Below are 72089 nucleotides of genomic sequence, written 5' to 3'. Positions count from 1 at the left end.
CTCTGTTTTCCTGTGACCTTCATGGCCAGCAAAATTTTATTTCTGCATTTATCTTCATGAAACAGCTTTTTATCTCTCCTGCTTTAGTTTATTCAAAAAAAGAAAATCATATCAGAAATGCTCTCCTTTTCTCATGCCATAATTTGGCATAGACCCTGACATTAAGCAGACCTTTTTTTTTAGATCCTGATAGCACATTTCTGTTCCCAAACAGAGCCAGATAACCAAGGCCACTGCTGATGAGAGGCTTATCTGTGGTGTTTCTGTCAGAGAAAGTGCAGTGTAACACAGGTCAAGTAAGCCAGGGTTTGTGAGAGAAAAAGGAGAAATTAATTGCAAAGCCCAGCTTACAACATCTCCAATAATGAACTCGTTCAGCTCACTGCTCTCTCTGATGCTGAAATTCAGGAGGCTGGGGCTGAACCTGCTGTGTTCTGGCTGTGAGCACAGCATTCCTCCCCGCAGGAATCAATGGGATTGTTATTCCTTGCCCTGCTCCCTGTGGGTCGGATCAGGGGATGTCAGTGGGGATGGTGTGTCAGATCCAGCAGCAGCCTCAGCAGGCCCAGATTTCCTGCTGCAGTTTGGACGTGCCATTCCTGTGTCCCGGTGTCCCCTGTCCCACACCCTGGCACAGAGGGAGGGCTCTGAGGGAGAGGAGCAGGAATGCTGCAGCTGCTTCCCAGGGGCACAGGGAGGGAGCAGGAACCACTCCAGAAATGAGGTGTGAGGAGAAGTGAGCTCCACTTGAAAGGACTTGGAGAAAACTCACAGCTGCTCGAGTTACTGGGTGGGTGGTGAGCTCCTCTGCTCCATGCCAAGGCAAATCCCTGGAAAACGGGGTGGGAATTACCCAGGTACACACATTACCAGCACTGGAAAATATTTCTTCTCCTCTTCTCTGGTGTTTCCTATTGCTTAGGAAAGGGAAAGTGTGGAATGAGAGCTGGAGCTGTAGAAACTCCAAGACTTTAAAGCCCTTTTCCTGATCTGCTCTGGGAAACACCTTTCCAGCACCTCTGCCATGTCCAAACCTGACACCGCCGTCATGCTCCTCCCTGCAAGTAACCCAGATTATTTTAACCAACTTCTGGGCAAAATCTAAACTCTGCCCTGGGTTTTCCACACCCAGAGAGCAGTGTCAGAGCCAATGCCATGGATCACATTGAGGTGCCCCCACTAAACTCAGCCTAATGCACAGCACAGGCCAGCAGGACAGCTCTGAACTTACTCAACAGAGTTCTCCTTTCTGCATTTGTTGCACACAAACTTCCTACAAATAACATCATTTTCTTTTTCTTTTATTTTCTCTTTTTTTTGCCTTTGCTTGTTATTCCCAGCGGTTTTTTTTTTAGTGCTATTTTGCCATTTCTCACAAGTTTCTCTGTGCTGTAATTATGCCAGTCTGCTTTCCAAATATACTTTTTTCCTGGTACTGAAATAGAAAGGTTGGGGCTGCACGAGGGAAGGGGGAATAATTTTCACAGAATTATTTCGGCGACTTCGGGGACTGCACGCGACGTTTTTACAGCTTGCCATAGATTTTCCTTCTCCCTCCACTTGCACATGTTTGGAAATCACTCAGGCAACACGACATCCTGAATATCCCAGCCCAGGAACAGCGACTGCTGTGCCTGCAGGAGTGGATATTTTACATGAGACAAGTGGTTATTGTCAAAGAGACTGGGAATAACTTGCCTGCACATTTCCAAGCTGGCTCCAGCTCTGTGTATGCAACACGAGCAGTGATGGAGTTGTTGCAATATTTCTCCAGCAGCACAGCTCCCTGCAGACGTCAGCAGGTTTTATCAGGCTCACAGGGAATGTTCCCACTGGTTATTGAACTGGGGAAGTTCTGCCTCCAACAGCTCAGGCCAGATTAGGCTTTTCAAAAGCCCTGGTTCTTGAATTTTATATTTTAATACTTCTTGACTGGCAGGTCTGAAGGGAGTTTTTTGGCAGATTTTTATCAGAAGCAAACAAAGAGGCAAAATATTTCCCAGAGACCACTCTACCATCCATAATTTTATATCATTTTGGGGCTGAAATGTGCAAACAACATGATTGGGCAACATAAGAAATGCCATATGAGATAAAACCCCCAAGAACTAGGTTCCTAATATTCTAAGCAGACTTTAGGGCTGGTGATATTTAAAGTTATGAACTCCAGCTCTCTTAAGATAACCAAGAGAAATCCACTGCAGCTGTCTGCACCAAGGTGGAGATGCAGGGATATCTCCTTTAAAATCTCTGTTCATCAGTATGGGAGGCCAGCTCTCCTGCCTCAGCTCAGAACTCTCCCTCCAGCAAGGTTAGAGAGTGCCATTATCATTTCATAATAAGGCACAGGATGAGCACAGCATTCCTGATGTGTGCAGGACTGTTTGGAACGGGGAGGTGCCTCCAACTAAACGATGGCAAATTGCACAGCCCGGTGAAAACACTGACTCAAACTTTGTGCAGCAAAGGGCTTCAGCTCAAGCCCAGCCTTTCCCAGCAAAGCACTTGTTTCTGGGGGTGGCTCCCAGTTGATTTTAAGAGGGCTTTGCTGCTTAGATGTTTGTGGAAACTAAAACCAGGTGAAGAGTTTAGCAAAGGCCACCCAGTTCTCCTGGCAGAGGCATCAGCTCTGAGATGAGATTCTGCTCCCTGCCAGCAAAGCACCTCTGCCTCCCTCTGAGCCCTCTGCTCACTTGCTGGCCAAGGGACAGGTCTGTCACGGTGCCAGCCTGGGCAGGAGGGGTTTGTGCCAGAGCAGTTCTGTGGTACGTGACCCGGGCATGGCATTTCTGCCATTCCCTTCCATTTCCCGCTCAGCCCCGTCCCAGGATAACTCTGTCATCACTCCTTGGAGCACAGCGGGGACAGAAACCAGATCTCTGACTCCATTTCCTTCCAGGCACCTGCTTGAGGCAGGATTAGAAGGATAACAAGCTCAACCTTCCCCTGCCAGGTCTGCAAGAGGAACTTTAGGCCAATATTCTGTGTCACACAGATCCAGGATTGATCCTGCCAGTGGTAATTTACTCACACATGTAAGACAAAAAAAATGAATAAACGAATAAACAAAAATCCATATTTTGAAGTCATATCCCAGCAGGTGCTCTCCACAGGCTGCCCAGCTGGCACACCGGGCTGGGCAGTGTCACACATCCCTGTCTGTGAGGTGGGGAGCAGTTTGGATTGTCCCACGTGGGGTTTGACACCATCCGTCACTCCTGACACGAATCCTCAGGAGAGGATGGAACTGCTGAGATCTCTCTGGTCTGTGAGACCCTTCTGCAGCATCTTATAATATATTATTGATGTCATAGAATGATTTGGGTAGGGAGGGGCTTTAAAGTTCATCTCATTCCACCCCTGCCATGGGCACCTTCCACTATCCCAGGCTGCTCCAAGCCCCTTCCAGCCTGGCCTTGGACACGTCCAGGGATGGGGCATGAAGAATTTGGTGTGTCCCCTAAAAGCAGAGCACTTACCCTTCCCAATAACAAACTGCTCCAAAATAAATGAAACCAATTAGTGATAAAAGGCAGCTCTCAAGAGTGGTAAATCCAGATTATCCACCCCAGATGAGGACTGGAGGCAGCTGATGGCTAAAGATTTTGGTCTCTGAGTTCTCAGTTGGAATGGCCTGGCTGAGCTGGTGGCTGGATTGTAACACTGTTTACAGACACTGTGTGGAATCACAGGCATAATAAATCCAGGGAAAGAGCTCCTGAAATCGAGAGGGAAATTCGCACTTCATTGAATCCCGTGTCAGCTTCCATTAAACTCAAAGGGACAGGCAAGTCTTCACGGGGTTACTGAGCATCTGTAAACACTTCCAAGCATGCCCCAACTTACAGGTTTATTTTTCAGTTCAAAAAAATTGGCCAGGCGAAGAAATGTTTATTTCTTATTACAGAAATAGGAGAGCAGAGAAGAACGAGCCAAGAGCCTTCATAAGTGAGCGAAGACATCCAAAACTTTGATCTAAATATTACCTTTTTTGGGGTGCTCCACAATTTAGGAACCTCATTGGATGGGAGGAACATCATCTACTATGACTTTTTTATTATTTTTACTGCTCCTGGCAGTGTATTTTCATTCCAGGCAGAATGTGAGGATGTCAGAGGCACTTGGCATCCTCACATTTAATGTCTGATGTGCTTCACGTTGAGGCTCTGGATTAATGGATGCATTCACAGACTCTCAGGATGGTTCAGCTTGGAAGGAACCTCCACAGACCACTTGGTCCAACCCTTCTGCTCAAGCAGGACCACCCAGAGCCAGTTGCCAAGGTCAGCTTGGATGGGACTTTAGGAAGTTGGGTCTAGTGAGTTGCAGTATTCCGAGACAGCCCTGCAGTGGGGTTGGAACATAATGATCTTTAAGGTGCCTTCCAACCCAAAATATTCCATAATTCTATGACTGTGTCCTGACACCTTTGGAATAATTTGAAGAATGGAGACTCCAGAACCTCCCTGGGCAGCTGGTTTGGCCATCCTCACAGTGAATGTGTGTTTGGTCACCCCCACAGTGAATTTGTGTTTCCTGATGTTCCTGGCTTTCAGGATTTGCCCAGACTCCTGTCCTGGAGCTCTGCTTCCGTGTGGAGGCTGCTTCCCCCTCATCAAAAAGCAAACTGTCAGCTCCTCTCCAGGCAGGGGCAGCAGGATCACTGGGCTTTGTGTTAATTAATCACAACTTTGAAATGAGGAGGAAAAAACCCTGCCTGTGATGAGGTTAAAGAGCTCTTGTTCAAATAAAGCTGCTTGCTTAAATATCCCAGGGAGAAAAGAGGGGAGGAAAGAAAGGTAAACATTTCAGTGCTAAACCAGGTTTAAAGGCTGAAACAGGAGAGGCCCCTGGTGCAAAAGTGAGGCTGGCACCTCACTCCTTTCTAAATCTTCCTGGGGAATGTTATGGTCAACAAAGCATTGCAATTCCTGAGCATGTGTGACTTACTCATACATTCAGCTTCAGCTATAAATAAATGCTTAATTGTTCTGCACTCTGCGTGTGCCTGAGCCCAAGCACAACCCATGGATCCTCTGCTGGAAGGGCTGGGGTAAATCAGGGCTCACTTTAAAGCCCACAAAGCCCAACTGCAAGGCTGGCAGGCTTCAGTCACCTTTAGATGAGGTTTTTAGTGCAAAATATCGAAACAGTTGGCAGCAAAAAAATCTTAGAGAATGAAATCAGACAATGACTGAAAATAAAACCGTCAAGCTTTCTTAAATCTTGGAGTTTCATTGCTATTGAGAGCTCAAAGGACAAACACAAGAGCTGGGGAAAGGGAAAACTCTTCTGGGCTGTAGCTTTAGGAGTTCTAAACTACTTGGAGTGGTAGGAAAGGCAGAATGAAGAAAAAATGAAGAAATTATTGCAGCTGAATTCTGTGTATGGGAACACCCTGGTTAGAAACCTCTATGGAAAATCACCTTGTATTTTTTTCATCATAAAGCAAAAGGATAGAGAAGAATTGATTTTTCAAAGTTCCATAACGCTGAGGAACAGTCCAGGCAACACAGAGAGGAAAAGCAAGAGACAGAAAGGAAAGGGTAAAAAAATACATGAGTAACTGAGGCCTACATGATGCAATTTGCCACAGGGATTCAAATGAAAAATAAGGAGATTACTTAGTGGTTAGTGAGAGATGGCAAAAGAAAATTACCTAAGTGTTTTTCTTGTGTGAATTTGGATTGAAACTGGAGATTAGAAAGTGCCACAATCAGCTGAGCTCTGGATTGTGATGTCGAAAAAATTGTATGTGTTCATATTTTGTAGCTTGCTGGATTTTAATAATCTAAATATTGACCAGGATAACGATTGCACACGAAAGGCTGTTTGATTCAAGGGCATGACTCTTCCCTCTGAAGATTTTCCTGATAAATAACTTTTTCCTTTTCCTTTTGCACATTTCAGGTTGGTCACAGTGCAGGTCTGGAGCTGAGGAGGCCTTTGCTGGGGTTGTTGGGATGGTGCATCCCAGGCTGGAATCTCTGACAGGACCAGCGGAGGAAGCAGCCAAAAAGTTTTCCTGCATGAAGGAGGTGGAAGGGAAGGAAAAGCACGGTGTCAGCAGCTCTGTGAGGTGCCTGGCAGGTCTGAGCTGGGCCATCCATCAGGGCTGAGCTCCTCCCGTGGCTCTGAATCACTGCAGGAGCACCCAGACACCTGGCTGGGGGACCATAAAGGGAAGCCAAGCCGACCAGCCCTGATCCCCAAACAGCTCCTGAGAAGCTCCATAACTCAGACAGAAACACCCTCAGAGCTGCTCTCGTATTTATTGCCAACCACAACTCATTTCTTTGTGCTTTATTTTACAAATTCTCCATTACTTGCTTCAGCTGCGCTGGAATGGCCTCCTGTATTTCAAAGTATTCCAGGCTGATCCTGTACTTGGCTTTTCTGTGTCTGAAATCTTCAGACAATTGAACAATCAGATTACTGAGAAGCTGTTAAGTGCCTCGTGATGCGAGGAAGTGTGAGCTATTTAAGAACTAATGTGAAAAATGGCAAATTATATGCTACCAGCTAGGTCTGAAAGGGAAAAAAAGGAGGAATAAGTCAATGTGATTAGACAGGACTGTATTCAATAAGCACAATTTTGGTTTGAAATTGTGCAAGAAGAATTTTATTCCTTAGCAGATTTTCCTCTGGATTATTGAAGATACCTCTGCTCTGCAAGACACATTTTGCTTTTCCAATCATCATATTTATAAAAATAATCTGATTGAAAAGAACTGGATGCACAGAAATGAGAATTTCTTGGTTTTTAGGATGTAGATATTAAAATGGATTCTCTATATTAAAAACTCCAAAGATTATTTGTACAAGAAGTGCCCAATCAATCATTTTCCAGGCAGAAAAGATGTCAAAAAGAAAAATCTTGCATTAATGATCATTCTTTGGCAGCTCTGCACAGGTTCTCTGGGATGAGAAGTGGCTGAGTTCATTTGAGTGGACACAGCACAAAGCCATTACTTTGAGCAGCTGGTAACTTTGGCCAAAGGACTAAGTGAGCATTTGCACAGAAGAAGAGAATAAAATTCACTGCCATGCCTGTGTTCTGATGCATTTTATTGATGAGGATTTACCAAGTGCTCAGTTCTGAACTGAATCTGGGGTTAAAAATGTAAATATTAACAGAAGACTTCATCACCAACAGAGGCACTGGAGGTGTAAATGAGAGTGTCCTTCTTTTGCACAGACACAGGAGAAACCCAACAGTGTCAGAGACTTCCTGGTAGAATATGAGACTGTGTGGAAGCCTTACAGGATATCCTGGTCACAATAAATTCATTAAATCCAGCTGTCAAGCACCGAGGTTCTGTTCCAGCTGCCAAACTTTTCTCCCCAGTCCCCAAAATGTCCCCCTGCCACAGCACCATCATTTCTGGATTGTACAAGTAAAAAGTTTGAGTTTGTCTTCCTCAAATTCTTCCACTCTAGAACTTATTTAGGTCTGAATCTGGCTTAGAAGGCAGTGGGAGATTGGTAATGCAGAATATTCAGTAATTTGTGGGTCATGGGCTCATAAAACGAGAAAAGCTTTAAGCCAGAAAATACTTTTTATAATTGTAATAATAGAATTATAATTATATGATTATAATTTTATAATTATAATTTTATTTTACACAAAATATAGCAGAATCTCTGTTTTTAATAGAATCTCCAGCATGGAAAAACAATCAATGTTTAATGTTAGGAAAAAATTCCAAGTGTTTATGGTACTAAAGATGGAGTCAAAAGCAATTACCAGACTGCTCATTTCTGTTGAAATTTAAGTCAATGACAAACTATTAAGATGTTTTCATGAAGCCCAAAGGATTGCAAGGAAAATGCAGAAATACTTTTAATTACAGCATTTTGTACCATTATCTGTGTATTTACAGAAGCAGCCATACCCCAGAGAAAGATGGCAAGTGTTTGTAGGAAGGAAGGTGAAGAAGGTCACAAAAACTGCACATTCTGTGGGAAGTGGGGAATGTGGGCTCTGTAATTAATGGATCAAATTGCCAGGGAATTGTCGAGAGGATCAGAGGGTAAAAAGATAATTAGCAGATCAAAGGGTAAGAAGGCAAGTGTTGAAATGAAGTGGTGGTAATAGAAAGAGCTCAAGAGGAATTATTGACCAATAATTGTATTGCTTTGGGCAATGTTTGCTTTGATAGAGCTGTTATTAAGGAGGTTTTTAATGCACTGATCTGTTTTTATAAAAGTGGAGTTCTGAGTGTCAAATGCCATGAATTCACTGCAGAGCTCTGACTCCAGCCTGGGTTTTAGGAGCTTGGAACCCATGCCAGTGGGAAAGAAAAGGAATTCTGGCTGCACGTGTCAAGAAACCTTCCTTAAAATGGAGAAATAACAGAGGGGGCTTTTCGGGGATTTTGGCATTTTGCTTGAATCAATTTCAGGAATTTCAGAGTTTATTCTGCAGTGGGGGAAATGTTGGGGTAAAGCCTCCACTGCTCTGAGCTTGATTCCCTTCCCTGCAGGTTGAGTTTTGCCTGGGATCCCTCTTTGCTCTCTGGACTAACAAGTCCCAGGCCCGGGAGCTCCTGCAGAGATTTCCTGTCAAGACCCCTCTCTAGAAAAGAATTTTTGGGTGTGCTGGTCTTAATATTTGGAATAATGCCTACTCTGATGTGGGTAAGGATGGGAATGGATTCAATTTATGGGACAATGACAAAAATCTGCGGAGAGCCTTGGTGAAGAGAGGATCCTCAGGTGGGCTGCAGACACTGCCAGTTGTCCCAAGGATTGGCAGAGGAGAATTTTGGGGTTCTGCTTCCATTTTTCAGAGCCCATTTACTCCCAAATGAAAGCAGCACAGAATATGCAAAGGAAATGGCATTTGTAGTTAGCACCTAGTGGATTTCCCCCTGCAAAGAGGAGAAGATAAACACAATTTGTTCACATCTTTGCTCTCCCATTTTGCTCACCATTGAGAGAAATCCGTGGGAAAAAAATTCATTCTGAGGTGTGGAACTTTTTTTTTTTTTGTTAAATAGTAAATACCTCCCAGATTATTAAGTGATAGGGGAGATTGCAAATGTCACTCAGAGGAGCTCTTGTGCTTCTGCTGAAGGCAATGACAAAAGTTTAATTAACTGAAAGTCACCCAATGACCAAGAGGTGGGAGTGCTGTGTCATTCCCAGAGACAGATGGATCTAGAAGTTTGATGGAATGGAGGCAGTGGTGAGTGTTTGTGGATGAAATGGTGATTTTGGTTTGCAATAAGCATTTTTGCAACCAGAATTCTGCAGTGAGAGCTCCAGGATTAAGATCTTTTTAAGAGCAGAGATGGGGAAAATTCTAACTGTGCTCATCAGTGTAGCACTGAAAATGAGAGATGAAATGGGATGAAGGTCTAGGTAAAAATATGCTGAAAAATAAAACAGGAGCTGTTTCTTTTTTTCTGCAGTTATAAGTCTTAATTAAAAAATAAAATAATTTAAATATATTTGCTTTGGGTCATGAGAAATGAGGCATGGTTAGGGTTATTTTATGACTGATGTAACTTCTGCTAACAGTACCTATAAAATTTATATCCCTGTAATTAGTGAGTGAGAAAAGTTTAATATTTCAGAAGCATCCCTTTGGATGTGTAATTTCAGCTGGTTCTCACAGTCCTGAATAAAGTCCTTTGAATTACTTTCTAAACAATTCTGGACAAATGATCTGTCACATCTTTTGCTGCTTTTTCTGGGTTAAAACATTAATTTTCTCCCTGTGAGATGATCAGTCAGATCAGTATTAAAAGGCAGTTGAAATGTAACTGTTTGGTAAGAAAAGGTGCAGCACAGGCTGTGCTGGGGAGAGGCTGATGGGGTGATCCAACATCCTGCAAGGAGGAATTTCATTGGGAAAGCTGAGAGCTGTGGTGAGAACTCCTCTCTGCCTACACACTTTTACCACTTCTCACTCTCACTGAGGACTTGTAAATAGTTTATAAATTAAAATAATTAACCCCAGCACTGCCAGACTCACACCTTTCACACGTGGTTCTACTAATAGTAGATAGAACATTAACTCCTGCAACCGGGGCTCAAATTAAAATGGAACAGAGTTGGAAATAGCAGCAGCTGTTCTTTTCCAGACAAATATATGGGTTTGGAAGGAATAGACAGATAATTTGCAATACAACTATGATTTAGTACAATACCAATTTCCTGGCTAGCTCCAGATCCGTGAAAGGAATGCCAGGGTTTTTAAAGAGTGATACATGTAATGCCCAAATTCAGTAAATCCCCAAAACCAGCACCCACAGGCTCTGGAAGTGTCCTCAAGCTGTCAGGGAGGGAACTTTTATCACTGTTCCCATTGTGTGGAAGACCCTGTGCAGGAATTAAAGTTAATTTTTTCTGCTGCTTCTCCCCAAACCATCACGTGGCCAAAGCCTCCCCAGCCCTGCCCTTCCCAGAGCATTCCTGGGAGCCTGAGTTAATCTCACCTGCAATCCAATTAAAAGCCTCTCCAACCCTTGCACCTGCACTAATTGTAGATTCACATCACTGCTCTGCAGTCATTAAGCCCAGGAGTTAAAGTCTGGATGAGTGCAGCTGATCTGGTTTATCAACAGAGTGCTGCAAGGTTCCTGAGCTAGACCAGGATAATCAGCAGGGGTCAGGCAGGAATTATGTTGTCTGGCCAAGCATTTCAAAATGGCTAATTATGTTTGTTCATAAAAGTTGGACCTAAAACAACTGAAATCCGAGGGAAAAGCTTTGGAACTTTTACCTGTGAGTAACTCATTTGGCTGAGGCGTTGATTTATATCAGAAAGTTCTGGGAGCATTTTATTTTTCAGCAAAAAAGCAAGATACTGGGGCTGTGTTTTCAAAGTGCAGCAGGTAAAACTGCATCTCCATGCTGCTGAGCCTGTATTTGCATGGATATCTGTGTGCATGGATGCATATTCCCTAAGAAACACCCAATGTGCTCCTCCCACCTCCCAGAGCCAGGCTGTTCAATATTAACCCCGTTGCCAAATTCCTGTTGTCGATCCCAAAGTTTCCAAACAGTCTAAAATTCTATATTTTACCAGGGATTTTTTTTTAAAGAAGTTTCTTTGTGCTCATCCAGCAGCAATGGAAAACCCACCTAGAGGTGTAGATGAGGATAAATAAAAACAGAGCATGGAGAAGGAGAGAAATAAGTAATTCAGCCAGGAACTCTTTTTTTTGTTGTTTTTCCCCCTAAAGGATTCTTGCTCCCAATTCAGCCAGGGTAAATCAGCACACCTGTGGCACGTGGAACAGATGGAGCAGGCATGGCAACACCTCCAGCTGCACAGATCTGTTACACAGGTGCTGTGTTCAGGATCTGCCTGGCCAAGGGCACTGGGCTTTGGCAAATGCCCAGAATTCCAGGGGCTGGAAGAGAAAAGGCAGGGAGAAAGGAGTCAGCTGGCAGCAGCACCTTCCAGAGCAGCCCCCAAGTGAGCCAGACCTGCCTGGCTCATTCCTCACCCCGTGCTCAGAATCACTGTCAAATTCCTAAACTTATTTGGCAGTTCATGGGGAGGAATTTTTGGCTGGAGTTGCTGGAACACAGGCACTGGGATACTCAGTGCTTCCCTGGAGGGTGTCAAACCCTCCCATGGCTGAGCACTCTGGGACAGATGCTCTTGTGTGAGATCTTCTTTTAATTCTTTCCCCTTTATTTGTTTGGGCTCTTTTCACACCTTATTTTTTATCACTCCCATTTTTTGCCAGACTTGTTCCCCCTCCCTGGTCATAGGTTTTTTACATTTCCCTTCTTTGATGTCCTTCCTCTTTCCCTTTCCCTTTCCCTTTCCTTTCTTTGTTTTTCTTTTTTTAAATTCCCTTCCTTGGTGTTTTTTTTCTGTTTGGTAGGGTAGATATTTTCATTCATTTTGTTGGGATCTTTAGGGGAGCTTTTTGTTTGGTTGGTTTGGTGAGGCTTTTGTTCAGTTTTCTCATTTTTATTTTTATTTTCTTCCTTTTTTATTTTTTTCCCCTCCATATTTATTTTCCTCTGTTTTTTTTTTTGGGGGGGGGGATGTTAATTTTCTCACTTGTGCAATTCTCCCCTCCAGCTGAGGAGGACAGTGCCAGTGCCAGGGGGCAGTGACAGCCCAGGCTGCTCTCCCCTCTGGACATGCAGGTGTAACTCAGGTGACGTTTGTTGTGCCCCTCTAAATAGCTCTGCTGATGGTGCAGAACTGGTGCTGAGCCAGCAGAAATTATAAAACAAAATCAAGCCCCTCAAGACGACGTTGTGATGTTGATAGAGACAAATTTATATCCCTCCTCTGTCCAGGTTGTGTTCAGATGAATCCATTTGGTATCTGTGTGCTCTAGAAGCCAAACCACTCGGTGATCTGCTGGGACAGGAACATGGGAAGGGCCTATTCTTTTACAAACTAATCTTCTCTACAAAACTCTAATTCAAATACTATTTTTTCTGTTTAAAAAAAGCCCCACAGTACTTCAGTTCCCTCTGTTGAAATGGCACCTTCCCAGCTCTGAGCTGGTGGGGATGAGCTGTCTCCTCAGGACAATTTAACTGGGTACACAAACCCGTGTGTTTATAGAGCAGAAATCTCTGCTGTATAAACAGACTGAGCCTCTACTGACCAAAGAAGGCCAAACCCCAGGCTCCCAGTGCAACAGAAATTTGCCTTTTTCAGTGGGAAAACATCAGAGTGATGGCCAAGGCTTGGGATGGCAAGGCCTGAACTTCCATTCCAAAAATCCAGGCTATGAGGGGTAAAAAGCTGGGGGGGGTTATGAGGGTGATATCTGCAGCTGAGAGGAAGCCTGGAAATTTGGGGAGGGTCTAATTTGTGTTAGGGACAATTTTGGACCCTGTTGAAAGCCAGAAATCTTCAGCATTGGTTGGTCCAGCTTTGCAGACCAGGCCTGGTGAACATCCCAACTCTCCTGAGTTTGCTACTCAAACTGGATTTCACACAAATAATGCTTAACTTCACTGAAAGCTTATCCAACAAAAAGTTCTTCAGACAAAACATTTAAAATGTGAAAAAAGAAATGGTGGGTTTGATTGCTGGGAAATGTCTGACTTCAGTCCTCCAGTGCCAACATCTAAAATAAGTGAGAAATATCTGTCATTAACCCTGGGAGATTATAAACCCAATGACAACTGGTTTAAAGCCAACGTTTTTGTTGGCACTGCAGTTCATCTTGTTCTGATCTTTCATCAACTCTGTGACTAAATTCACAATTCTTGCTCGGGGTATCAAGGATGGTAAGAAAGAATCAACACATTTTCTCAGGTTTCACGGAGAAACCTGTGCTTCTTGGCTCTCAGGAGTGAAAAGAAAACATCAATTAACAACATTCCATCTTCAGGAAGGTCTGGGTGAGATATCCCTCTAATATATAATCATCATTTTCAGCAATCACAGTCTTTTTTCACTCTTCATCACCTTAACCACTTACATCCAAGTACTTCAGGCTTTCCTTGTTTTGTGTTTTTGGGGTTTTTTTTGCAGCTATGAGCCATGAATGACTACATGATTTCTTTTGAATGATAAATGGAGTTATTATTTCCCAGCAGGTGAATAAACACAAAGCCAGCAAGTCACGCCAAGAAAACCAGTAAAACCTTCAAAAAGTGGTTTAACCTTTGTTTTACTCAAACAAAACCCACCTTTGCAACCAAATATTTTATAAACTCCTTCAGCACCTTTCCAAAGGTTATTTTACATTTTAATTGGCTCAGATATTTTCCTCCCATTGATTAGGCTGATCAGACAGGTGGATAAGGAAATATTGCAGTGAAGAGGATGGCTGAAGAAATAAATGCTGCTGTGATGGTGCTGTCAAGGCTCACTGTGGCCCAGCACCACCCAACATCCCCGTGAAGAAGAGCACAGAAATAAAATGGGGAGTGCTCAGGGCTGGACAAAAAATTCACCCTCCTGTGTTTATTTTCAGTATCCCATTGTTGGCCTAAAGAATATTTGATAAATACTGTGCTAATCTGTGTAAGGGGGTAATTACCTGTGGTACAAACATGCAGTGCTACACAAAGAGGGCTTTTGGATCCCAGATCATCTCAAGTTTTGATCAGCATGTGCTAAAATGATCAGATTTTTTATTTTTTTCTCTGTGCAGGTTTGACTGCAGCCTTTGAAAATCCTGTGCTAAAAAGTGGTTTTCCATAAAGCAGTCAGGGAAATAATTGTGTTCTCTTAGAAATAACTGGAAAGATGATAGGCCATCCTCTCTTGCAGAATTTGGCCTTCCTGTGTAAATAAATGCTTTCACTGGAGGGAGCCTGTGTGGTCAAACTGATTGCCAGGAAGAGAACACTCTCAGTTCATTATCTGGAGTTCTTCAGCTCAATCCAAGGAGGCATTTTGCAATCACTAGCACAGAGAATAGATGCACTGAGATGCTATTGCATTTACAGAAATCTTCGGGATAATTTATTTACGAGATGGCTTGTTGCTCTTACATGCTACTTACATTCATCAAATTCTTGGCATTTATTCTTCCCAGTTGGGCCAGTGAAAAGCAACCAATTACAGTGGTGTTCAGGCAGAAAAATTCCAGCCCCATCCAGAGGGCAGGGAAGGAGGAAGAATTATCCATGGGTTTCTTTAGGGGTTTTTAATGGGCTCAGCTCAAGCAGGTGGAAAGGAGTGTGGGAGATGCCAGCTCACAGGGCAGGGAGCTCACCTGACTGTGGCAAGGAGTCCTTTGGGTCCTTCTCACCAAGGTCACAACGTCCCTCTGCAAGGATCCTCTCCCCAGCCTGCCATCCAGGAGATTCCTGGCCAGGCCCCACTCTCCTGGCAGTTTTTGGGGCTGGGAATCTGCTGACACAGGGACTGAGGCTCTTGTGCAGGTGTAAAGTCCTGCCCCTCGTGTTCCAGTAAATGTGGGGCGTCCCTCAACCAGGAGGCAACTGAGTGGACACAAAAAAATCATAATTGGAGCTTGCCTCCATAGGAGGGACATTTCCCAGGGTGCCTGAGGTGGAAAGGTGTGAATTCATTATTTGTGAGTCTGTAATTCTTTACTCCTTGAAAAATGGGAATTGTGGGAAGAAGTGGCTTTTCCAGCTTATTTCACTTAGCACTTGATTTAGGCTTTCAATACACAGCTCAAATCCCCTCCTGCAGTGGCTTTGTCCACATATTTGGCCAGAAAGAAGCTCTGGTTCCCACTTTTATGGCAGTCTTAAAACTTTTTGGTCTAACAAGTAAATATTGCCTGGTGGGTGCAGCAAAGTTATTGCATCTTTGTGTTTATGTTGATGAGATTATGTCTGAAACAAGGCTTGAGTGAGATGGCTTTGCAGTTAAAGATGAAATCTGATTGTGCCCTGTAAAACTGCTATTTCTACTTTAAATAAAATCCATTTTCCCTAACAGATGACATTGTTTCTTTGAAGGGTGAGTTAAAGCAGGGAGTATTTATAAGAATATGTACATCATTAATCTCCAGCCTTTAATCTCTACAGTCCTACTGAACCCAGGGAGGCTTCAAAGGGTGTGGGTGCCTTACACCTTTTTTATTGAGAGAGGAGGTAAAATAGAAATGAAAGATCTGAAATTAGAGTCGTATCTGTCATATTTCCTTTTAATCTGCATAATAAATTTAATGCTCGACAGGCTGGGAAGCTACCTGGATATTTGCCTGATGAACAGTTCTAGGGACAAACTGGAAAGAGTAAACATATTAATTAGAGACTGCACAGCTCCTTCTTGCTGGTGTAATCATTAAATTGATTTTTCCAGTCTGACATGTAATTGTTCCAGCGATGGAATCCTGCTTTCCACTCTCGTTCTGCTTCATCAATATTTCCTGTAAAACATGAAATGGGTTACATTAATCTAAATTTGAATCTCTTTGTATGCTAATTGAAAAATAATTTTGATTATCAATGTCATCTGCTCCAAATACATTATGGGATGGTCTTTTGCTTCTTTTCTTAAACCTGGAATGACTGAAAATTCAGTGATTAGTATTTTGTCTTTGCATCAAAAAGGAAGGAGTGCAAAGGATATCATTCTGGCAGGGCAATAAATACACTTTGGATTTTTAAAAAGAAATATACTTTTAATATACATTTTGGATAATTCTTCTGTTCATCAAAATCATCATTTTAAAGTCACTCTTTTTTCTTTTTTTTTTTAATCCTCAAGGTATTCCTTTGGGTAAACAGACCCTGCATTGAAACCCATACATCCTGAAGACTAAATAATGCAAAATGAGAGAGATGCTTGTAAAGATAAGGGGAAATCACAGCTTTGTTAAAGGCAACATCAGGATTTCCATTGTTTTAATGGATTTCAGTGAATGCCCAGGATCTTGACCTCCCATGGAACAAATCCCCAAATTCAAAGCATAAAGGGCACAGGTTTGGAGAAGAACACTGTCAAATGAACATGAAACCATCCTCTCTTTTCTTTTTCATCCCCACCTTTAAAGCACTTTCCAAGTAATCCTGAGTCCCAAGGAAATATTTCTTGCTGAATTTGTTATAAGCATGGGAGCAGAGGGTGAGGATGAGAAGAGTCATAAAAATAGAGGGTGAACAGAGTATTTTATGGCTCCTGCAGCCCCAAAAGGTGATTAACACCATGGGAAAGGCTGTGGTCTTGCAGGAACATCCCAGACACCCCCAAAATGTGGATAAAACCTGCGGGCTGTGTCAGTCACTGCTGCTCATCATTTTGTGTCAGCTGTAAACTTCAGGATAAAGTTCACAGATCATTGATGATCTGTGAATGCTTTGTTCATTCTGGACCCAGCTCTGGTGGTGTCCCTCACTGGCATGGCTCACTTCCAGAAAAACTTGGGGATGGTGTTCCTGAGGTAACAGCTCCGCAGGTTCTTTATGCTCCTCTGGTTTTTATGTTCTTCTGCTGCTCCTCTTCCCTCCATAAATACACCCCTTCCCCCTTTTTTACGACCTGCCAGCGCTGCAAGTGTAACTGGTGATGTGAAAATGAAATACTTCAGTGTTTTACACACCACTAGAGAGAATATTCGGGAGAGAGAGTTCACTGATCCCGAGATTCAGCTTGGAGAAGCATCCAGTAATTTGGTCGCTTATCTGCAGTTTAGCTCAACGTTTCCAAACCTTTTTGGTCTGGAAATCCAGATGGCAACTTAATGAGACTTTGAAATGAGATTTACTTCTTGGTTCCAGTGAGACCAGAAATAAAACCAGGATTTTTTTTTTCCTCTGGGAAGTCCTGTACTTTTAAATGCAGTCCAAAAGAAAATTGTGAAGAACAAATATGGGAAAAAAAAGTCTATAAATTAACCACATCCTTCTCCTCAGCTCAAAGTTGTAAATAAGCTTGGCTATAACAGAGATCAAAGGAAAGTTCAGATACTTTCAAATTTTCTTTCTGCAGGCCACAGCTGCCATTAACACAGAGATGATTTGGAAGTGCTGGTAACAATAAAATCTCATTTTCATTGCTAACTATGCAGATAGAACTCAGAAACATGGGGACAAAACATGCACAACATTCTGCTTTCCTGACTCTAAGAACTCTCCTTTACACATATTTAATTTAAACATGTAGTTAGGGTCTCAGGCAAAGCCAAATTTTTCACATTAAGCCAAATGGATTGGTAATTTAGTGTATGAAGCAGTAGCAGTATTATTTGGAGAAAACTGCTTGAACTGTGTTTCTCATTTTCTTCTTGATTCTGGGTGTCCAGTTTTATTTATGCAGGCAAAACCTCCACTTAGGAATTAAGAAGGAAACTCAAAAACCTCTCTTCTTTAATTATTCAGGTGCAGAGGTGTTTCAAGTCTGCTCAAAGACACCGAAATATCTCTGCCACAGACACATCTTGAATTAAAAGTCACTGTTCTGGAGTACAAATGATGGGGCTTCTCAGTCCTTTTTAAAGATTATGGTGAACAAGGGAGCCAGCTAGAGAAAGAAGACATCAAAAAACTCAGAGGAGCCACCATTATGGATCTAAAAGACAAAAGGGGGATGGAAATCACTGAAATAAGAACTTGGATTCCCATTTGTTTGCTTTCCTTCCCCCCAGTGATAAGATCCAAATTGAAGTCACAAGTCAATGCATCCCATTATCACCAACACCATCAATCTCTGGGAGGCAACCACCCATGACTTAGATGAGCTGACAGCTGGGAGGCAAAAAAGAAAAAGATTAGAGAGTCCAAGCTGACCAATAATTACAGCTCAGAGCACTGGGTGCCTGCAGAGCCAGCTAGCACTGGAAACAGGGAATTTTCTAGAAGCCACTGGGCAATCCCAAACCTTACCTTAATTCCTGTGCAAAGCCCAGTGAGGCTGACCAGGAGAAAAGGGGAGATTCTGTAGGCAATGGATCAGTGCTCTGAAAGGCTCCAGTTTAGCAGATCCAAATTTTAAAAGGGTTTTTTTTGATTCTTCAGCTGGAATTTCCTCTCATTCCATCTCTCCCTTGCTTTAATGGCATTCCAGCAAAGTTAAATTTATCACCATCCCATCCTTTGAACTGCTGGATGTGCCAATAAAGTGCTAATCTTAGTGTTAACACACAAAACCCCATTTAGGATTGGGATAAAGGCTATTAAGGCTGTTAATTAATAAGGGATGACAAGTTAGAATTAATTTTTCTGTCCTCAACACCTCACAATTGCAAGTTTGATGATTGCAGGATTTAGCAAACCCCCAAGTTTCTGGGTTCAGAAGTGTGATAAATGCCACAGGTTTGTGCTGTAGATTCTCATGGTGAGAGTTCCTCCACAAACACCACCAATAATATCTATATTGAGTATTCTTTAATCACACTCTGGGTATCAGAGCTTTGTTAGACACAGCAGTATATTCATTTTCACACGTGCTTTTAGGGACTATAAAATCCTCTCTTTTTTTTTTTTTAAATTCTTCCAGAATTCAGCAGAGCTCTCTGGGAGATGAGTTATTCTAAGGGCTGTTATCTTCCTTGTCATGGAATGAAATGTTGGGAAGAAATCAGATGGTTTAGGTACAGAAATTTTTTGCTCATAGGTGCAATATCTAAAGTCTTTGTTGGGAGGTGTGGTAGTATTGGTGAGGTTACCTGTGATTTATTCACATTTCTTCATGTATCCAACTCTGTGGAAATTTAATTTAATTCTGATGGCGAATTTTCCATTTAGTCATTTTTTAAATATTCTTACCACCCTGAATATTTATCTCTGTAGAATCCAGACACTGGTTGGAGGATCACAGCAAATACAATAATTTTTGTTGCTCATTGGTCAAGAGGTTGAACATTTCTCTGCCTCCACATAAAAAAGATCTTTTTAAGGTGCTTTTAAAAAGTAATGTATTCATATGACCAAGCTTGATTTCTTCATAGATGACACATGATCCAGTAATATCAAATAAAATAGAAAAATATGTATTAGGCTCACTAAAATAGCAATGGAAGAGTAAATGGAAAGTTTGGCTGCCTGCAGGGTTCTACAATCAAGAGGAAACGGGCTCATATAAATAGGAAGGGCTTTGGATGCATTAAAGGTTGTGTAGAGGAGGTAAAGTCTAACACAGATCCTTTTATAATTTACATATGATTGCTCTAAAAGCCACTTAAGAGTCACTTACTGTTTACTGTCCCTCCAGTGTGATCCAGCAGCAGCAGCCAGCAGAAACCCTTCAGGTTTCAGGATGGAATGGGAAATGCTGAGTGCTCCCAGCTTGTCCTGGCTGGACAGGGGGTGCTCAGGGCCTTGGAAATTGGGTTAAAATCCTGCAGGAATTGTGTCTGCTTGGAACTGAGAGCCCGGGTCTACTGGTCCTGGACACAGAACTCCAGGTTCTGATCGTGTCTGTAGTGATGGATTTATGAATTGAAACCCAAGCAGAAGACCTTGAGAAACCTTCCAAAATGACACAAATTAGTCTAGAGGTATCAGAGCCATATTTTATCTATGGCTGTTACTCTGGTATTACTTTGAGAGCCTTATTTTTTCCTTATTATTTTCCTACCCCACAACCATAATAATTTTTTTTTTTAAATCTGATATGATTGCTTGAGGAAAATGTGAATTTTCTAACAGTAAAGACATATATTTCTCATATATTTACCTGCCTCAGGGAACTTGTCTTACCCAGCCTGTGATGGGAACAGGCTGGTTCAGATCCAGGACACATTTGGAGCTGGCCTTTAAAAGCTTTAAAAACCCCCAGAGGGTGGCAAGGCTTGGGCTGGGAGTGGGTCAGGAATTAGGCAAGGGGTTACCAAGCAAATCCATGGCAAATCCCGATCACTTGGCACTGAAAAATCATGATTTCTGCAAAATAAGTTGTTTTGATTATCCTCTTTGGGTTCTACCTGAGAGAATTCTACTCTGCCTATTTGAACCCTACTTGAACTTGTAACAATGAGAACATAAAAATTCCTTGCTTGTTCCCTGTCATCTTCTATCACCTCATGTTACAGCAGCCTTCTTTTCCTAAGAATATTTCAATGAAAGGAGTAATAGAAAGGACAGACCCTCAGAACAAGAGGAAATCTCTGCATTAATGCTGTGCACTGTCCTTTGGGCATAAAAGGAGAGAGAAAATGCAAAATAATATTTCAGTGAAGAGAATTATTGCAATATAAGCTATTCTATCACATTTGTACACAGGATTTCAAAGGGTTTTCTGTCAGAATTGGATAATATTGTACAGGGAACATCATGGAAATACTCTGTTTTTATTACTGCAATGTTTCAAGGACTGACAGATGATACAAGACAAGGCAGTGCCACTTGTTGACAACATTCTTGCCTCAGTTCTATATTTGGATGCAGACACGACGATTTTTCTCTTTTTGCTCAGAATAGGCTCCTGAAATCCTTTTAATTAAATTATGTAAATTGATGTTGCGAATTACCGAATGTGGCACAGCCATGAATTTATGTCTGCTGGCAGGTCCTGAGTGCTGCTGTATCATCCCTCACCCCACAGGACCAGGCAGAGCTCTCCTCTCCCCCAGGATGTGTTGAACTCTGGTGATCTGCTCCCTCCTGCTCCACGCTGGCTTGGTTAAGCTCAGCCCATTTGTAGGATCCACATTTTCCCCTAGGGTTTCCCAGCCAGGTTAAAGGAATATGTCAAAGAGCTCAGTTCTCCTGGCTCAGCACAAAGTTGTCAGAATCTTTGAAACCTCCCTGAAATCCACCCATAATTGGGAAAGCTGTGATTTTGAAATCACACAGTAGGCTTCATAAATTATTCATTTTACCTACTGATTTCGTGTCTCTTGATTTAATTGAAAAACATCTGTTGAATTGAGAGGGGATAAAAGTTGAGCCATAATACAGTCACAGACTCAAATGAGGAGGGAATAAATTATTTCAGAAGGAATCATCTGTGCACCATGACAGTTTACATATTTTTAAGGCTTACGTGTTTTTTAAGACGAGCATTCAAACTGAGTCTCAGAGAAAGATTTTAAATTACTAATTAACATCTTAAAAGTGTATCTCATTTTTGAAACGAGACTTTCCCTCAGTCAAGCTGCAGAATGTGATTCTAGAGCTGCAAAATCACTTAATAAAATCAATTCCTTTTGAAATCCAGAGCACAGAGGCTTTTTCTATTGCTGGGCTTTGGTAAAACAGGGCTACAGGTCTTGGAAAAACTTGGGTCTTCTCTGTTCAACTGATCCTAAAGTTTCAAACAATTAAACTTTTCCTGGCAGTGAAATCTCATAAATCCATTGCAGACATGGCCAGGCACAAATCAGTTCTGTTTTCTACAGGCACATCCTGCAGGCTCAGGGTTCTCAGCAATGACACTCCAGAAATAAAACACAGGGCTCTCACGTGAGCTGGAAACCAGAATCCCCTCTTGGCAGTGGCAGTGCACTTCCTATCCTCAGGGGATCAGTGCATAAAATAGAATCCCATAAATAATAGATAATATAACCCAAATATAACATCCTGTAACGTCCCACAGTTTACACAGAACATCTAAAGCCTCCAGAGCTCCCAGTGCAACCTCTCCTTCAGCACTGATTTTCCTGCTCACTCCAGCACCCAGGAACCCTGGTGGCACCAAAACTCTTCCAGGGGGCATCCAAGAACAGAGGTTTCAGCACTCAGTGTCTCACATTGTGGCTGGACGTATGAATTTTGGGATGGAAAAACTCCATATCACAAAGTCCTGGCTCTTGGTGTGTCCCCAGGTTTGGTCCTGGTACAAAATAGGGTGGGGACCCCAAATCCAGAAGCACAGGGCACGTTCTGGGTCGACCCCCAGCAATCCAGCACCAATTCAGCTTTACCCAAATGAACATCTCAGTTACAAACAGGAACAGAAAGATCTGAACTCAATGGTCACATCAACATCCAGCAAATGATCCTTGCATGGAAGTTTTGTATAAAAGCATCTAGAAAAGAATTGTTACCTGTCATTTCCATCACTTTGGGGAAAAAGTGTTTCCAGAATCGACAGTGCTGAGCTCGTAGTTTTGTCAGTACCTCAGAAGTGTTGGTGTTCAGGGTCAAATATTTTTGGTCAGCACTAGTGAAGACTGGCCATTTTATTCCATTAGTCAGGGTCCCATTTGGAGCTCTAAATGAGAAAAGAAACACTCCATTTAGAGTGAGAAACCCCCTCAGCACACAATAAAGCATGATTTGGGTTTATTTAATAGTTGTTCAGATTAAGTATGTTACTTTGGGATGACTGATGTGTCCTTTTGGAAGAAACAGGGGGAAAAAGCCAGATAAATTTCATTTACCCTCATTTAAAGAAAAAAAAAAATCCCATTTGTGAGGTGTTCTGGGTTCATCAAAGGGAATAACTTAATAAATGATCACATTCAAGCAACTTTTTGAATCTGGAGTTTCTCACAGAAGTTGTGAATTATTAGGGATGACTCTAGAACTAACCAGCCTGCCAGTCTGAGAGGCTGAGTGATTTCTGGTTTAGTCTGAATGCCTTTGATCCCTTCAGGTGGACAAACAGACTGGAGTAAATGACTGGGATAAAGATGCAAGTAAAGGTAGAAATAATGTCTAAACTGGGATGGGGTCTGTATGGGGAGACAGAACAATTATTCCTCGTTAAGAAGGAACTCTCATCCTGGAGATGTGTTGAATCCTGTTTGAGGAGGGCCAAATGGGAGCAATCTGAAATCTTGTGGAAACTGGGAAGAGGAACAGAGGGCTTGACCCTTTATAAAACCAGCTCTGCATGTGAAAGGAGCACAGCTGTTGGTATTAAAAGAGTTGTGATAAATATTTATAATGCAGCAGAATTCAAAAGGCTCTAAGGACAGGCATCCAGATTTCACCTCCAGAAATGACAGAATCTGTACGAGGGGAAAAAAATGATTTAAATGTGTAGGAGAACAACAAAATGGGCAGCGTTACATCAGGGAACAAACAGAACAGAACATGAATTTTAGAATAAGTAGATTTGTATTTCAAACAGTCACAGATCTCCATTAGCTCAGAAGAGGTTGAGAATAGAAATTAAACATTTAATTTCAGTGGGAGCACAAGGAGCCATTTTCTTTCCTAGAAGCTGATATCAAGGAATCTGGGATTTAGGGCAGAGCAACAGTAATTGGTGATTCATGGTGGGATAAATTAACTCTGAGTTCACTTGGTTCTCTCTGCTTTATTTTTCACCAGGACTCCCCCTGGAAGGCAAAGAGGAGTCCAGGGAGTGGAGCCCATTTGGGCTCTGCTTCCCAAGAGAGGGAACAAGGCAAGAGGAGTGGGGGGAGCACTCAGAGCACAAGATGCTGAAGCAATATCGATATTTCTCAGTTAATTCTGAATTAATCAAGTTTCCACCCCATGTTTTTGTGTTCTGGGGTCTTTGGCCTTGGCTGCTTCAAGAACCAGTGTTGGAATAAAAGCTTCAGGCTGTCATTTCCTGACCTGCTCCCTTCTTCACTGATTTTTCCTGGCTAATTCAGCTCTGATTAACCCACGGCACCTTTTTTGGGTGCACATTTATTTGTGGCTCCTGAGAATGATGACTTAAGCAGAGCTGACTTGCACTTCAGTTCAAGATCAGGATGCTAATGGTGCTGTCAGTATTCATTTAACAGCTTTTATGCTATGAAATAAATCATGACATCCCACATTATAATTTACAGGTGTGTGGGGGGATTACACAATGCCTCGATGGCTACAGATGTATTTTACTAAAAAATGATTGAAAGAACTGTCAGGTGAACACAGCACTTTGAAGCCCGTGAACCTGCTGGTTGTGACAATCTCTGCATTTCTAGGAAGTTTACTGTTCAAAGAAATGCCCAATAATTTCCTTCTTGGCTTTAATATTGAAAATTTCCCAAGTTAAAAGCAGCTCCCAGTCAGAGCAAAAGGGAGATCACAGGAGTATAATTTGGAACAAGTTATGATTATAACCTTGTTGTTCCCTCACAATTACTGTTCATTCCTTCTTACTAATAACTCCATGACGAGAATTGCAGTGCCCAGAATAGGCTGTAAAATTCCCTGTTCTTTGCACCAGATTCAAGGTCTAATAATATTCCTAGAGAACAGTGGAAGTGTGGTGGGAATATCTTCAGTGAGCAGACAGGAATCCAATACCCTGCACAAACCTGTCGCTGCCCATTTAGGTTTGGATGGACAATCTTTGGTGATCGATTACAGAAACTTGTTTGCACTGAAAAAAGAGAGTTTCATTTGCATGGAAGCCTCCATGCTATCATCTTTTATCAATTCCTCAGTCCTCTGCTCTTTCATCTTCTGGTATTGCTTAATCACCTCTGCTTCAGTAAGTCCAGTTTTGCCACTTCAGTGCTGGCACTGGGGCCTGTTGTTGTGTCCTGAGCAGGACAGGCCTCTATTTCATGGCTTTATCTTGTCAGATCACCTTTCTTGGACAGGATTTATCCAGAGAAGGCCCTAATTTTGTTTGGAGAAAATCATCAGATAGCATGGCTTGGAAGGGAAGTTGGAAGATCCAACCTCCTGAAATGAGCAGGGACATCTTCAGCTAGACCAGGAATATGGGCTTCACTGAAGATCTCAGAAAGAATCTTGGTCCTTTTCTACCTTTTTTACCTTTGCAGGAGCAAGTCCTAAGGCAGTGAAGAAATACAATTCTTTGAACTGCTCCCAGAAAAGAAATGCGAGACAGAAAAACAAAACAAAACAAACCAAACCAAACCAAACCAAACCAAAACAAAACAAAACACAAACACCAACACAAACCACCTGTGTTTAAACTCTCGTGTAAACAGAATTTGTCTCATTTCTGAGCTATGTTTTCTCTTTGCATATGCCCTGAAATTATAGGCTGGATTCTCTCTACTCTGGTAGCGGCACAGCAGCTCATTTAAAATAAATTATTTTGTTAAGATGTGTTTTTAAGTGGAAGTTTCTTCATTGTACTTGCTGTTACTTAGGTCAGGTTCTTCCCCCTTTGGGTTTTTGCATCCACAATTGCCAATAACTTTTAGTTTTCAAGATTAATTTATAGCAAGTGTACTAAATTTGATATAGGCATGAAGAGGGGTTTGGAAGAGCTCATTCACCAATCATTTCTCTGTATTTAACATTCATCTTCAGCAACTTTAGAAACAGAAAGTTAATTTCATTCCAATGGAAAATGCAACATGAACAGAGCTCTGTTAATCATAATAAACATACATACATTACCATTCTCATTAATATGATCAATATAGCCTGAGAAACAATACCAGCTCACTGCATTTTTATTAATATTCACACAGCATCACCTTTACAAATGGTTTATCATGCAGACACACAAAAATATGTAATTCATCATCTGACTGCTTTTGGTAAACATTCAGGATATAAAGTACCTGGAAAACATTCCCTTTATTTTTGGGAGCAAGTTCTGAACAGCAGAGTGAAAACTCCTGGAGTGAATTCTGTCATTACCATGGAGGTTATTCTTTTGTAGTGTTAAGTTGTATTTTGAAGAGTCCAGGATGGCAAATATTCTCTGCTAACCCTCCTGAAAACACGTTTAGGGTGCTTTGGAAGTAAAAGAAGTGTAGCTTAGGCTGTCCCAAGCTTTCACCATGTTCCTCTTTGGGGCTTACATTGTGGGTTTCTCCAGAGGAGAAGAAAAACAATCCCCCATCTCAGTGCCCACTAAGATGAATGAAAACTAATGATAATTCTGCTTGCCTTGTGCAGGAGGAATTGACATCCATGGGAGACCTGTTCCTCCCAGTGGGAGTGGATTGGCTTCACCCTGGTTGGAACTGCTGCTGCCTGTTTCCAGCTTGGCCCCCTTTCTTTTAAGAGCTGGTTTAAAGGCAGCAGAGAGGGCATGTGGATCCCTTCCACTGGCTTTTGTGACTCCTGGTGGCTGTTGGGCAGCACTGGCAATCAGCTGGTTTCCATGGGATGGCATTTTATGAAGTGTTACCACGGGCACAAGAAAACCAGGAGGGGGAATGGCCTTGGAGGGAATGCAACAGCAAAAACAACCCCAAGTCTTGCAGGTTTCCTGCAGCTGCAGTCCAAAACCTCTGAGAATTATGGAAACAGTCAGTTCAGCATCAGACAAGAAGGACAACCTAAAGGTTTCACCCCAAGGGTAGCTCTGGGAGTAAGGGCTGCTTCTGCACATCTGATGTTGGATGATCTTCAAAGTCTAAACCAAACAGATGAACCTTTTCTTTTTTTCTTTTTTTCTTTTTTTCTTTTTTTCTTTTTTTCTTTTTTTCTTTTTTTCTTTTTTCTTTTTTTCTTTTTTTCTTTTTTTCTTCTTTTCTCTTTCCCCTCACATTTTGGAAGGAAACATTTGCTGTTCTTTTTCCCCACTTGGGCAGGAGGACACTCCTAATTAGCAGGAACGTTGATGAGGAGCTCCAGGCCCTCCTGTGCTGCCCCAGCCCCGCTCCAGAGGGAAGGGAAATGTTTGTGGCATTAGCCAGGCCAGCCCAGCCAGATGTCTCACAGGATTCCTGAAGGCAGGATGGGTGATATTTATACCTGTGCTCATTTTCCCATTGCAGCACACTGCCTGCCAGGTTAATCTCAATTTGGGGGGCTGGTGTGGTCCCTGGGGGGATGATGGGGTAGTGACAGCAGATTTTGTAATGCTGCCACCATGGATGTGAGAAAATAGTGATGGTTTTCTGAAAATATGTCATTAAACATTTCTCATATAATTGATTGAAATTATCATAGAATTGAAATTGAAAATTTTCTCATATAGTTGTTCCTTAATAAGGTGCAAAAATCCTGATTTTGTGGCATTTGAGCCTCACTGAGATTCCCACAGCAGGAAAGAAAGGGCTCCTCTGATGAGCACTATGAGTCTGAGGGATGTGCAGACTCGAATCCTTCCAACTCCCTTTTTAATCAGCTGGTTCTGGGAAGTTCATTATGCCCTGCTGTGCTCAGCTCTCACTCCCAGATCACACACACGAGTCCATAATCCAGTGACTGCAGAGTGTCCCTGAGCCAGAGGGAAACTGCTTTGCAAGTCCTAGCCTGGGTAAATATTATTCCTTCTGCTGATCCCTGAAGAAAGCAGCAGGATCCACCTGGCAGAGTCCTTAACTGAGAGAAACTGGAGAAGAACCTTTGCAGCCAGGCTTTCTTACACCTTCACAGGCTAAATAAAGCTCAGGATATTCCTCCCAGATTCCAGCCTGGACACAGCAGCTGCCTGTTTAAATGCCTTTAACCATAAATTATCGTGGGATGTGCTATTATAGATCAGTTTCAGGAAATGAAGCAACAAGCTGTTATTCCTTTTTTTTTTTTTTTTTTTGAGTTTTTTTTAATTTTTGCTATTTGCTATTATGTTTTTTTCCCATTGTGCTATTGGCTATTCTGTTTGTGCTGTTTGCTATTTTGTGTACAATATTTGCTATATTATGTGGTGTTCTGTTCCAAAGAGCCTCCTGGAGCACCCACTGGGTTGAACCAATTCCTGCTTGTGCATGTCATAAATTCCTGCTGTACACAAGGCAGGCCTCAAGGTATTTGTCATAAATACTGGAGGATTTCAGACTTTTAGATGCAGGATGTTCTGCCTCAGCTCTTTGCTGAGCATTTAGGAGCTGGGTGCTTCCAGCCCCTGGCTCCTGGACAGGAACCAGCCCTGGTGGCAGGAGAAATCAGGAGTTTGAGCCAGAGCTAACGAGCCCTTCAGCCTCTGCCTGCACTTCTGACCCTCTGGGCCGTGCTGCACGTGGGTCTCCTTCCCCCTGAAATGTTCCAGCCAAGCCTGGGGCTGCTCCAGGGATCCCAAACTCCGCACAGAGCATGGGTGAGATGGGATTTTATCATATGAGGTCCGGAGCTGTCCCACTGTTCTGTGTAAGAGTCACAGTGAGCACCTCACACCTTCTTCAGGACTCTGGTTCTGGTGTCAATATTCACATTTCATGTTTACATGGCTTTTGGATAGACAGGAGAGAGGCAACACTGCAGCTCAGTCCTTCTTTAAGCTGAAGGAACAGTTTTACCTCCTTTTCTCCCAATGTTCCTGCTTGGTGGGATCCTTCTGCCCAATTTCAGCTTTCAAGGGCCACTTCCCAAAGCTGGTATTTCCTACCAGTCTTGGCTGCAGGAAGACATCAAATGGAACCACAGCTTTTAGTCTTAACTTGTTGAAGAGGGATATTTGGGAATGGGAGAAGGTCCTGAACCCCACTGAGACCTTGCAGGAGGAAGTACCTTCCCTAGCAGGTAGGTAAAAGGAAGAGTAGGCAGGAAGGCACATGGCACTTGGCCTTTTAGTCATCCTCTGAGGCTGTTTTATCTCCTCTGCACCCCCTCTCCCTCCTCATGACCTGGAAAACCACAAACCTACACAATATCTTCACCCGAGTCACTCCCTGGAACAAACCAGGGCTTCATCAGAAACAAAAAAAAGAGGGTGTGAAGGGAGAGAATAATGTTTTTATAGCAATAAAACTATTAATACAGTGTTTTAAATTCCCACTGTCTTTGGTAAAATTTGTCAGCCCAGCTGGCTGTGAGAAAGAGTGAACACTGTGCTCATGGATATTATTGCTGCTTCCATTCCTTCCCTTCCCTGCCATTAATAAAGTTCATCCCAGGCACTCAGAAATTGTTGGATAAATGTGTTCAATGCTTTTCTTATCTCTAGAGACTAAATTTGCAATTGAGACTGTGCACTTGATGCTATGCCAGGATATGATAGTTGAGATTTGTTTTCAATGGAAATTGCCCTAATCATGATTTATTTTCAGGATGGATGCTCCACAGAGCCCTGCACCAACCAAAACCCTCTGGATTCGTTGTGTCCTGATGGATTTCATCACAGTGGCATTTTTCTTTATATTTTCTACTACTGTTTTATTTCTGTGAGTGGGAGGAAGTGCATGAGTCACAAACTTTCACGACCATATAATACAGGCCAAATTGAGCAGTCCTAAAAATGAAACTATTGGGTCGTTTTCAGGAGGGGGAATTTGTGTTACTGCTTCATCAGAAGCTGAACCACTGCAGCTTCATGCTGGGAAATGTAAACAAGAAGATAGAGTGTTCTCAACCCTCTCTCCAAATAGATATAATGATGATAATAATAATAATAATAATAATAATGATGATAATTATTATTATTATTATTATTATTATTATTATTATTATTATTATTATTATTATTATTATTTCTTACAGTATAAATTCATTATAGGTTTGACATTTACAATTGGAAGTTACACATGTTTTCCTTTGATAAGGAAATTTGAATTATGTCCCATTCTTGTAAATTCTTCTGAGTCTCTGCTTTGAACTGCAGCAAGAGGGAGATCTCCAAATGCCAACACAGGGACTGGGAGCCATGGAAGAGTTGCTCTTAAGAAGAAACAAAATGAATAGAGAGGAGGAACCTGTTTAACGTTCTTCTCTTTCAAAATTTAGAGGGTTTTGTGGAAATTTTTATATGCAGGCTACTTTATTGCTAGGAAAAACAGCTGTTAAACATCTGAGCATTTCCAGTTGTACAGAAAATCCACTTGGAGGTTGCGCCATGAATAAGACCCATGAGAGGTAGATATTTAAAAGCTCATTAAAATGAAAAACTTTGTTAGAATTTAAAAAAGATCACTGTTTTAAAACAGCTGCTCCTGTAGAAAGTGGTGTAAATTTGAGGTAGTGCTCTTTAGGGTTTGCATTTTATGAAATTAAGAAATTCTCTTAAGTTCCTGCAAGGAAAGGTAGAGGACACAGAAGTGTCTGGGGAAGCAGAGAATGTCAGCTTTCAATTTGATATTCTTATGGAATTGTGTAATATCACCAACTGCCAGCACAAAATACCCAATCTCTACCAACACGGCTTCAGGTTCTTGGGGACAGAATCTCCCAAATCCCAGCACTGAGTTTCTAACTACATTTCCCCCCCACTGCCTTCCCCTGCAGCTGATTGAAAACAGAATTAAACACCACATTGAGCTCCCTTCAGAAATGTGGTGTTAGGTAACCTCTGCTGCTCCTCATTTCCTCTCCCCTCGCCTCTGCCACCTCCCTGGAACAGCCAATCTCTGGCGTTGGGGACTGAATTAAAATGTGCACTGAAAGGTTTCCATTCCTCCCCTGGAACTTCTCAGCATCCCTTCAGATTAGTGTTCCAGAACCACCTGGAAAAATGGGCTTTGCAGACCTTTCCAGCTTCCATTTCTGCCTTCTGGTGATGAAACAAGGACTAACTGCAGAAGAGTGGCCCTCAAAAAGGGGGTTAACTGTGGGGGAACAAACATTAATTAGAATTTCTCCGTGCCTTTTGGGACTGTGTGTTTACATGCCTGTAAAATACATTCTCTCTGAAGTGCCTGGCTTTATAAGTGAATCAAATACAACCCATAATAAGTCCATGTGTGCCCTTCCTTCATTTCTCTGTTCTCAGGTTTGTTCTCCCCTGCAAGTATTTCAGACATTTTCTGCTCTCATATTTCAATCTCCTTTTTGTTCTCTTTCCTTTGTGCATTTCTTGGTCACCTGATGTCTTGCAGCAGTTACATTTCCCTCTCTTGCTTTTCCATTTTCCTTACTTCCCACCAGACACTAAATTATTTACACCCAGGTTTCCCACTCCCACTCCCAAATTTGAGGTGGCAATCACAGCATGGTTTGATTTCACTCTTGAAATGTTTCTTTCCCTTCATGCCTCTCCTTTCCCCTGAATGTGTCTGTGCAGACCCTTTGCCAGGTCCTTGGAACTCTGGCTTGTCACTGTCACATTTTCTGGAAAAATTCCCTTGCCCAGGATTCTTCTCCTGGGAAGCTGAGAAGCCTCAGAGAAAAGGAAAACAACATTATCTCATTTGATTCTCCTGTGTTTTGCTGCTTTGGAATGTGGTTTGGACCTGGTTTACCAACAGGAGATTGTTTCATTGGTTTCATGTGAGTTGTTTGTACTTAACCACCAATCCCAGCCCAGCTGTGTCGGGGCTCTGGACACAGTCACGAGTTCTCATTATTATCTTTTACCTTCTGTAAGTGCCCATTCTCTATTCTTTAGTATAGTTTTAGCATAACATTTTTTGATATGATATCATAAAATAATAAATTAACCTTGTAAGAACATGGAGTCAGATTCTTCATTTCCTTCCAACGACAGAAATACCACACCTGGCTCTCCAACACAGGCTCTTCAACCCATCTCACTTATGAGGAAAGGCCACATCCAAGATTTGGATCTATCACTGAATTAGGTTGGAGAAGACCTCCAGAATCTGTAAGTCCAACTGCTGACCAGCACTGCCAAGGCCACCACTGTCCCATGTCCCCAAGTGCCACATCCACATGGATTTTAAATCCCTCAGGGGATGGGGACTGCATCACAGATTTTACAAGGGCAGGACATCCCTTTCCATAAGAAATTCTTCCTAATATCCAACCCAAACCTCCCTCAGCTGTTCCCTCTTCTCCTGTCCTGTTCCCTGGAAGCAGAGCCCAAGCCCCTGGCTGTCCCCTCCTGTCAGGGGTTGTGCAGAGCCAGACATTTCCCCCTGAGCCTCCTTTTCTGAGCCCCTTCCCAGCTCCCTCAGCCTCTCCTGCTGCTCCAGCCCCTTCCCAGCTCCATTTCTCCCTCAGATCTCCCTCTCTTCCAGGGCTCAGTTGCTCTCCTTGCTCAGCCCCAAGCCACCACTGATGGTTTTGATCCCACAGCCTTTGAAAATGGAATTTGAGCTTCCCCTGCTCCACAAAGCACTGCCAGAGTTCTCTTCCAGGCCATCCTCTGCATTTCAGCTCTAGGTTTTAGTTTTGCTCTCACTCAAAGGCTCCTACAATATTTGGACATTTCCTTACTAGATGTTCTCCTCTCCTGTTTGGAAACAATGGTTTGACTCATCTGTTGGGAGGGAGGAAAATCCACGTGGACAGAATTGAGTTTGCTGCACATATGGGAAGGAACTTCTTGTAATTTGCAATGTTTGTAATAAATTAAACCAATCTCAACAATTTGCATCCCAGACTAATTTTCAAAAGACATCTGAATCAAATACTCCCGTTTTCAGTTTGGAAATTCAATGGCAGCTTGTCAGCCTGCAAGCCAGAGAGAGAGAGATGCCTGCCAAGATGAGTCTCTGGTTACTGATATTTTCCATGATCCACTCTTTCCCATTAGTTTGCTAAAAAGGTGTTTCCATTACTGTTCTGAATATAACAATGGATGTAAACTCTGGCAAAGATGATGAGTCACTTTTAAGAACTCAAAACTGAAGGTGGAAAAAATAAGAGTAAGTTTTCTTCAAAACTAAACTTTTTTTCCCCCTTTTTTTCCAAGACTATAATTTCTGCAATTTCTTTGCATAGCTCAGAAATTTCTCACATGAAAGACAGTGAATGAGAAAGTAAATGTGTCCTTCTGGGTCAAAATGAAAGCTTTAATTTTCCCTAACATGGGGAAGACTTTCCATATATATTTTTCATATTTTTGGGAACCTCTCTCCCACTCTGTTCATACTCCATTTTTTCAAATTCAGAAATCTTTTTTTCTGGATTCTTTACCTGATCAGGAAAAAAATCACTTGTTAAGATGAAGAATTAAATTTTCTGGAAGGGTGTGAGATCCCAGGAGCAGCAGCCTCAGGGAAAGGTTCCTCTTGCTCCCCCTGAGCTCTGGCTCTGGAGTGTTTGAAGACCCTGTGAGGATCAAAGTGACTCCAAACCCAAAAGTTTCCTTTATCCCTGTGAACACGAGCAAATCTTTGGCAGAAATACAGCCCACAGTAAATTTCTTCCCTTGAAATGGCTCAGAGGCACATAAAACTTCCAACTTCCTGAAGTATAAGGAAATTAAAAGTGGTTGGAGTTTTTTATTTTTATTTTTTCCCAGTATATTCAGTCCTTCCCATAGCCAGAGTATATAGGTCCCCAGTTCAAGTGCTGCCTGGACTCTATATGAGGCTGTTGGTTTTGTTCTCACTGCTCTGAAACTACTCTCAATAAACAGGTTGTGATAAGTTGGTAACAAAAGCACTGAAATTTATTATGTGTCTGCCAGAGGAACATCAGGGAAAGGCAATAATAACCAGACAAAATGCTTCACAGCTTTAGTGGGACAATCAAAGCCTCACAAATTCCCCTAAAACATAGGAGGAAATATTTCAGAGGCTTCACTTTATAGAAAAAGCTGCAAAGATTTGTTTCAGCAGTTGTAAAACTGGCAGGGAGACAAGTTTTGCCCGTTTCCTTTTATCAGAAACATTTTTCACAAAGCCTTAAAAAATATTATCTTTGTGTGCTCTGTTATATTCTTGCTTGAGTTTTCAGCCTGTCTGATTTGTCTGGCTCTTGTCTCTTTGCATCTCTCATCACTAAAGAACACAGTTACCCAATCTAATGGATAAAGGAATGGAAAAGGCACCCACAGATTTGGGATCCCATCTAGTTTTCCCAGGGATAAATGAAATTTCTCCTTCCCAGAGCTGGCAGAGCATCCTGGGGCTGGGGATTGGTAGGACACTGTTGGCGTCACCTGCCTGCTTTCAAAAGCTTTCTGAAGAATAACAAAATTGAGGCAGAAAAAGGAACTTGAAAAATGTTCAGAAAGAGATTTCTATTTTTTCATGAGTGTGGCTTAAAATCAAGTGTGCTGGGAAAAATTTAGGAGAAGGCCACTGAAAATTAACACTTGTTAAAATCAATGTTATTTCCACACAAACACAGTCATACCAGAGCTGATCCAGCACTTCTCCTGACACCACACTACACTTTCCTGCTGAACCCAATCTGCCCATCTCTCCTTGTCTAGCTGTGGTGATATCTGGTATTTCATCACATGATTTTGAGGCTAGGAATTGACATTCTACTGCCAATGCTCTTAAATGCAAGAATTAGCTGAGGAGACCCCAGGTCAAGGTAAAGGGAGGAATTCAACCTCAGAGTCAAGAATTCAGCCTCAAATCAAGAATGTTGATTTTAGAGTCTCTTCTGTCTGATAACCCAAATCTTTTATTAGGCTTGGTTTATTCAGACAGCAGGAGCAGAAATTCTCTTTCTTCCCTTGTTGGTAGAACAAGGATTTTTCAGGGTATGATGAAAATGTTGCTCTTTCAAGGCTCAAATGTATGAAAAAGAGAAGTATTTTATGGAATATCTTGATAGCACAAGGAGTGGCTGGGATACTTGGTCAAACTGACTTGATACCCCAGTTCAGCCATGAAAAAGGCTTTGTGAGCAGGATCTTCACAGACTGTGCCAATACAGATTCCTAGAAATGACCCTATTCCCTGGGATCCAGAAGAGACATTGGAGTCTGACAGCAGCACCAGCTCCAAGGCTCACAGGAGAAATGTGTGTTCCTGTCTCCTGCTGAATCCTCCACATCTCCACTCCCTGTTTATATTCAAAAATAGAGATGCCTGTCATTTCCCAGGAGAAATGGTCACTAATCACTGATGTTTATTTTAGCCAGGATGTGAAATAGGAAGTGTCAGAGATCTGGAAAATTGCATCTGCTCCTGCTGGGGATGGTGGTGGGCTGGGAAACCCCTGGGCTGGCTGACAGAGTCCTTTAGTTACTGAGAAATGCAGAAACCAAGGATTTCACACTATTGGGATGCTTTGAAGGAGCCACTCTCTGTCCCTAACATCTTTTCTTTTGTCCTTACATGACATTGAGGATTTCTCACAAGTTTTCTTTGCTTTCATCCCTGCAATTCTCTCTCCCATCCCTCTGTGGGGGAAGAGGGCAGCAGTTTTGTGGGGTTTAGCTGCTGGCTGGGGTTAAACAGAAACAGAAAATGCTCCTAAGTGCATATTTTTAATTTTCCTATCAGTATCTTCATTCCTCACATGATAATAAAACCCAGAGATCACTAAGGTCAAAATTTGGGCTGGAAGGCCCCTCATGAGAAGCAGCTCTGGCACCTCTCAGGCCCTCCCAGGCAGAAAACACCAGGAAAAACAAGATTTCTTCCAGTTTTGTTAACTCTACTTCATCTCCTTTCCTCTGCAGGCTGCTCTCCCCTCCCTTGTGCTTTTGTACTTCAGCACATTAGAATATTAGGTCAAACACCCTCACTAAAAAATGTGCTGTACAATATTTCTCATTTCTGCTGGATTTTTCTCTTCATCTGCTGGAGACATCAATGGTAATTTTCCCCTCAGAGGTTTGCCCTTTGATCATGCCAGAGTTTCCTACAAACATTATGTCAAGATGGGGCTTCCCCAGATCCTTATAAATGTTTGCTGTGCTCCAATGTGCTGGGGGAAAAAAAAGGATTGCTTATTAATTTCGGAATTATTAGGAATTTTTATTACTTCCCCACTGCTTGCACACTCTGAATAATGGGATACAGAGCCTGAGGTGTCTCTGCTCTGGATAATGAGTAAAGGGTCACACAGAGGGTTAATGCTGAACTGATCTTTCACTAACACAGAAATTGCTGGGTAGTATTGTTTTTCCCAATAGTGGTGGTTTGAATCCTCGTGGTGGGAGCAGAGGGAGGGATTATTTGCTGTTTGCTGTGGAAACCACTTGAAATTCAATCTGTGGGGTAATCTAATTATAGTGTGAATGATGATCAGAGTAGGTGACAGGACTGTCTTCCACAAACTTAAACCTGAATGTACCTTATGCTGTCTAATTTTAGGAGCTGCAGTGACAGGAACAGTGTTTTGCAGAGCAGGTTGTTGAGATTTATATATAAATATAGATACATAAAAGTTATGTACATGAAAATGAAATATATACATGAAAATGAAATATAGACATAATCCAGGGGAAACCAATAGTTCAAAGAAATGTAAATATCGCTCTTCAAAATCAAACATGGACCTGAATTTCCCCTTTTCCACTAAGGAATAGTTGTGTTCAGTGGCAGGATGTGCTGTCTCTGGTGGGAGATGCTGCTGCAGGCTCCTTTAGGGAGGGGGAGCTGCAGGGTGGAGCAAGGAACTTTCACTCAACACCAGCCCCAAAGGAGCAGTGTCACAGCACATCTTCATGGGGCAGGACGTGTTCCCAAGCCTGTCCCAACCTCTGACTTCATCCTGGGAACCTCTCAGGTGCACTTTTGGCCTTGACAAATCAACCTCCCAGCTCAGTTCCAGACTGAACCCCACGGAAGGCTTTGCTCTGCATCACAGCCCTCCCCACCAAACTCACACAGAGGGCTGTGCTCAGGCTCCCAGCAGAGAGGGAGGCAGGAAGAGCTCGTGGATTAAACTTTAGATTCAATTTTACCATAATTAAAGCTGTATGAAAGCATTTTGCAGCCATGGTCATTTTCTGAGTTTTAATATGCTCATCTCTTCTGTAAGAGAAATATTTATTACAAACTCCAGCATTTAAAGGGGATGGGAGTTGTTAAGGCAATTAATCCTCCTACTAATCAAGGCAATCAATCAATCAATCACACTCATTGATAAGTAAATCTGTTAAAAAAGGGATGCGGATAAAAGTAAAGCATTGAGCTCACCATGGAGGATGAGGGGAAGGGACAACACAGGGATGGGGGTTGGCAGCCACCAATTTTGGGGTGTCCTGGAGCTGGAGAGAGCCCAGGCAGGGGGAAAATGTGGAGTTGGGATGGATGGTGGAGCCTTTGACAAATGGCAGCCCCAGGATAACACCACGAAGCACAAACAGCTCTTGCCTTGCATGGATAAACAGGGAATGTCAGGTTGAGCTGGGAGGGAGAGGTGACACCTGGAATTACAGCTCCATGGGGATGACAGTGTTTAATTCTGGCAGGGAAAGTTCCAACAAGGTGTGGGTGGATCACAGGTTTGAAGGTGGAGAGTTATTATTTGAGGAAAAAGCACATTAGTGCAAGTCTCAAGGGTATGACCCTGTTTGTTTAACAAACAATTAAAAAAAAAAGATTAAGGATTATATTAAAAGATCCTTAATAATAAACCTCTATATGGAAAAAAATCATAAAATTAATTTTACAAATTGTCAAACAAAATGTAAAACCTGGAAAATGCAGAGTTAGAACAGGCAAATTCAGTCTAGAAACACTTACTTTTCTAATGTGACATTTTAAGTGGAATTAAGGTTTAAAACAACCTAACAGTGTTTGTTCTTGATTTTTAATCAGTGGGACCAGTTCAGTCCTACCTGTGTTTTGTGTTATGTACAAGGTTGGGTGGACTAAATGAGCACAGTGGTCCCCTCTGGTTTCTAATCTATTAAAAAAATTAATTAGATCCTGTTCCAATGTTGATTTCAGCCTTTACAAATCTATATATCCTTGACAAATCAAACAAAGGGTCCCCTATAGAAACAGAATTAATGCAGGATTTTAACATTAAAGAAGTTATTCTAGAGTGTGAATTGACTGTTTGGTTGTTGTGTGTTCTTCAAGGAACAGATGTTTGTATGTCATTTTCTCAGGAGAGAGCACAAACCAAACTTCTGTAAAAAGATATTTTCCCTTCCCACCAGGCTTGGGACTAATCCTACATGATTATTGTGGTGGGGGCTGTTTTTGTTAGAAATGTGAAATGTTCTCATTTCAAACTGAGCATCTCACTGAGAGCCCCCAGCCCTGCTGAGAGGAGCAGGGGCTGCCTCACTTCTCCTCACTCCAGCTGGAGAGGGGGTGGATTTGATCCATTCCAACACCCCAGTGAAATATTCCCATTTGCTCCAGGTGCAGGCTGGGCCATATTTCACCTCAAGATGAGTGGACTGGAACTGGAGATTTGGTCCTGGGCTTGCACTCAGCACACAGGGAGGAGAGGCTTTCTGAAATCCCAGTCTCTTCATTGTGTGAACATGACACACCTCCCTGTTATACACCTGAGTGTTCTCAGCAAATTGCACCCTCGGGGAAATTGGGCTTTTTTCCTCCTACTTCTACTGCTGGAAGTCCGTTCTACTGTTTGAAATATTTTGTTTCTAACCCTTGAAACCATTACCTGCCTTTGGAATAACTGCTGCCCTGGCAAAGAAATGTTTTGTATTTGCTTTTATGGGTGGATAAACATTGATCCCTTAAGCTTGCCCAACACAGGGAGCAACACATCAACAGTTTATTTCATTGAAACCGTGCTTTTGTCAGAACTAAAGTAAGAATTCTGGATAACTGAACAATTAATCTGCTTCCATCATTCCAGCCAGGCTCCAAAGCAGCACTGAAACAGCCAAGCTTTTCCTCTTGCTGACACAACATCCAACCAACCAACCAACCAAACTTCCAGAGTAAACTCACCCAGTTTTGGCAAAAGTTGCCCAAGCTTTTCCCCCTGCTGAAACAACATCCAACCAACCAACCAACCAACCAAACTTCCAGAGTAAACTCACCCAGTTTTGGCAAAAGTTGCCCAGGCTTTTCCTGTTGCAGAAATAACATCCAACCAACCAACCAACCAACCAACCAACCAACCAAACTTCCAGAGAAAACTCACCCAGTTTTGGCAAAAGTTGCCCAAGCTTTTCCTCTTGCTGAAACAACATCCAACCAACCAACCAACCAACCAACCAACCAACCAACCAAACTTCCAGAGTAAACTCACCCAGTTTAATCAAAAGTTGCCCAAGCTTTTCCCCCTGCTGAAACAACATCCAACCAACCAACCAACCAACCAACCAACCAACCAACCAACCAACCAAACTTCCAGAGTAAACTCACCCAGTTTTGGCAAAAGTTGCCCAAGCTTTTCCCCCTGCTGAAACAACATCCAACCAACCAACCAACCAACCAACCAACCAACCAACCAACCAACCAACCACTCAACCTTCCAGAGTAAACTCACCCAGTTTAATCAAAAGTTGCCCAAGCTTTTCCCCCTGCTGAAACAACATCCAACCAACCAACCAACCAACCAACCAACCAACCAACCAACCAACCAACCAACCAACCTTCCAGAGTAAACTCACCCAGTTTTGGCAAAAGTTGCCCAGTGTCTCATCATGGAGCGGCTCAGGAGCTCCTCAGCCTTGGTGTAGTTGACTCTCCTCTCCAGGGGCAGCCCGAACACAAACTCGATCTCGTAGCCGTGCAAGACCCCCATCCACTCTGGCCAGGGCAGCTTGGAGGAGCGATGCTCAAAGAAATAAAAGAAGACATGGTGGCCCAGCTGGGCGAAGCTGGTGCTGAACTCCAGCGTGGGACAGATGATGTTGTAGTCCCCGATGACGTCATCGATGGCATCCCGGTAGTGCTCTGCCTTTCCCAGGTTTTCCCAGTCCGTGTAGTGGAAGATGATCGACTCTATGGCCAGTTTGCTCGCTCTTGGGAAGGCCAGAGTTAAAGCTGCCTCAAACTGGGTTTTATTGATCAAGCCATCGCTATCCTTGTCCAGGCCAGGGACTCCGTAGGCCAGAAATGACAACCCTTCATCCTTATTAACACCCACCAAGATCTGGGTCTCTTTGAAAAGACCATTCTCCATCAGTACCTCTGGCATGTCCGCCAGGAAATCTCCGTCCACGCTCGGGCAGAAGTGTATTTGTAAAAGAGAACCATATGGAACGGTAAAAATTTCATTTTCCACTATTTCCTTCGGGTCCTTGTCTTGGAGGCAGAAAATGAGCTCTGACTCGTTGCTGGTGGGACACTGGAGCTGCTTGGCCAAAGCCACTGCTCTGCTCCTGGCCTCAGAAGATGTAATTGCAGCCCAGGGGGCATTTGCAGACCCACTCTGCAGGATGGCCCTGGTGAATAAAGGGTGGCTTTCAGGAGAAAGGAGGTGATAAGTGACAGAGGCCGAGCCGGCGCTCTCTCCAAACAGAGTCACGCTTTTGGGATTGCCTCCAAAGGCTGCTATGTTCTCCTGGACCCACTGAAGTGCCAGCCTTTGATCAAATAAACCTGCATTTCCAGGAGCTTTCTGGTTTCCTGGCAAGGACAGAAATCCCAGTGCACCAGTCCTGTAGTTCATGGAAACCACAACCACTCTTTCCACCCTGGCCAGAAACTTCCCATCGTAGACAGGCAGGGAAGTGGACCCGGACTCGAAGCCACCACCATAAATCCACACCATGACAGTGGCGTTCTTGGGCTTGGGGGAAGGAACCCACACATTCAGGTATAAGCAGTCCTCACTCAGGTTGGTTTTTGGGTTCCACATCTCCGAGCCAGCAAAGCCCGGGTAAGTTGTGTCTATGGGCTGGTAGCAGGAGTTTGCGTGCTTGGTGGCGTCCCAAACATCGGCCCATTTCTCCCGAGGTTCTGGCTTTTGGAATCTCAGCCTCCCAATGGGGGGCTGCCCATAAGGGATTCCCAGGAAGGCTGTGACTGTCCCCCCCAGCACCTGCAGGCTGGTCCCTCTGACTTTGCCCTTCTTGGTTGCAATGATGTTCTCTTCAGGCACCACCTTCCTGGTGAACACGGACAGGAGGAGAAACCCCATCAGAAACCCGGAGAAGAGACCTAAACCATTCGTCCAGATCATGATGCCTGGAACACAGGATGAAAAATAAATTCAGAATTAGTGTTGCAATATATCAGTACCAAAACAGTCTGTTAAATAAGGGTGCAGGTCGCCCCAGGGGCACTGAAAATGAGAAGGTGCTGCTACACAAATAACAGAAGTTTTTACCTGTAAGGTCTTGTTGGTTATTTGTGTTGCAAAGGTTGTGTTCAGTGTTTAGTATTTGGTCAGTACTTCAGAAAAATTCTCTTGCTAAAAACTGTAGAACTGAGGAAGACAAACCAGGAGAGATGAAATCATACAAGCAGGCTCTGACCACTGCAGATGATTTACCCACCAACCAAAACCTACATGAATAATTTCCTCTAAGATCTTGTTTTTCTAGATCATCTTAACCAAGTTTACAGCCAAGAGAGTCATATGAAGCAGTCATACTTCTGCTATTTAGAATTAATATTAAAATGCTAAAACATCAAGGATTTTTGAATATATGAAGATAGTGCCTAATAATTTAGGTAAGGTCTGGTCTTTCCTTCCTGAGAACTTTTCCAAGTGATAATCAGTATTACCTTAAAGCTAAATATATAAATGTTGATTATGTATCACATTTCAGCACCCTAATAATCTTATTTACCCCAAACTTTTAAAATAAAACCTCAGCACCATCCTTGAAACTGAAAATTCACAAAAAGCCAATTTGCATAAATCCATTTCCATGGTTTACATCTCTGAAAATGCTCAACAAAGCTCCCTTCTATTTTTTTTTTTTTTTGCCTGTTTCCCTGTCACACATGGCTTTGTCCTGTCCCTTTAAACAGGCCATTCTTTGTTAATGAGGAGCTCTCGTGTCCTTAAAAGGAATGAGGATAATTTCTCTGGAAAATACAGCTGTGGCCTGATTTGAGCTCCTCCTGCTTGTTTGACTGTTCTTGGAAGGAAAATGCAGCAGAGGGGTGGAAGGGAAGATTTTGTGCAAAGGGGCTCCTGATTTTGAGACAGCATCAAAGGAGCAGGGAGGAATCTTCAGGGACAATATTTTTAGCATTCATCTAAACAGACAGAAAATAGATAAATTTTAGAAAAGATAAACATTTATGGTTGTTTTGTTAAAATAAAATAGATGAAGTGGCGAATGGGAGCGATAGACTTCAGAGCTGGTCTTAGACTCCACCAAGATTTCAGCTTGACTGACAGAAAGCTGCAATAGTCCCACTTTTGGTTAAATATTAGAGATGTGATTTGTCAGCTCATGGGATCCAGCAGCTCCCAAGGAGTTTGGTCAGCACAGCTCTCCCTGGCACAGGCAGGAGGCTCAGTCACACAGTCACTGGATTTTGGTTCCCCTCTCTCTGTGCCAGACATTGGATCAGGGAATATCCTGAGTTTGAAAGGCCCCACAGGGATCATCCAGTGCAGCTCTTGCCCTGCACAGACACCCCAACAATCCCACCCTGGGCATTCCTGGGAATGTTGTCCAAACCTCCTGGAGCTCTGGCAGCCTCTGGGCTGGGACCATTCCCTGGGGAGCCTGGGCAGTGCCAGCACCCTCTGGGGGAAAAACCTTGTCTGATATCCACCCCAAACCTGCACAGAGACCAAAACAAGAGCCTGTATTTATCCCAGTTTGCTAAAACACTCAAGCTTAAATCCCACTGTCTTTGAGAGTGGGATTATTGGGCATAATTTACCTGGTTTGCTGAATATTTCCAGCCTGCTAAACCAACACAGACTCGGGATTATTTTTTCAACAGAGCAGATTTCATTTTAAAACTCTCTCAATTAGATTTAAGAGAGGCCATGGAAGGAGAGGTGAGAAGAATGATTTGGTTTGCTCTGTAAATCTGTGCTTAAAAATCATTAGTGTTGAGCATCCTGGGGCTTCTCTCAGCCCCTCTGCAAAACCAAACCCAAAATCCTGAAAAGCCACCAGAGCTGGGAGAGGGATAATGATGGAGGAGAGATCCAGTTGGGTTTTGGAGCACCCACTATGAGATGGGGGAAGGTATTTCTCTAAGTCTGTTGTTGTGGCACTGTTACTGCACTGAATTTGATGATGACAAAACCACAACAAGCTGGAAATAACAAAGTATTTAAAATATTGTCATTATGAAGAGAAAATGATGCTAAGAAAAACAACAGACTTTAAAGTTCCTCAAGATTAATCCACCTAAATAGTAATTAAAATTAATTCTCCTTCTGCACTTTCCTGTTAATTAAAAAGAGATGGGATAAACAATGTAGCATTGCAAAATATAGAGACAATGGTTTTAGATCATAATAGTGCTGAGGGAAAAAACCCAACAAAATTAGTTCTGTTCCTTTTAAATTAGCTCTGGCATTTCAAAGAACAAGTTGGATCAAGCTTGAAAAACACAGAAGTTTTGTGCTACTGAATGAGAGGACTCATCTACTCCCAGGTCACTCGGCCAATATTAACAAAAGTAGCAAGTGACAGAGGATTATTATTACACCTTAAATGCCTGGCAAATATTACATTTAATAAGGATTTTAATGCTGCTTTAAACCAAACTCAGCAACGTAAAGCAAACCGAGCAAAACAAACATTACTTGATTATTACAAGGAGTGCAAAAGGGTCAGAAGATTGCTTTAGCTCATCAACACCAACCCAGCACAGTTGTGCCATGCAGTGTGTTTGCACACTGTAAAAACCTGCTGCTGTAGTAGTAAAAGTTAAACAGACTCTACTTTTGCATTCTTATTCAGCCAGGGAGCACTATTTATCTCAAAGCCTCTTTCCTCCCCCTTGCAAATCTTTACCCAGCCAAAAAATCTATACAGCGGACTACATAATCGCTATTTAAACAGGAAAGATGGTTGAATTAATAAGTGATTTCTAGCTCAGCTTAATTTACTTAGCCCAGGATCCCTTGAATAATGCCAAGGTCTGCTACACACGCTGTTCCACTTGCAGAGCAGAGGCAGCTTCCCCCGGAGAGCAACAAATGGGCAGAGCAGAGCGTTCCCCGAGATCCCAATCCCCGCGCAAATCAAGCTGAACCGCAGATTATCCTGGCAGGCAGAGACGTGCAAAGAGAGAATCACTTACCCTGCTCCTATTACAAGAAACTACAAAGTTTTTAAGAGTGGGGATCTTGGGATCCCTGGGGGAAATGCAGCGGTGCAGCTGCTGCTTTAAGCCCGTAAATTGGCCGGTGCTGACATTATAATCAACTCTTTCTGACATGGAGCTCGCGAGAGTTGGCAGCAGCCACTTGATCTGCCTCCCATCCCACATCTGCTCCCAGAGCAGCCCTGGAAATGCTCCAGGGACAACCCCAGGCTGGGCAAAACCAGGCACAGGCCTGGGGGAACACAGGCATTAGTTCCGTGCGTGGGGCATCTGTTTCATAAGAATAAATAGAAATGTAAATATAATAATTCAAGCCTCTCTTTCATCTTGCTTAGAGCATTCTGTCACCTGTATTTTTTTTTTTTTTTTCTGTACACAAACCTCATATTTCCTTTGTAAATAAGTATTTATCATTGGTTTTAACAGCTGTGGCAGAGAAAACAGGAATGTGCCCTGCCTGGACATGTCAAGCACCAGCTGCATCACTTGGCTCCTGCCCATCCCGGCTGTGGCACAGATCTGCATTGTCCCCTTCTGGTTTTGGGGTTAAAAATGGGACCCGTGTGCTGTCACACGCTGCTTGCCCTCTTTTCTTAAGCCTCAAACAGGAAATCACCCGTGGTGCTGAGCACACCTGATATCCTCTTTTTGCCCGAGGCTCCTGAGCATTGCTCCCACCAGAATTCCAGGCTGCAGGTGCAAAGCCAGGCTGAGCCAGGGCTGGGGGCCGTGTCCCACAGCACAGCATTAAAGTGCAACAGTTCTGCAGGGTACAGATGAAAACAGAAGGGTGGGGAAGAGACAAAAATTCCATTCACCACCCTTACAAACTTTCTTGTTAAGCCCCCTTCCCTGAGCCACCCCACAGAACCAGAAATCACCCCTTGGAGCTGGGACTGCCGTCCCCCAGCAGCATCTGCTCTCTAGCTCTGCTCTAGAAAAAAAAAAAAAAAAGCAATTTTTTCCACAATTTAAGCCTTTTTTTCTGCTGTCCACATTTGCTTCCCCCTTTTAGAGCCAAACACAATTACCTTCCCTGTTTAATAACCAAACTACAGCTCTGTTTCAATTACACAAAAGCAATATTTGGCAACGCATAGAGCAGGGATAAAGCAGAAATAAAAAGTTAAGGATGAAGTTTATAGACCTTAATAGGGAGATTACAAGTGGGGGTTTTAAAGCCAGCATGGGAATTCGTGTTTTAACAGAGGAAAGTTCTAGAATGCAGAATTATTTCATTTCTCCTGGTAATTTTACCACGTCCTTTAGGATCAGACCTTCCACAGGTATTTTGCATGCATATGTTCAGTGGAGAGAATGTGTCCCACTCTAAACCCAAACCACCATGGCAGGGGCTGGAACTGGCTGGTTTTTAGGATCCCTTCAACCCATGCCTTTTGAGGATTCCATAATTCTATGAAAAATCCCTAAACTTTCAGCACAGAGCTGTCCAATACAGTGGGATTTCAGAATTCTTAACCAAGATTGTTAACTCAGAAGTGTAATAAAAATAGAACTATAATATTGTATAATAATACAATATAGTATAATAATAAAAATTAATAACAAATATGTATTATAATAAATAAGTGTTTAATAATAAAATATTTAATAAAAATAATAATACATTTTAAAAATATATGAATTCAGAATTACTTCTGGTGACAACTCTTGCTGATCAAGACCTTTCAAGTGCAGGAAACACGAAATGGTGCTACTCAAACTGAGGCAGTTCTCAGTGTTTCAGCATTTCCTGCCTTTCTCTGCCTCCTCGGCCCATTTGGGGACGTGGCCAGGTGACACACACTTCCTTCATTTCTCTGACATCAGAGGGATGAATCATAACCCCTAAATCTTGTTAGAGGCCACTTTAAAGCAAATTTCAGATGCTTATGACCATGCTGGTGCTCTCAACCTCCTTGCCTTGAGCAGCAGAGAAGCAGCAGGAGACTCACACACTAAAAGCTGCTTCTGGCTTCATCTGCTTTCAAACCTTGTCTGTTTTTTCCTTCATTTGCTGACAGGGCTGTGCCTTCCCCTGCCTGCTCCTCTTCAGAGAGCCCAGGGCACCCAGAGCAGCCTCCTGCTCCGAGGCACTGCTTTATTAAATGCAAAACGTGGAGTTTTCTGACAAGGTGACCCTGGGATGAGTGAATCCACGGTCTCAGGCTGTTTCCAAGGCACCAGGAAACTCCAGGTTCAGCCTTGGGGTTACCTGGATGTCTTCAGGTAAATGTCAGACCTCTCCACTATTGTCCTTCCCCCTAATGTTTGGCTCTTATGCTGTACTTTTACAGAAAAGTAAGCCAAATTCTATATTTTTCCCCTTTTAATTAAAAAAATTAACATATAAATTAAAGTTTTACAACTGTGCGCTGTGAGAGGAAACACTTCTTTTAGTTATTACTTAGCTTGCTAAAAATACCTGTGCAAAAATTAGAGATTAAACACATTTAATGTTCTCAGTAATTGTGTGGAGAGTCATCATTTTCTGTGATCCTATGGGAGAGTGGAAGAAAAGGAGGTGCAAACCTGTGGGTGAAATATTTTACACATATATATATATATATATATATATATATATATATATATATATATACACATATATATATATATATATTTATGCTGTACACCTGCAGACATATATGTATTTATATTCTTATGGCTTTTGCCTTTTTTTAAAAACATCTCTATCCATCTATTAACCAGGTTTTATAAGGTAATGTCATTTTTTTTTTTAATTTAGGGCAAGGTTCTTAAAAATCTCCACAAAACATGGAAGTGTCTTTTTGTTATTTCATGTGTACGTGTGAAATCATTGTCACATTGACACGGGGACTTTGATCAAAGAAATGTCCAGGTGTCTACAGAAATGAAAGCAAAGTTCAGCTCTAGGGAAAATTGATATTTACTAGTTTAGGAAGCTTAGAGAGCAATAGGTTTATCATATATAAATGTATATGGAAATACATAAAAATATAGTATTTTTATTAGTTAGTTCACTACAGTATATATACTATAAAAGTATAGTATTTTTTTATTATTTAGTTCACAATTAACTGCCCCTCAGGATTTTACCTAAGTATTATTAATATCCTGAGCCACACACATTCCATATTATCACAGAATCCTGGAATCACAGACTGGTTTGGGTTGGAAAGGACTTCAAAGCCCACCCAGTGCCACCCCTGCCAGGGCAGGGACACCTCCCACTGTCCCAGGCTGCTCCAGCCCCAATGTCCAGCCTGGCCTTGGGCACTGCCAGGGCTCCAGGGGCAGCCCCAGCTGGGAATCTGTGCCAGGGTCTCCCAGGGAACAATTCCTTCCCAATATCCCCCCTGAACCTCCTCTCTCTCACTTTGAAGCCATCCCCCCCTTGTCGTGTCACTCTGTGCTCTTGTAAATTCTCTCTTTCCATTGATCTTCAGGACTTAGCAGAGCTGAGAAATCTTTGAGAGAGAAAAATATTTGGAGAAATACATGTCTCAGATGTTCCTGCTGGAGAACATGAGCCTCTCTCCCAAGGTGTTCTCTGACCTTGCACATGAAGATCCCGTTCACCAGATTTGGTCCTGCCCTTCTAAGCCAGCCACAGCTCAAAAACAGCACCTGGGCTCCTGCCAGGATAACTGGGCTGAAAATCTTTGCAGGTGTCGCCTCAGAGCAAAGGATGTCACCCACCAAGAGCAGGCATGTCTGAGGAAATATTTACATGCTCACAGTATGTAAAAGTAGGAAACATTCTTATTTTTTAAATGGCTGAGAGGGAAATCAACAAGACAATTATATCCAAACCATATTTGATGGCATTTCTGTGAAGATGTGGGGAGGCTGCTTTAAAGCTCAGCCTTGGTAAACTCCCCTGGGAGGGCTCAGCTCTCTCTCTGATCCCTGGCTGGATTTCCACGCCGAGCATCTGCGTGACCTTGGCTGGAACCTCTGAGCAAACCACCCCACCGTGAGAAAAAGCTGTGAGGGAAACAAGTAAACTCCAGCTCTACGAGCTCCAAAAGGTCAAACTGCAGACAGGGGGAAGATTGCTGAGAAAGGGACAGTTAGCAGCTCAAGGACTCGCAGGGAAACACATCAAAGCTGCGAGCTGTGAAATTTTCAGGTTGAAAAAACGCCCACAGAAGGTGGGAGCTCAGCTCCAGCAGCAAGGAGTTACTGATGCTCAGCTCTGGGGCTCGCAGCCACGTTGTTCTACTGTGAATATTAGGAAATAAATCGTTGCCTTGTCCTTCGAGCACGTCCTGCTTGCAGAGTACCTTTTCATGCCCAAACACAGTGGCCCCGAGGGGTTGCACCTCTCAAACATCTCTGTGCTGCTTTTCCAAATCTCACCCTTGTTAGGAGACTGCACACCTGTATATCCACGGATTTAAACCAAATAAACCTGGACAGGGATGAAGTGTTGCTACGGATGATTGTAGCTGATGGTCAAACCCATCTGAAATTCTGCTATTTTTCTGCTTATTTCTCACCCCAGAGGGGTTACAGGGCCAGCAGAAGTGCCCAACAATAGATCTGAAGTGTAATCTGATAATACCAGGAAAAGTGTTTCAGAAACACACCATGAAAATGGGTACCAATTTATTGAGTATACAGAAGACACTAACACTCATGCAAGCCATTAAACATGATTATATTTTCCCCTTATTGGTTCAATTATGATCTGCTGTACCTTTCTCCTTATTACTCTAATTATAGATCAGTATAATTTCCTCTTTATTAGCACAATTATGGTCTGTACTTGTATAAATATCTTGGAGAAATCAGACCCACTGAGAAAATACAGACAGTGAAAAGATAAAGTCATCATTATTATTATTATTATTAATATCATTATTTTGAATGTTCACATATTCTTAGTTCCTTGAGGTATTACATAATTCTGTGTTTTATCTTATAGGGATCAGGTTCAATGAAGAAAATAAAAAATGATTAATGTGTACTCAACATGACTTGCATGCCATTATTGCTGCCTGGAGTTTAGCTTGCAAGAAAAAAACTAAATAAATTATAACTTAGGGTTCACAGATTTCTGCAGACAAATAATGCATTGATTGTATGACTTTTTTCCCTTTCTGTTTCCTATTTCTTTCCTATAGATAGTAAAGCTCTAATTGTTTGAAATAAAGATATTTGAATTCCCATAATCACCCAATAACAGCAGCTCGAAATTCACCATTTCATGTCCTCCCACACCAAAACTCTGTGAATAACTAAGAGGTTTGGTGGATCAATGAGCTCATTTGAATCTCTCAAGGTGAATTTTTATCTAAAAAGTGGAAATTCTTCCCAGTCCTGCCCATTCTCACTATTTTAGGCTTTGTCTAACATGATCCTCTGCCTTTGAGTTTCTGCACCCACAAGAGAGATGACGTCTCCAATGGAAATGCCATAAGGATGTTCAAAGGTTCAGCCGAAGCCACTGCAGTTTTCAGATTCCAATTTCATCCAGTACAGTGAAAATAGGAATGAAAAAAATTGATCCTGAGACCAGGACCTGCTGGGACCTGCAGGTGGGAAGTTCCAGAGGGAACAAATTCAGCGTGTCCCAGTCCGCGATCCCATAAAAGGGTCACGGCTCCTGAATGTGTCACAACCACGGATTTTAGTGGCAATAATTGGGTGTTTGTCATGAGATAAATCCTCAGGTCACCTGGTGCCCTGCTGCAGGTCTGAAGTTTGTGGAGAGGAGGTTTGAGAGGTCACTGCAGCCCCCATGCAGCCGGGCTGCACCTCCCCAAAACTGAGCTCCAGCAGGAGGAAAAGAGTGGGGATGGAGGGATTTAACAGATGTGTGGATGTGGCACTCGGGGATGGTTTAGTAGTGGGCTTGGCAATGCTGGGTTTGTGGTTGGACTTGATCTTACAGGGCTTTTCCAGCCTAAGCGATTCTGTGAGATTTTGGTCAACATCAGCACACACTTTATTTTTCCTCATCATTACAAAAAATATTCCAGAGCCACTTTCCCTTTGTTTTCTATAATTCCCAGCAGATTTGATCTTTTTGGCTTTTCTCTTTCATGAAAGAAATACAACTTTGGGTGTAACAGACAAGCCTGAGAGAGGCTGAGCTTATCTTGCCAACCTCTTGCAAAGGGTTATGCCCAGATCCCATTGGGAACAGGCTTGGGAAAGCTCTTCCCCAGCACAGAAACAAACTTCTCAGGCTGGGTGGCTTTTCAGCAGAAGGCCACTTTGTCCTGTGGATGTGCAAATGTTGTGTGAGCAGGAAAATCTCTTTATAAACATCTGTGCAAATTGTTCAGGAAGACGCCGCGGTGGGCGAGGAGGAGATAATCCATCATGGGGCCATCTGCTTGAAAACACAGCCCTGGCAGGACAGGTGGCCTCCTGCTAAAATACAGGAGACTCCCTCAGGTGTTGCTGTATGTTTATATATTAAGTACATAACATTAAGTGAAAGGTAAGATGATGTGCAAAATATGATGCTCAGTATGGATTTTGAGGGCGCAGATGGAAATATTGAGGCCACATTGATTCCAAGGCTTATCCATGTAGAACTATGAGGAAATATTTTATTATAGAGGAGTTAGAATTATCTTTAATAACAGTATATTCTCCTCATGATCATCCTGCCCTATGCAGATCCCTGATGGTTCAAGCACCCCATAAACTTCTCTTTCCTTCCTTCCACTTTCACTTACACGATGGAAACTGTACAAGCCTAAAACACCAACTTTTCCAATCCCTTGCCCTCTATCATGTCAGAGCATTTCAACTCCAAAAATGATCCTGCAGCATACTTTCCCTTAGCAGGAGTTGCAAGAGGTCAAAACAGGAAGGGAAAACTTCAGTGCAGCGCTGGAGAACCTGGCAGAGCTCGCGGACCTCGGCTGGGGAGAGGAGTTTTAGTGGCTGCAGGATTGTTCTCATTCTCTGCTCATTTTCTCCCTTTTGCCTGGAGGCAGGTTCAGTACAAAATGCATGAAGAGAGTCCGGGCCTGAAAGACTTTCTGTTTAAGCTGTCAGACCAAAGAGCCTGGGAAATTGAAAGATGTGCCCAAGATCATAAGAAAATACTGGATTGCATTCAGACACCCAAAACTTAGGGACACCACCATCCTTTTTGGTTTGTTTTAAATACCCCACTGCTATAGCTGCAGTTTACTGGATTTTCTCTCAATAAGTCACCAAAAATAAGGACCTTTGGATGGTAATCTTGAGTAAAAGCATCATTTCCGTCCATGCCCCACAGTAAACAGAAGTCAGCCCTTGGGATTCAGAGGTTGCATTTTCTAGAAGTCACTACAGGCAATAACCAAAAGATGGTATGTAGAATATTCCTGGGCTCCTTGGCTGGCAGCCACCCCCTGGGGAAGGAAAACCACTTAGGATCAGCATGCCCAGGAACTGCCCGTGCTTCTCCTTGGAGCCACCAGCTGTGCTCTTGTGTGCACAACAATCAACCCCAATGAAGGCTGCAGTGAAGGTTCTGTCAGGAAATGGATTTGGAAAGCAGGGATGGAACCTCATGGCACAAACCCCTGTGCCTTCATTTTTGCCAAAGCAACAACTCGCTCGTGCTGGAGAAAGCCCACAGGTGGGCGGGTGGGTGCTGCTGAGTTTCACACAGACTGCCTTCCCTCAGCTTCTATAAAACAGAATCACAGCACCATTAAGGCTGGCAAAGACTCTCAGTCTATTTCCCAGAGCCCCTGGAGGAATAAGGCGTGATGGCAAGGACTCGCTCCGTGAAAGCATTCAAGTGATTTTAATTTTCGTGTTCACGCAGAAGGGGAAAAAAAAAAAGGGCAAATCCCATCATCAGCTGCTGAAAACATTGGAGGGTTTGAATGTCACACAAAGAATAGGAAGTGCCTGTGGGGTTGTTTCTCTGATTGAGCCCATTTGTACCTGTATCACAAATGAGCAGCCCTCCCCACTGAAAGGCCATTTACCAGTGGTTAGGATTTAACCACTGGAAAGGGAAAAACAATTTCCTCACCCTCCTTTGCTGCCTTTCCTCTCCTCCTCCTTTTATTCCACAACCCCCTCCTCAAATTTTAGTCACAGTTCATGTTGCCAAAGTATCTGCAGTGATGTCCTTCCACGCAGAGGGTAAATTAATTCCTCTAGTAAATGTTAACAGCAGCTGTAAAACAGCAAAATAAAATAACACCAAGAAAAGCAATCAATAAAAACCTGTGTGAAAATTAGGTATTGGTGGGAGAGATAGGAAAGGGCCTGAATCTGAGTGTTTTACAGAGAAACCTGGAAGCTATTCCAGAGAAGATGGGTAAGGAGTAAAATTTATCAAATGTTGCTGGGATAATTAAAGCAGAACAGGCAGGAAACAAGATGTTTGACCACAGGGAATGTAAGTGAATGGATCCAGCTCTATCTATGCTTCCCAAATCATTGTCCCTCTGAGCTTAAGTGACCCCTCAGTGTCACCATGCAAATGATTTTCAGCTAATGCTGAGACAGGTGTTACCATGATGGGTGCCTGGGCAGGGGGAATTTAGTTTGTGTTGAGCATCTGGTGCATGATAAATGGGGATTCAGTCTTTGGGATCAGCACAGAGGTTCTCCAGAGTAGGAGGAAAAAATACAAATTTAAAAAATTATAAATAAATAAAAAGAAAGCAGAAGTCCTGCAGGGATAACACCAGCAGAACCTTTTGCTTGGAAAGCTGTGCTGGGTCACTCCATGGCTGGATTCATGCAAGGAAGATCAGCTATGAGCAGCCTCAGTGGAAAAAACCTTCCCATTTATGACAAGGGGCAGCTGGTGGGAGCAGAAAGGTGGGACCCACCCGGGGAAACCCACAAAACAGCTTTTGTCAGCCCACACAGGGTATTCCCACAGGAATGCCAGGCAGAAGGAGCTGACAGAGCTGTGTGGAAATGTTTATGGGAAGCACTGAGGAAATGAGAGGTGTTTGCCTGGGACAGAGCCAGCCAGAAACGGGCTCTGGAGTTTTTGGCAGGAGCTGGAATCTCAGCAGCAGTGAAACAAGAGGTGGGATGAGGGCAGGCCTTGAGGAGGAGTCTGTCCAAAGGCACAGGAAGGGCTCTGGCACCATCAGGATGAAACAAACCCATCCTAACCCAGTTATTAGCATTGTGTCCCTTTGACACGATGCCTGGAGTGTTTCTCCACGGGGCAGCTGCTGGATTGCATCATGTCAGAGCACAGCACGGAGCTATTAATGGCTTTTAATGTGATCCTCTGGATCCTGACAATACCTTAATCACAGGATCACAGATATTGATATGCTGAAACCATTAAGCAAAGACTCAAAATGCTCTTCATCCACAGGAAAATTATGAAACTTCAAACTAGAGCATCCACAGATCCAGTGCATGCTGGAAGAAATCTGAATTTTTAGTCTCCACGTGCCCACCTATTTTTGGGTTAATGACTGAGAGTTACAACCAGCTTTTTAAAAATATAACCAAAAAATATTGCCGTGCATTTCCTTGGCAGAATGCTCGCATCACTTTAATTTAGGAAGCAAACTGTGTTACAGCAACCACAGACATGTAAATGAGGCAAAAAAATGGTGCTCGTTTTGTTGCTTTCCAAATTTAAGCTGACCTAAATAATTTAATACAAAATTTACAGCAGTGAGAACACAATTTGGTGGACAAATATGGGAACACAGTGAATTTGTAGGACAGAATTTGTACTCCTCTGGGTAAAGGATGATTCACCATCTGTGTGTACTGGAAGCAGCTTTCACTTTGGGGGCAAGCACAGTGCAGACCTTCTCTATTATCCCTCCATTTAGCATGGAAAAAGGAGAATTTTCCTTTATCCCTGCAGGAAAACTGGGATTGTTGTCTGAGTGGGTGTTTGACATTAATTTGTCAACATTTTGCTCTCTTCAAGTACCTTCAAGGGGGTCACACCCAGGTGGGTCTTGTCTTTCAGGTGAGAATGACAGGACCAGAGGGAACGGCCTCCAATGGCCCAGGGGAGGTTTGACTGGATAACAGGGAAGATTTCCTTGGTGAAAGGCAATGGAACCATCCCTGGAAATGTCCAAAAAGCAATGGAACCATCCCTGGAAATGTCCAAAAAGAGTGTGAGTGTGGCACTTGGGAACAGAAAAATTTAATATGAGCAACTTATGAATAATTAAAGAAATATAGGTGTTTTAATTTTTCAGTTATTATGGTAACAGTGCATGAAATATGCTTTTTTTCCTTTTGTTAGTAGTTTGAAATTTGTGATTGACTTCAATAGGGGACTTCAGTTTTTAAAATGATGACAGGTGGCAAAGTCTTAGTTGAAAAACTTGGCAACTGGAATTTGCTTATGACATTACTAAATTAATGTGTGTGTGTATGCTTTAACAGATCTAGAATGTTAGAACAAGTAACTTCTTTAAGTTTTCTAGGTTGATCTAGTAGCATTGCAAGTAATAATGAGAGAAAGATTATGAACAAACTTCCTAACATACTTTCTAGGATATTTTTAATACACAGTAGCCCATACTTGAGACAGAAATGTAATACTTTATGAGTAATTGTAATAGAATCAGCTATCAGATACTTGTTCATTTTGATTTTACAAACAACAACAATAAATACTGTACTATGAATTCTAGGGCATACTTAGTAAACAGTTGTGTATTTTTATAACCCTTGTGTGACACCCTTTGTCCAGTTTTACCCTCAGCACATGTTATCAGTTTGTTAGAGTCCGTGGAACATGAGAACCTTTGTGCAGCTGAAGCAGCAGAGGCTGTGAAGCTTTGTTGAGGTTTGAAAGCCCAGGGGTCGGTTTTTGGAACTGGGCTGGGTTTATTATTTATAACCAGATTTGTGCTCAGCTTCTACTGTGACATAATGTGGCAACAGGAGTGGTTGGACTTGAGGATCTTGAAGGGTTTTTCATGACAGGAGGGTGTCCCTGGTAGTACATTAAATTGTTCCTGACAATCCTCTGTGCTAACATGAAAATATGGAATAACTTGTGAAACAGCAGGGGAAGGAGAGTAGAGAATTAACCCTGTCAGTGCTGCCCCAGTCATCACCCAGCACCCATGGCAGGAGGAGATGTCAGCTCAACCCAGCTGATCTGAGCTTCTCCATCCAGGCATCAGCCCTGTCTGCTGCTCCTGAGCAAAGCACAAATCAGTGTCTGAGCTGATGGGTAATAATTACAGAGTGATCAAAGCACGTCAGGCAGGGAGACCTGACATCCCTGTGCTTGCCAAGGGTTTTTAGACATCTGAAAAATACTCTGGTTTCTCCAGTGTGGGAAGCTGGGACAGCTTCCATCTCAGGGGTTTGGTTTCTGTGCATGGTTATGGTTAGCTGAGGCACAGCTCAACATCCTTCCCATGGCTGCTCCAGAGGGATTCAGGAACTGCCTCAGTGGGATACAGGGAAAGGTTGTGAACAGCAGTGTTTGGTCTTTGATCACTTTGTCCTCTAATTCAGCACTCAAGGAAAAGAAGAAAATTAATTTCCTTCCTTCCTTCCTTCCTTCCTTCCTTCCTTCCTTCCTTCCTTCCTTCCTTCCTTCCTTCCTTCCTTCCTTCCTTCCTTCCTTCCTTCCTTCCTTCCTTCCTTCCTTCCTTCCTTCCTTCCTTCCTTCCTTCCTCCCCATTCCACACTTTTCCAAAGCTCTCTGTACAATTTTTCAGAAATATCCTCACTGCAGTTCAGAGTATTTTGTCCTATTTACGTAACAATGTGTTTCCTCTGTAACAAACCAAAGCAGAATAACAAGCATTTTCATGAATTTCAGCAGAATTCACAAACATTGGGCCACAATAAGAGAAAAGAGAAAGCTTTAGAGTCAGTTGAAATGCATGAATCACACACACCTGCAGTGGACTCCAGTGCTTTCTTGAGAGTGATTGTGAGTCATTCCTCAGCCATGGACTGGGCTAAAGGACAAAGAGGAAGCAATGAGACACCTCAGCATTCCAGTGTGGAGACAATCCTATAGGAATATTCACTGCATAAAAACAATGAACCTTTTGCCCCAAAGGGCTTCAGTCCTCCAGTGGCTTTGAAAATCCCTTTGCTCTCAGCTCCAAAGCCACACAGGTGAAATCAAAGGTTCTTTGTAGCAAGTTAAACAGGACTGAGCTTGACTCAGGGACTCCCAGTCTCTGGAAGTGTCCAAGGCCAGGCTGGATGGGCTTTGGAGCAACCCAGGGTGGTGGGAGGTGTCCCTGGCCATGGCAGGGGTGGAACTGGATGAAATTAAAGGTGCTTTCAAACCCAAACCATTCTATAACTCTATTTTCATGTGAAAAAGCCTCGCCCAGTGTCAGGAGCAGCACCAGCACTGGACAGGAAACCCCTCTCTAGTCACAGTCAGTGGCTTTTGTCCCATCCCACATGATCAGAAAATGAACTGAACATGCAGTTTGCAAGATATTCTGTTCAGCACCCACATCTGCATTGCTGGCAATCACACAGCCTGTGCTTCACAAGCAAGCAAAACACAACGTGTAGTTAATTTTATTTGACAATTCTCTCTGAGCTATTTGCCACCCATTTCATTTCACTGCCACCTCAGAAGTTTCACTCTGACCAACGCCACTTACCCTGAAGACACACAAGAAAGAGAATAAATATTATTATTGGTGTCTGAATATTCAGTCTATGTAAATGCATTCTATACCCTGCTTGGCTTTTGTCATAATAGAAAAAGCAAGGCAAACTTCCAATTTTTTCTGCTCACACTTTCCTTTTGTCATTTTATTTAGTTTTTTCCCCCAAAATTTGCATAGTACATATTGCAAGATTTTTTTTTTTTCCCTCAGTTATATCCCTTTAGTTATTATCTTGAAAGAAAAATTCAGACACATCCAGCACCCTGAGGTTTCAGAATCAGGGAAGTTGGGAAGGACCTGTTACTTCCTCTTTTTTGCATATGCCCTTGCAGTCTGCTGTTTTCTATTTATTCTGAAAACCTCGGGGGAAATGGAACCACACAAATGAATTAATGAAAGCAGGCTTCAGTTCTGTGCAGGCAAGGAGCTGGGTTCCGGGGAAGGGAAATTCCCGTGCAGATCCCGATGCACTGGAATAACCAGAAACCACCAGGTTGTGCTGTTGCCCTTAAGCAATGCTCATCACCACAGAGCTGTGCTCAGCTCCTGCCTGCAGTTCCTCCGGGAAGACCCTGAAATCCTGGAAAACCACTTCCCTCAGACTCATATTCACTTGTGATTATACAGCTCAGTGTTTTTCCCCCCGTTTTGGCTCACTTTGAATGCCACCAGCAGTGTTTGCTAGCCAGGAAATTCAGGTAAGAAAAAGAATACAAATAACCAGTAAAATTAAAAGTATTAAAATAATGAAAATAAAACAATAAAAATAAAATAATTAAAAATAAATCAGCCATCAGCATAACCTTAGGATGTAAACACTGCACAGCTCACCCAAAAACTCCAAAAAAAAAAAAAAAAACTCCAAAAACTCCCTGGGTTTTTGATAGTTTATACCAAATTTCTTTTTCTTGCAAACTCCTAAACAAAATCAATCTTTTCAGGTTTCCCATTGCATGTTTTCTAAGTACAGCACAGCTGAACTGGGCAGATTTGTTCCTACAGGACTGAGCACCTCAGGCAGTGGAGTGACCCGGAGTTACTTTCCCACTCTGACCAAAGAGATGTGTTAATTGCAGAGGAGGAATAACAGTTTTCATTAAATAAAGAATATTCAAGAATGGCCATGAAGAATCTGAACAAAGGCAAATCAACAAATTATAAAATTACAGGATGGTTTGGGTTAGAAGGGACCTTAAAGCCCACCCACCAGTGCCACCCCTGCTGTGGCAGGGACACCTCCCACTGTCCCAGGCTGATCCAACCCCAATGCCCAGCCTGGCCTTGGGATCCAGGGGCAGCCCCAGCTGCTCTGGGCACCTGTGCCAGGGCCTGCCCACCCTCACAGGGAACAATTCCTTCCCAATATCCCCCCTAAACCTCCCCTCTCTTGTCTTAAAGCCATTCCCCCTTTTCTTGTCACTCCATGTCCTTACAGAAATTCCCTCTCCACCCTTATTTTAGGCCCTCTTTCAGAAGGGCCACATAAAGTCTCCCCAGAGCCTTCTCTTTTCCAGGCTGAACAAGCCCAATTCTCCAGCCTTTCCCCCCAGTAGAGCTGCTCCATCCCTCTGCTCATCCTGGTGCCTCCTCTGGACTCTCTCCCAATGTTGGGGAAGTTTGCAGAAGTAGAAGAGCAGCCAAGCACAGAATTACACAAGTGAAACCTTCTAGCCAGCAAAAACCTGAGTCTCAGTAAGAAGTGATGTTTTTGTCTCCTATTGCCACCCAGAGGTTTTTCTTCCTTGAATTCATCCCAGAACTTTTTGCAATCTCATAAACACTGGGAGTCCAGAACATCTGGTGCCAGATCCATGTGAAAAGTGCCATGAGCCATGGAAAACCTCCTTGTGGTTTGCTTTTGACCCCACCACCTGCAGCCTCCCGTGTGATAAAGGAAGAAGCAAACCTGGCAAAGATTCGAGGCTGGATCCTGATTCTTTCCCTCAGAAATGGTAATTGGATAAAACCAATTTTGGGGGGTTGTGGCATGACAGATGAGACCATCCCACCACACAAACCCAAACCAGGACCCCAGATCTTCAGATTTAGAGCAAATTACTGAGAGTCACATTTGGAGATGATTTAGTTGAATGTACATCGCTAAGATTGTTTATTCTCCTCTCACCATTCCCAAAGATTTTAGGATTCTTCCCCTACTACCCTTGAACTTTTTCCCTGGTGCTGAGGAGCTTTTCCACGTTGTGTGCTTTCCTGCTCAGCTGATGCAACACCCACCTTCTCCTACCTTCCCTCAAAGCACTCCAAGGAAAAAAGCTTTTAGCTCAGCTTGAAAAGAAGAAGAATCCTTTTCTTTCATGCACCTCGGTGGGAATACAGCAGCTCAGGAGTTGTTAGAACACAAGGAACACAACTCAGGTTATTCAGCTCCCAGGTGGGAGCCGGGGCTGTCCTGGCTTGTAGAGCACAACTTCAGTAGCACATTATGTGCTGCACAGTGGTTTGCTCTCCTAAAATAGTCTCCCAAAGGATACAACCAGATTTTGTAGCCACTGAAATTCACAGCAGCTCTTCAGAGCCTGCTCCTGTCCATCTATTTCACCGAGATGTGAATCTGCCCTTCCACAATGAGGGTAATTATATGTTGGACGTTCTCAGATTTCCTCCTGTCTAAATTACCGACAAGCAGCTGCTGCCCTGTCGAGTTCAGAGTCTCAGATGGGCTGATAAATGTGAATATTTAACTCCAGAATATCTACAAAGCAGGGAAAGAGGGGGAAATCCTCGCCCTCCCTTCGGACTAGTTCAAAATCATGCCCCACAGGTCTGTTGAGTGCCATCAGGAAGGTCCACAGAATAAAAGCAATCTGAAGGAGATCATCTAGGGCTGGTTTTAGAAGGCTTTTGACCCAATCCATCCCCAAAGCCTATTAGGGAAATTTGAAAACTGCAGGGTAAAAGGTAATTTTCTGCCATGGATTAAAATGCATGGGTGAGATAGGGAAAACAAAGGAGAAGAAGAAAGATCTAATTCTTGACATACAGAGAGGTTAATGTGGAGTGCCCCAAGATTTGCTGCTGGGATGGATTTTTTTGTCCCTTTAAATCCCTGGCATAATGCAAGAAGTCCTGGCTTACTCAGCAAATATTCTGCACTTCTCTTCTGCAATAAATCCTCATGCTTGCTTTAGCTCAGGCTCCTGAGCTGCTGTGCCCCAAATTGTAACAGCACCCACAAGACAGTCAGGGCACACCAGGAGGGAGCTCAATCTCCACGTGGTTCCACTTCACCAGAAATATCCCGGGGGGAATCTGTATTACTTGTGATTTCTCATAAATCAGAACAGACATTTTTTCTGTTAAACATCCTGCCAGTCTGAAGCCCTGCAAGGTAAATAAAAAATATTCTTCCCTTGTATATATATTTAAAAAAAAAGGGAGGTCTGCTGGTGCTGTGGAAAATGTTGCTGTTATGTGTGAATGGATGGCATTGAAAAGATTCTTTAAAGCCAAAGTAAACTTTGTCTTGAAGGTTTAAGTGATAGCACGAATGTGTGCAGATGTTCAGCATGGAAATAAGCCAGCAAATGGAGCCAACTGGAAAAAACAGTGGAGGAACTTTCATTCAGATAAAGATTTATGAGTCTACCAATAGAGACACTAATGGATTCAGAGGTGGATGTTTGGATGTTAAAAAAAAATTAAACAACTCAGTAAAAGTGTCTGCTTGTTCTTCAAAACCAAGCCAAAATGGTTAATGTGTTTCATGGCAAAAAAGATGGAGCCCAAATAAATGTTTGGTGTTATTGCACATCCTCTTGATTTTGACAATTTTCTCATCATTTCAGTCATGAGACAGAAAATATGGAAAATGTTCTGAAGGAGCAGACAGGAATGTCTTCAGGGCAGCAAGAGCTCTGAGAAGTGTAAAAGCAGTTTTACACAGGCTTCTGCTCCTTTTTGCCCATGTCAGCTGTGCCATGTCCCAGAAGGTGACAGGCTGCCACGGGCACAGTGGTCAGAGAAACCTGACTCAAACATCCCGGGCACACAGAGCAGGATAAAACTCCTGAGTTTGATGAATGCTCACTGTTCAGAACAGAAACTGATTAATGGTCAGTCCAGCCCAAAGGTTCTCTTGGAGGTGCTATTTCATAGGCACCAGGTAGCTTTATTTCTGACAGAAAACAAAGCTGAATATTTCATTTCCATTGTCAGTTGATGCAGTCATGATCTCAGAAAATCAAAACTGATATGTGGGACTCTGGAATATTTTCATTTGCATTATCAATAATGCTGCCTGGTGGGGGACACCTAAACCTCCTCATTTTTCTAAAAATGTGTTTGGGATCTTTTTTACACAGCTTTTACTTACACAGTATTTCTACCCTTTGGAGAATAATGGAGAGCTGAAGCCAATAATTGTATTTTATTTCAGGTTTTGTGTAGCACATGCAAAGAATTCACCTTCAATTCAAGATTAGCAGTTGGGAAGTTTTGATGATCCTTTATGGAAGAGCATTTGACAGTCACTCATGATTGGAAACTTTACTGCCCTTTCCAGATAAACCTACACAAATCTCCTTTATTACAAATTTTACAATTTCTTCCCTTTCTTAATGGGAAGAAATTGTAAAATACACTGCAACCATTTTACATTTATATTAAAGAAATACATTTCTAAGCTACTCCAACCTATTTTCAGCTTTTTTGGGGATAAGAAAAAAAATACTTTCCTCCCATCATCCAAGTAAACTTTGTCCACCCTGTCCTTATTTGAAGGCATCACTCCTGATGTGGAAGGATCAAAACTATTACATCATTTTTTTTCATTTTATGTCTTTGAGGTCAGTCTGGTACAGCACAGGTCATCAGAAATGATAGTGCCACCAAGACATAAAAAATAAATAGTTTGTGTAAAATACACACACGCAGAGTGGAAACTTCTCCAGATACAATTTCTCTTCAAAAAGCTGTTTTATGTAATTCCATATTGACTGAAAGGATTTGCAGGGGAAAATACATCCAAATTAAAATCAGCCACTTTAAAAACATGGAAAGAAAATTGCTGTGCAACAGCCACACTTCTGCCAGAGAAACCCGAGTGCAGAAAAGGGAAGAGAAGCTTTTCTGAGGGTTTTACAGCTGGGAAAGCCTGGGAACTTTATTTTTCAGAATTCTTAGAAATGCAGTGATTTGCTGCTATTGCTCAGGGAAACAAGAGTGCTGCTTATGGAAAAGTGTTTGTGCAGAGATTGAGAAGATGAGGAGCTCTGGAGCAGCCTGGCTTCTCCAGGATCCAAAAACCCAAGCACAAATCTATAAAATGGCGTTAATCCCAGGAGGAAGAATGCAAAGATTTAACCAAGCAGCTCTGCAGGACCCCAGGTGTTAATCAGCTCAGTTACCTGCAGCATCCACCCCAGAGCTTCAGCAGGTAATGATTAACTTAATTAATTGTTCCAGCTCTGGCTGCTGCAGGTGCCCTTGGGGTCAGCTGGGAGAGAAAAGGGAAGGGAGAAGAGGAAAGCTGAGCACAGTTTCTGTGTCCTGAGGAAGCTGGGGAAGATAAAGAGCCACTCCTCAGGGCTGTCAGGGAGGTTACATTAATAATTGGAATTTTTAACTGCACAAGCTCTGGGGTGTTGGTGCCTTTGATTGGGGCTCCCTAAAAGCAGAGGGCAGGCAGAGTGGAGGGAATAAGAAGCAGTTCTGTGGGTTGAAGCCCTTCAGGTCCATCCAGGGCAGCCCAAGCCCCCCAGGGCTGCACCCAAAATGCTCCACGGCTCACGGGTTTCACACTTGGATCACTTTGGGCCATTTGCACTTTGGGGGTTCATCCTCCAACCCCAGCCCCAGCCAATGAAGGCACTGACCCCCAGTTTGCTGCCCCAGCTCACTTTTGTTCCCATCCCTGGCCCTGAGGCAGTGAGGTGTCCTTGATTGCCAGGCCTGGAGAGGAATTGTTGTGTCTGCCCAAAATGGGACAGCAGCAGCTGAGCCTGGCTGTGGAGTTCAGAGTCACACACTGAAGAACTGCAGGGTCACAGACAGGTGGAAATGGAAAAGGTAAAATCCTAAAACATCAGTATCAGCAGGGCCTTGTCAGAGCTGTGGGGTGGCATCAAATTAACCCAGGAATGTAGGTGGCAGCAGGGCTTTGTTTATCCACCATAACCTGCCTGTCTGATCACATCAGCACTTCCACCTCTCCCACTTTTAGCTCTCTTGGGTCGGAAAAAAAAGCAGAAAAACACCAACCTTGAGAGCTGCTTTTCCTGTCTGGCTGCTTCTTCCTTTGAATGAAGGCGTTTCCCTGGGCCAAGAGCTGACTAGCAAAGCAGCCAGGTTATTTCTGCCCAGAATTGCTGGTTAACCTGTCAGGTAAGCAGGAAGTTCAGGAGCCAGCAGCACCACATGACTGATATGCTATTTTTTATCTGTAAATAAGGCACTGCAGTAACGACACTTTGGCAAACACGTGGATGAGCCACACACACATTTCTGCTCTGCTCTGTTTGCACATCTGTGCTTTCCCCACTTTGCTGAGACCTTTCCCTAGTATTGCATATTTTTATAGTTACAGATAGGACCAGAGTTTTATATTTATTTTTAAATCCTCTCCAAGGTCCCCAAAAAGTACATTTATGTTGATTTTTTTGTTTTTTAAAACCATTTTGAGTTTTAATGCCTGTGGTTGACTTGTCATTTGAGTGGAATTTACATTCCACATTGCTTTTACTAGAAATAAAGAAGGATTAACATCTAGAATAACTCAGTTATTCTATATATATATAAAATATATATATTATATAACTCTGATTTCGTGTCTGGTATTGCTTGGCTGTTCAAGTGTGGGACATCAGCTAAGGAAGAAAGGGCTGGTTCTGCTCAGGGAGCTCCTGCAGCATTGAACTACTTCCTTTTCCACTTCCCATTTTCTGACAAAAAGCAAAACAGTTGTTTTGGGTTTGTTTGTGGTTTTTTTTTTTTTTTTTTTTAAATACTATTTTCTGGGAGCACATTACTTGAATAGAAAACCTCCAGAAAGAAAATATAATGAAATATATTTGAAAAATAACTCCGTTGAAGAAAGTCCACTGCTCAGTTCTCATCAGATCTGCAGTGCTGTCACTCTCACGTGTCCACCTGGGTGTATTCCCACTCCTGTGTGTATTTACCATCTGAATTTCAAAACCATGAGTCTGAGCCATTCGTTTAGTCCTGAATTTTGTCCACCCAGAGCAACCCAAGCTGTTCAGCAGCAGAGAACCTTGGCTGGCTCCAGCTGCTTACACAACCACTCCAGCCCAAGGAGCTTGTTACCACGCTCTTGATCCCATGAAATGAAACATTAAATGTCTTCAAAGGTTCAAGGGTGGCCATGGCCAAAGCTGAAGAGGGGGTGACCCTCAGCAAATGCTCCAAGCCAGGCTGGAGGAGATAAAAGAGCTCAAGGGAACCCAAAGGAGTCTCCCCTGTGGAAATCCTGGGGAAGGTGATGGAGCAGTGTCTGAGCAGCTCTGGGAGGAAAGCTGGGCCAGGGAAATGGGTTTGAGCTTGAAAAAACTCATCAGGAAACTGGACTGGAGTCTCTCAGATGTGATTTTTGTTTATTTCTACAGTATAAGAAAATGTGGCTTGAATTATGTAGTTTTTCAGTAAATATTATTGCCCCTAAGAAATACTTCACTAAAGCCAACAGTGCATTATTTCATATAACTAACGACTGGCGTTTTTATTTTGATTATTAGTGTGTGAAAAATGTTCCCTGAGACCGCCATATTTCACCTCTGGATATCTGACTTCTTCTGGGCACATTAAGACAGCTCTGCCTTTCAGTGTTGTAATTTGGAAATATAATCTACACACACTTCACAGGAATTTACTGTCTCTCTTGATCCTTGACCTGTTTATGTAGTAATTATTAACCAGCTTAATTCTGAGAACTCTGCTCGTGTTATGTTTTTACACAAGATATCTTGGCATGATAAAATGATGCCTCATACAAGTCAAGGTTGTTTTTGCTCAACCAGAACAGCCACATTAATTCTAAATTCAGTGTAAACAAGAAGCAGAATAAATGTTTTCCAAGTAGAGGAACAAACCTGGCAAGGAATAAAGCACATTCATGCTTTTAAGGTTCATAATACAAGTGTGTAGAAATACAGAATCTTGGTTTTCAGGAATGGCAGGGCATTGTGCAGTCCATGGTTTATGTATTGTTTCCCCTTTAATTTTGAGCTAATTCTTTGCTTAACCAGCCTTAATCCTTAATCTGTTTTTTTCCAGGTATTTATAATTTGTGCATATATCCAAGACTGAATTAAATTTGAATCTGAATTGGGACTGATCCTGAATGTCTTTTCAGGCAAGTGCAAATCAGAGCAGTGACTGAATTTATTGAGGAGAAACCAACACAGAACCCCCCCAGGAGCTCTGACTCCCAGAATTGTGGGGCTCCATTGATGCCAGTGCTGCTCTCTGAGTTTGTGTAAGGATCAGAAGAGTTGCTGCTTTTAATAACTTTTATTACAAGATTTCTCTCATCAGTGCTTCCCTGACTTCAAGGAAATCATCCCCTAAACCCCACTCATATAAACCAAATGCACTCAACTTCCTCTCCATAAAATATCTTTTCCAGGCATCCCACCTTCCTTTTCCAGAATATTTCCTGGAAATCAGGCTGCAGAATTAAACAGATTGTTCCAGTCGAGGGCTCAGCAATGCCCTGGGGACAGCTGCCACCTCTTCCCTGCTCCTGCTCCTTCCTGTCCTGCTTTTGCCCTCAGGTGTTGTGTCCTTGCCTTTCCTGCAGCATTCTACTGACACTGAACATTCAGCTTCTCATCTCTGATTTCTGCAGCACAGGACATGTTGATTTTATCTTTTTTCCAGGCATAAATTTATGGTGTTGCAGACGTACAAAACGTGTTTTGCTGTAAAAAAAATCTATTGATTTACACTAAGACATGGAAAGCCTTCTCTAGTGTTTCCTTAATCCACAATTCATTGTGCATTAGTGTCAAATCAAGAGAGAAAGGGCCAAGAAGTAATTTTAATATTTTCTACCATAGACTGTAGCAGTGTCTAAAGTCTAAAACCTGATTTATTGTTGCCTGAACTCATTTTTGATCATTAAAACTGGCATTAAAGTGAGTGAGGTCCTGTAATTTACCACACACTGAAATATCCAGTGTGAACAGTCATGCTCAAATCAAAATGAATAAACTTGAGATCATTTGCACCAAGTGAGAACTGGCATTTCCCCTGTTTACAAATATTTAGCTGTATTTAAAATTGCCTTTTTCACACTGATATGTGAAAAAAAAAAAAAAGCCTTCCTGATTTATCATCTGAAATTTGTCTTTGCTTCCTACGTTTGGTGGAGAGCTGGGAACCAAAATGCAGGGGGTGGAAAAAGGCAGGAATTGCTGGATAGAAATAGCTCCCTCCCCTATCATGGACTGCAGGATGGAATAAAGTCAGATTTTTCTATTTTTCTCTTTGATTAATATTTTTAGTCAAGCTCTTTGCTCTGTGAATGAGTGGGCACATGCAAACAAACAGATTCATTAATGGTTTTTAGTGTAGTCAGTGGTTTTAGAATCTAAGGATCTAAGAAAAAAATGAGGCCAGGGAAGAAAAACTCCAGAAAAGAAGTCTGATACCACCTCTAGATGGTATTTCTAGCAGAAAAAAACAGTATTCTGAGACAAATTGAGGTAAAAAATGTCCTCTACTAATAAATCTTTGGGTTACTGCTACAAATATCCCCATTTCCCACACAGTAAAGCATTTTATTTTTGCCTGAGTGGAACAAAGTGGTTTGAAGATATTGACTTGAGAAAAGGCTGTGATCTCAGTCAGACAGGGGTGGGAGCAGATTGCACAGTCAGATGATATCAGGAGTGTTTATTCCTTATTAAGAACAATTTATCCTCTGATATTTCTGCACCTCCTGGTGTGGGCTTTAAAACACACGGAGCTTGCACAGGGAGAGGTGGGGAGAAGATCCCAATCTTTTCAAGGCAGATGCATTTCCTGGTGTCCTGGGGAATTGAAAAGGTTCCTCTCTGCATTTCAATAGCTGGCATTCAATCTGAGTTTCAGAAATCCCAGACCACAGGACTTCCATCTCCTCTATTATTCAACAGTTTAATATGCAGCATTTCCTGATATTTACATCAAATGTCTTTCTTCCCTCATAATATATTCCCCTCACCTGTTAAATTCCTTCTGCCATGTAACAGAGAGAATGATTATTATCCTTTATACAGGCTTAGGTCCTCAGACATTTGAAAGCTGTTATTGTGCTCCTGCTTATTCCTTATTTGGCCAAATTATAACTGCTTAATTCCCTTCATTTTTCTTCCCACTCCAGTTCTCACAAAACCCCTTCATTTTTTATGCTGTCTCCTCTCTGATTTGCTGCCAATTTAACATCTTTCTGGGAGAGCATCTCTTATGGCTGCATGCAGTGGCCAGAACAAGGCTGCAGATAATCCCTGCTCTGGGACTGCCCAAAACCCTTTGAAGTCCATGGCTGCACTTCCACTGGATGCAAAGGGTGCTGGATCCTCAACTTGCATTTCACTTTCTATAATTCCTGCAGCATCCTTCTGCTCTCTTATCCATGGCCACTCTTCCATTCCCTAAAAGATAAACTATTCTTCATCTCTTGAGTTACTCTGCTTTGTGCTGGTTTTGTGTTTGCAGTAAAATAATTTTCTTCCCCTGATTAATCTATTTTGGCCGTGTTTTTTCCATGTTTGACATCCATCTAGGATGGACATAATCTCTGTATTTAATTGTGGTCTTGATTATATCTTTTTCCTAAGCCATTAATGAAGATATAAAGTGAACTCAGACTAACAATCTGTGCATGTTTGTCATGTCCACCCCACTGGACATTTCCACCCATCTTGTTACCAGCTGTTTATCAGCATTTTTTCATTTGTGCTTTAGCCAATATTCAACCCACACACCATTGTCTGCAGCCAAGCTGACTGGAATTAATTTTTCAATTAAGATTTCATGAGACAGAGTCAAATGCTTTACTAAAATCCAAGTATCTGTCAACTCCCATATTGAGGGTTTTTTCTGGTTTTATCTTATTTGACTTTTTTTCCCTCGCTCCCTCTGTTTAAAGTTAATTCTTCCTACAAAGACATCAACAACTCTTCCATGTCTGCATCACTTTGTGCTTGTCAAAGGTAGGCTGCAAGTGTCTGTTTGCCCAAAGCCCACCCAGCTCAGGGCTTGCAGAGCATGAAAAGATTTTTCTCTCCTTCACTCTGCAGTGACTGGGGCGAGCTGAACCAGGGTTTTCTGCCTAAATCCTCTCTCAGATTCCCAGTTCTCTCCATTATTTTCATTCACACAGCCAGAAAACACCTTCTGTCCATCCCTTCTCACACAAACAGCAGCAGATGAAGCTGTAATTCCAATCACTGATTTTTATGCCAATGAGGGAAATCTTTCTCCACCTCCAGCCATCCCCTGGTGTCCGTGGTGTGCCCACAGTACCAAACCCAGGCTCCTGAAATCCAGGGGCCTCTTCCTCAGGGGGTCCAAAGATCTGAATTTACACAATCTCACTGCTGGGCATTAATCCTCTCTTTCTGTTGTTTTCAGAGGACTGATCATGCAGTGAAAGGCTGCTTACAGGTAATTAAATAGTCCAGCCTGGCTATTTTAGAGCTACTCTGTGTAGGATTTAGAAACTATTTGATGTCTAGTTAATTCTTTTCATTCACTGAAAATATAAAAATAATTGTTCTTGTCTTTATTAACTCACTGTACCTTCAGTTGTTACTAAGGAACGTCTTTGTGGGTAAATAAACAGCAACTTTCTATGAACTTTCTTTCATATCCAGGTAAATCTCCAGCCACCAGGATGAATTTCTAATTAATTCCTAGTGACCAGTTATAAGGTGCTCCTTCATTAATTCTGGAAGGGTAGAACCAGAAAAGCATTTTATAATGTATTCAGACTCCTGCCAACAGAAAGGAACCAATAAGCAAGTTTTGAAGAATTAAAATGCTTTCTCCCTCCATGAGGAAAATACAGGAGGACCATCAATACACAGTATTTTAGTAGCCAGACAGATTAATTACTGTATTTCCTCTTAAAAAACCAGATTTGAATCTATGAAAGATTTAAAGAGGCTTTTGAATAATGAAGAAACTCATTGAAATTAAAGAAAGCCAATGGCTTTTATTTTATTGCAAACATATTTTAAGGCTTGACATGAGTTGCAGTGTTCCCCTAATTTTTGCTGTAAAAGGGAAGTAAAACAACTGTTTATTGTGGCAATACTTCACAGTGCCCTACTTCTGTAAATTGTCTTTAAGCTCTAGGGTAAGGATGGAACATTCATGTTTTTAAATTGGATACAAAAGCTTTTTCTGTGCAGTGGCTGCTGGAGCATGAATTGCCATACAGGGGCTCCCAGATTTATCTAAACACACTGATGCTCAGCAAGCTGGCAAGGTTTTCCTGCCTTGCTTTACCTGCAGTGCTTGTAGCTCCTGCTCCTTTTAAATGTTTTTTAATGTTTGGGGTGCAGCACAGACCTTGAACATGTTGTCAGAAATCCTCCTTGAAACAGCCCCAAAACTCTCAGAGCCATCCCAAAGTTTTGCAGAGTTTTTAGCAGGGCTTATGTATAAAATGAATTGGCTGGGGACACAATGTTCCACACGTGATAATGGGCACAAAATGACACTAATTAAACTTTAATGGGAGGGCAGCAGGGGAGCAGAGGTGGTGGCACCGAGGTGTCACACAGGGACTGCCAGCAGGAGCAGGGAGGTGTTTGGGGAGGGCACACCCGGAGTGCCAGTGATCAGATTGGAAGCACCTATTGCCTCCTTTATTTATTTATTTTAAGGCTCTTTTATTTATTTATTCATTTATTTAACGGTACTACAATTTTATTTATTTTTTTTTTTAAATTTTATTTTAAGGTCCTGCTGTTTCATTAATTTATTTTAGGGTCCTGCTGATTTATCTATCTAGTTATTTATTTATTTTAAGGACTCCTGCTTTATGTATTTTTATTTATTTATTTATTTATTCTAAAGTCCTACTGTCTAATTTATGTATTTATTTTTTTTATTTTAAGGTCTTGGCACTTTTCCCCTTCATTTATTTATTTATTTATTTATTTTCAGGTCCTGGTGCTTTATTTATTTATTTATTTACTTATTTATTTTAAGGTCCTATTGGTTTATTTATTTATTTATTTATTTATTTATTTATTTATTTATTTTAAGGTCCAATTGGTTTATTTATTTTATTTATTTTTTATTATTTATTTTAAGGTCCTATTGGTTTATTTATTTATTTATTTATTTATTTATTATGTATTTAATGTCCTATTGGTTTATTTATTTATGCATTTATTTTTTTATTTCTATATATTTTTAAGAGCAGAAGGAGCAGCACGACTCCCATCTTGGAGGAGTTTTGCTTGGGATTAGGGCTGCTTGCAAGAAGAATTTTTTGCAGTCCCAGGGGGGAGGAAGGCCACTTGTCAACTGCAAGATTAGCAATGGTGTTTCAGGTGTTTTAAATAACAGGAGAGATTCTGGAACGTGAAAACAAATTAAGCCTTGCCATGGATGAGAAAGCCTCACCTGAAAGTTTTGTTGTGTATTTAGAGCTTAGCAACAGATGCTGAGCCTGGAAAAAAGGAATTTACAGAGAGGGACAGAGCTGCCTCTGCACCTCCCCCAGACTGCTCCAAAACTCCCAAGAATTGCAAATTAACTCCCAACAGAAGGAATGAGCACAAGCACCAACGAGCAAGGGGAAACAACTTTTCCTTCTTCCTGAAATTAACACGTCTTGAGGTTGAATTGGCATTGGGTTATAACAGGAACAGTTTTGAAAATAACATAGCATATTCTTCTTTGGGTTTAGTGCCTGGGTGTGAGGGGTTTTTATTTACTTATTTCAAATTCATTCATGAAACCCTGAATTTGTTATAATAGAAAAAGCAGCAGTTTTCTTTATTGCTGTTTTCTGCTTGAAGAAATAAGACTGAAAGACATTTTTATCAACGTTTTTATTTCAGAAGAGACAGCAAAAAACACCTATTTTTGGGACAGTTTTGAAATCCTATTTTTTAATAAATCCTATTTTCCTTCATAGGAAACTTGGTTGTCCCTGATATTAACACCATTCAAAAATGATTTCCAACAAAACTGAAAGTCTTCAGCCATAACAGCCATACACTGCTGATAATTGGATTATGTCTTGGGCTCTCTTTTAGGAAAGAGAGAGGTAAAACCCTTCTTATGAGCCAGGCCTACAATGGATTAAACCTCAAGGCTGGGCTTAGGGAGGATGGAGCTGTGGCAGGTGCAGCTTTTATCATCCTCACAAAAGATAAGGGCATGCAGGGGAGAAAGGGTGAGGAGGTGAGATACCCACAAATCAGGCTCTAAATACCTTTAAAAAAACTATATTTCTTGCAGTAAGAAAAGAAACAGATCTGATCAAGTGATTTTTCTCTATATTTAAATATCTTATTATGTTTTTTCCAAAATAACTTTCCTGACAGTGCTATATTTTACTGAAACTCTTGACAAAGTCCATTTATTTCTAATGACATTAAAAAAAAAGTGAATTATGGGCAGCATGCTCCATTTATTAATCTTTCCCAAAAGAGTCAGGGTAGAGCTGCAAATATTGGTACCTTAGGGTAAGAAAGTTTGGTCCAAAATATTCTAGAAATGGTGTCCTGAGCAGGTTTTTGTGCTGGTTTTTGGTGTTGTGGAACAATTTCCCTTCAGTAGTGAGAGGATTGTGGAAAAAAGTGTTCCCAGAGGACAAACTGCATTTCCCACTCATCCAACAGCAGGTTGGACAATATCAGAGCAGTCCTTTCTCTTTGGTGGGGCTTTCCCTGGATGAATGTCTCTTATCTCTGTGATGATCAGGTGTCCCATCTGTGCTCTTATCTCCTCCTGGCTGCCCTGGGTGGAGAGAATGGACAGGCAGCACAGGAGGTTCCATTTGCAGGGAAAATCCTGGCCAGGCAGTGTTCCATCAACCCACAGGTGGTTTTTGCAAAGCTTGCTGTGAGCAAGAAGTTTTATTTATTTCTGTGTTTTATTCAAGTGAAAAAATCCACAAGAGATTAGGTGAATGTTACAGGTGTGGGAATTTCTACCCGTAGAATATTGGCTCTTATCTATTTGTCCCTCTCACAATAAGAATTCCCAGAGGTTCAGGCAATTAATTAAAGCTCACATTTGAGCTGTCAAATGCTGATTTCCAAGTTCTTCCTTGTGAGGTGTCCCAGGAAGCCACAGCAAAGTCAGAGTTGTCCCCCTCACCAGACTCCAGCTGGAGGTAAGGTGTTTTCTGCTCTCTCTGCAGGGTGGGAAGCAAATCCTGAAGTAGATTTGTCCTCTGTTGTCCAAGGCAGAGGAATTCTGCATTTCCCTGGCAGCAGAAGGCACAGAGGTGATGCTCAGAGGGGTTTGATCACCACTGTGAGTGCAGAGATTTCATCCCTGTGAAATCTGTCTCCCCCTCCCTGTGCTGTAGGCAGCTCCAAAACAGCTCTGCTATTTTACTTTGTGCTTTCTAAATAACACCTAAGAAGCAGAGAGCCCCTAAAGAGGTAATTTTATGTTTTGCTTTAAGTGTGCATCATTTTCCCTTTCTGTTGTGACATTGATTTATGTATTATGCCAGAAATAGAAAATGTGTATGGAAAGAGCAGCAGCATCCCACACA

General features: G+C 42.3%; 1 protein-coding gene across 5 annotated transcripts; it reads right to left on the bottom strand.

Annotated features, from left to right (window-relative positions):
- Positions 1-15542: 15542 nt before the first annotated feature.
- BCHE (butyrylcholinesterase) lies at positions 15543-62701 on the bottom strand. 5 transcript variants are annotated; one of them, XM_059855827.1, is made up of 7 exons: positions 62594-62701; positions 55634-55696; positions 43600-43756; positions 40894-40992; positions 39230-40751; positions 22353-22519; positions 15543-15794 (listed from the first exon to the last, which is right to left on the bottom strand). In XM_059855827.1, exons 5-7 carry the CDS (start codon positions 40744-40746, stop codon positions 15673-15675), a joined length of 1806 nt encoding a protein of 601 aa, XP_059711810.1. In that variant the 5' UTR covers positions 40747-40751; positions 40894-40992; positions 43600-43756; positions 55634-55696; positions 62594-62701; the 3' UTR covers positions 15543-15672. The 5 variants fall into 5 exon arrangements, with proteins under 5 accessions (XP_059711810.1, XP_059711813.1, XP_059711814.1 ...); XM_059855830.1 differs by having other exon boundaries at positions 43643-43756; XM_059855831.1 differs by lacking the exons at positions 40894-40992; positions 43600-43756.
- Positions 62702-72089: the final 9388 nt, after the last annotated feature.

This window comes from Haemorhous mexicanus, chromosome 10 (assembly GCF_027477595.1).
Source record: "Haemorhous mexicanus isolate bHaeMex1 chromosome 10, bHaeMex1.pri, whole genome shotgun sequence".
Lineage (NCBI taxonomy): Eukaryota > Metazoa > Chordata > Aves > Passeriformes > Fringillidae > Haemorhous > Haemorhous mexicanus.
The sequence above is the reverse complement of the archived record's forward strand: the minus strand, read 5'-3'. Positions and strand labels throughout refer to the sequence as shown.

What these genes read in the sequence shown, in the direction of transcription:
- BCHE (XM_059855827.1), bottom strand. Translation starts at nt 40,746, where the DNA reads ATGATCTGGACGAATGGTTTAGGTCTCTTCTCCGGGTTTCTGATGGGG. An exon ending in GCAACTTTTGCCAAAACTGG is followed by an intron (nt 22,520 to 39,229) that starts GTGAGTTTACTC and finishes TTTCTCATTTAG; the next exon opens with AGCTCCAAATGGGACCCTGA. An exon ending in CAAAGTGATGGAAATGACAG is followed by an intron (nt 15,795 to 22,352) that starts GTAACAATTCTT and finishes CATGTTTTACAG; the next exon opens with GAAATATTGATGAAGCAGAA.